We start from the raw sequence: 71648 nt of genomic DNA, 5'->3' as shown, positions 1-71648 counted from the left end.
ACATGAAAAGTTCATAAGCCAATTTGGCAACATAAATCAAATACAAATAAAAGCATTAGAATAAATAAAAGCAAAAAAAGGAATTAAAGTGAGGGAACATTGAACCTGATATGAAGAAGATGAGATAATCCTAAAATTAAGAGAAATTCTAAATCCTAAGAGAGAGGAGAGAACCTCTCTCTCTAAAAACTACATCTAAATCTAAAATTATGCGAGTGAAAAATTGTATCCATTCTCCTTGATGAATGGATGGATTCCCCAATTTATAGCCTCTAATCTGAGCTTCTGAACTTGGATCTGGGCCAAAAGAGGGTTCAGAAATCGCTAGGAGCATTTTCTGCAATTTCTGCACATGGCGTCTGTCACGCGTATGCGTGGGTCACGCGTTCGCGTCATCTGGAGTTTTGCTCTTCCGCACGTCCATGTCAGTCACGCGTCCGCGCAATTGCGTTCTGCTCATGGCATGCATCCGCGCCGTCCATGCATTCACGTTGCTGCTTTTTGCGTTAAGCACGCGTCCGCGTCGTCCACGCGTTCGCGTCACTGCTTTTTCTTCAAAACTCCATTTTTGTGCTTTCCTTCCAGTTTTGTATGTCTCCTTTTTGTCCTCCAAGTCATTCTTGCCCTATGAAACCTGAAAATACTTAACACACAAATCACGGAATCGAATGGTAATAAAGGATAATTAAATTTAATATTTTTAAAGCATAGGAAATATGTTTTCACATATATTATAAAATGAGGAAGGAATAGTAAAATCATACAATTTACATGAATAAGTGGGTGAAGATTTGATAAAAACACTCAATTCAAGCACAAGATGACTCATGAAATAGGGGTTTATCAGTGCGCGTTGACTGCGCCATCTACAACTATGGGTACATTTTCCAGAGAGTTAGGCGAGTGGTGCACGAAATTGCAATCACACTTTTTGCAATCCGCACAACTAACCAGCAAGTGCACTGGGTCGTCCAAGTAATACCTTACGTGAGTAAGGGTCGAATCCCACGGAGATTGTTGGATTGAAGCAAGCTATGTTTATTTTATTAATCTTAGTCAGGATACCAATAGGGTTCTTTAGCCTCGTATAAAGTAAAAAGGGGCATAAAATAAATAGTTGTTACTTTAATAATGGAGAATATGTTGGAGTTTTGGAGATGCTTTGTCCTCTGAATTTCAACTTTTTCTTGAAATCCTTTTCCCACATGCAAGGTTCCCTCCATGGCAAGCTCTATGTAGGGTGTCACCGTTGTCAATGGCTACTTCCCATCCTCTCAGTGAAAATGGTCCAAATGCTCTGTCACAGCACGGCTAATCATCTGTCGGTTCTCAATCAGGTTGGAATAGAATCCATTGATTCTTTTGCGTCTGTCACTAACGCCCAGCCTTCAGGAGTTTGAAGCTCGTCACAGTCATTCAATCCCAGAATCCTACTCGAAATACCACAGACAAGGTTTAGACTTTCCGGATCCTCATGAATGCCGCCATCAATCCGGCTTATACCACGAAGATTCTAATTAAGAAATCTAAGAGATACTCATTCAATCTGATGTAGAACGGAGGTGGTTGTCAGACACACATTCATGGATTGAGGAAGGTGATGAGTGTCACGGATCATCACCTTCTCCATAATTAAGCGCGAATGAACATCTTAGATAAGAACAAGCGTGTTTGAATGGAAAACAAAAGTAATTGCATTAATTCATCGAGACGCTGCAGAGCTCCTCACCCCCAACAATGGAGTTTAGAGACTCATGCTGCTAAAGAGTGTATAATTCAGATCTGAAAATGTCATGAGGTACAAAATAAGTCTCTAAAAGTTGTTTAAATAGTAAACTAATAACCTAGGTTTACAGAAAATGAGTAAACTATGACAGATAGTGCAAAAATCCACTTCTGGGGTCCACTTGGTGTGTGCTGGGGCTGAGACTTAAGCTTCTCACGTGCCTGAGCTATTTTGGGCATTCAACACCAGGTTGTGACATGTTTTGGGCGTTGAACTCCAACTTGTAACCTGTTTCTGGCGCTGGACGCCAGACAGCAGCATGATACTGGCGTTGAACGCCAGTTTACGTCATCTATCTTCGCGCAAAGTATGGACTATTATATATTGCTGGAAAGCCCTGGATGTCTACTTTCCAACGCCATTGAGAGCGCACCAATTGGACTCTTGTAGCTCGAGAAAATCTATTTCGAGTACAGGGAGGTCAGAATCCAACAGCATCAGCAGTCCTTTTTCAGCCTAAATCAGATTTTTGCTCAGCTCCCTCAATTTCAGCCAGAAATTACCTGAAATCACAGAAAAATCACACAAACTCATAGTAAAGTCCAGAAATATGATTTTTGCTTAAAAACTAATAAAATTCTATTAAAAACTAATTAAAACATACTAAAATCTACATGAAATTACCCCCAAAAAGCGTATAAAATATCCGCTCATCACAACACCAAACTTAAACTGTTGCTTGTCCTCAAGCAACTAGATAAATAAAATAGGATGAAAAGAAATTAAGAAACAATAATATCTCAGAGTTTCAAGTGAAGCTCAGATTCTAATTAGATGAGCGGGACTAGTAGCTTTTTGCTTCTGAACAGTTTTGGCATCTCACTTTATCCTTTGAAATTCAGAATGGTTGGCATCCATAGGAACTCAGAATTCAGATAGTATTATTGATTCTCCTAGTTTAGTATGTTGATTCTTGAACACAGCTACTTTATGAGTCTTGGCCATGGCCCTAAGCACTTTGTTTTCCAGTATTACCACCGGATACATAAATGCCACAGACACATAATTGGGTGAACCTTTTCAGATTGTGACTCAGCTTTGCTAGAGTCCCCAATTAGAGGTGTCCAGAGTTCTTAAGCACACTCTTTTGCTTTGGATCACGACTTTAACCACTCAGTCTCAAGCTTTTCACTTGGGCCTGCATGCCACAAGCACATGGTTAGGGACAGCTTGATTTAGCCGCTTAGGCCTGGATTTATTTCCTTGGGCCCTCCTATCCATTAATGCTTAAAGCCTTGGATCCTTTTTACCCTTGCCTTTTGGTTTTAAGGGCTATTGGCTTTTTCTGCTTGCTTTTTCTTTCTCTCTTTTTTTTTCGCAAGAAATTTTTTTTTCACTGCTTTTTCTTGCTTCAAGAATCAATTTCATGATTTTTCAGATCATCAATAACATTTCTCTTGTTCATCATTCTTTCAAGAGCCAACAATTTTAACATTCATAAAATTCAATATAAAAAATATGCACTGTTCAAGCATTCATTCAGAAGACAAAAAGTATTGCCACCACATATAAATAATTAGAATTTTCCTTATTAAGAACTCGAAAAAATTAAATTGCCTCTTTATTCTACAAATCTACTATTTTATTCATGTTTGATGATGATGAGAAAAATAAATTATAACTTAATTGGAAATAAAACCAAAATAGATATGCTAATTACTACTACTCCTATATAACTTCTAAGGTAAAATCCTATAATAATACTATCACAGAGTTAAAGCTAGAATTAGAACTTAACAACCTGTATTTTGGGAAGTGGATGTTCCTCTAGTTTGTGGGGTGCCTTCAAGAATTAATTTCTGACGCTTCAGCTCCCTTAAGTTCACATCCTTGCTCTTCCTGTTCCCTTAGGTGCCATGATCTTAATGAGTTTTAGCTCAGTGATCATGGCAAATCACACCAAACTTAGAGGTTTGCTTGTCCTCAAGCAAAAGAAAGGAAAGGAGAGTAATAGAAGGAGAGGCAGTTTCAAAAAAAAGATAAGATGAGTTGAAAAAGATATGAGAAGAAATTAAAAAGATTTGAAAAAGAATTGGATTGGAAAAAGATTTGTGTTTATGAATTAAGATACATTTGATATTTTTAAAAAAGGAATTTTAGAAATTAGGGTTTTTAGAAATTAGGATTAAAATTTTTGGAATTGAAGGATGATATTTTGAAACATGTTTATGCAAGAAATCATGAATTGAAACATAAAAATTAGAAAATTTGTGAAGAAAAACGAATTTTACCTCCTCCCCACCATTCTGGCGTTAAACGCCCAAATGCTGCATGTTTTGGGCGTTTAACGCCCAATTGCTGCTTCTCCTGGGCGTTCAACGCCCAGCTGTTGCTTCTTTCTGGCGTTGAACGCCAGGAAGTCCTTTGTCACTGGGCGTTTTTCTAAACGCCCAGGACGCTGTCAATCTGGCGTTAAACGCCCAGAAGGTGCTTCTTTCTGGTGTTCAACGCCCAGAAGATGCTCCTTTCTGGCGTTTAACGCCCAGATGGCTACCTTTACTGGCGTTGAACGCCCAGTGGGTGCTTCTTTTGGGCGTTCAACACCTGAAATGTTTCTTACTGGCTTTTTCACGCCAGTGAGCTTCCAAATTCCCTTGTAGCTCTGTGAATCCAATCAATTGCTATTTTACCTTTTGAAGATACTTTGACATATACCTGTAAAAATTAATTAGCAAAAACAAATAAAATTAAATTTTGTGAATGGCTGGGTTGCCTCCCAGCAAGCGCTTCTTTATTGTCCTTAGCTGGACAGTGAGCTCTCATGGAGTCTCACAGATAATCAGAGCAAGGTTGGGACCTCCCAACATCAAACTTAGAGTTTGAATGTGGGGGTTCAACACCAAACTTAGAGTTTGGTTGTGGCCTCCCAACACCAAACTTAGAGTTGGACTGTGGGGGCTTTGGTTGACTCTGCAGTGAGAGAAGCTTTTCATGCTTCCTCTCCATGGTTACAAAAGGAGAACCTTGTGTCTTATAGTTTGCAATGTCTGCAAACCACAGAGCTTCCTAAACAGCAAACAATTGCTCATCCGGAAAGGTTTCAGAGATCTCAGTAGGAGGGAGGGATGCTCCTGCTACTGGTTCTATCCGGGACAGGTGATCAGCTACTTGATTCTCTGTTCCTTTTCTGTCTCTTATTTCTATATCAAACTCTTGCAGAAGCAACACCCATCTTATGAGCCTGGGCTTTGAATCCTGCTTTGTGAGTAGATATTTAAGAGCAGCATGGTCAGTGTACACAATCACTTTTGATCCTACTAAGTAGGATCTAAACTTGTCAATGGCATAAACCACTGCAAGTAATTCTTTTTCTGTGGTTGTGTAATTTTTCTGGGCATCATTTAAAACACTGCTAGCATAATAAATGACATGCAGAAGTTTGTTATGCCTCTGTCCTAATACTGCACCAATGGTATGGTCACTGGCATCACACATTAGTTCAAAGGGTAATGTCCAGTCTGGTACAGAAATAACTGGTGCTGTGACCAGCTTAGCTTTCAGGGTCTCAAACGCTTGCAGACACTTTGTGTCAAACACAAATGGTGTGTCAGCAGCTAGCAGATTGCTCAGAGGTTTTGCAATTTTTGAAAAATCCTTTATAAACCTCCTATAGAATCCTGCATGCCCCAGAAAGCTTCTGATTGCCTTAACATTGGCAGGTGGTGGTAATTTTTCAATTACTTCAACTTTAGCTTGATCCACCTCTATTCCCTTGTTTGAAATTTTATGCCCAAGGACAATCCCTTCAGTCACCATAAAGTGACATTTTTCCCAGTTTAAAACTAGGTTGGTCTCTTGGCATCTTTTCAGAACAAGTGCTAAATGGTTAAGGCAGGAGCTGCATGAGTCTCCAAATACTGAAAAGTCATCCATGAAGACTTCTAGAAACTTCTCTACCATATCAGAGAAGATAGAGAGCATGCACCTTTGAAAGGTTGCAGGTGCATTGCACAAGCCAAATGGCATCCTTCTGTATGCAAATACTCCAGATGGGCATGTGAATGCCGTTTTCTCTTGATCCTGGGGATCTACTGCAATTTGATTATAACCTGAATATCCATCCAGGAAGCATTAGTATTCATGACCTGCTAGTCTTTCTAGCATCTGGTCTATGAATGGTAAAGGAAAATGATCCTTTCTGGTGGCTGTATTGAGCCTTCTATAATCAATACACATACGCCACCCTGTAACTGTTCTTGTAGGAACCAGTTTATTTTTTTCATTATGAACCACTGTCATGCCTCCCTTCTTAGGGACGACTTGGACAGGGCTTACCCAGGGGCTGTCAGAAATAGGATAAATAATCCCAGCCTCTAGTAATTTAGTGACCTCCTTCTGCACAACTTCCTTCATGGCTGGATTCAGCCGCCTTTGTGGTTGGACCACTGGCTTGGCATCACCCTCCATAGGATCTTGTGCATGCATCTGGCTGGGCTAATGCCCTTAAGATCATTGATGGACCACCCAAGAGCTGTCTTGTGTGTCCTTAGCACTTGAATTAGTGCTTCCTCTTCCTGTGGCTCTAAGGTAGAGCTTATGATTACAGGAAAGGTATCACCTTCTCCCAGAAATGCATATTTCAGGGATGGTGGTAATGGTTTGAGCTCAGGTTTGAGAGGTTTCTCCTCTTCCTGAGGGATTTTCAGATGTTCTATTATTCTCTCTGATTCCTCCAAATTAGGCTGAACATCTTTAAAGATGTCCTCTAGCTCTGATTCGAGACTCTCAGCCATATTGACCTCTCTTACCAGAGAGTCAATGATATCAACACTCATGCAGTCATCTGGGGTGTCTGGATGTTGCATGGCTTTGGCAACATTCAACTCGAACTCCTCCTCATTGACTCTCAGGGTTACTTCCCCTTTTTGGACGTCAATGAGGGTTCGGCCAGTTGCTAGGAAAGGTCTTCCTAGAATGAGAGTTGCACTCTTGTGCTCCTCCATTTCCAGCACCACAAAGTCAGTAGGAAAGGCAAATGGCCCAACCTTGATAATCATGTCTTCAATCACGCCTGATGGGTATTTAATGGAGCCATCAGCAAGTTGAAGACATATTCGGGTTGGTTTGACTTCTTCAGTCAAACCAAGCTTTGTGATAATAGATGCAGGTATTAGGTTGATACTTGCCCCAAGATCACATAGAGCTTGCTTGGTACAATTACCCTCTAATGTGCATGGTATCATAAAGCTCCCGGGGTCTTTAAGCTTCTCAGGTAAGCTTTTCAGAATGACTGCACTGCATTCTTCAGTGAGGTAAACTTTTTCAGTTTCTCTCCAATCCTTCTTATGACTTAAGATCTCTTTCATGAACTTAGCATAAGAGGGTATTTGCTCAAGTGCTTCTGCAAACGAAATCTTTATTTCAAGAGTCCTGAGATAGTCTGCAAAGCGGGCAAATTGCTTATCCTGTTCCGCTTGGCGGAGTTTTTGAGGATAAGGCATTTTGGCTTTATATTCCTCAACCTTAGTTGCTGCAGGTTTATTACTTACAGAAGTGGGTTGGGAAGCCTTTTTAGAAGGGTTGTTATCAGCACTTGTATGTGATTGATCCCCCACTGGCGTTTGAATGCCAGGGGTGGAAGCTGGAGTGGCGTTAGACGCCAACTCCTTATCTGTTACTAGCGTCTGAACGCCAGAACTGTGCTCCCTTTGGGCGTTCAACACCGGATTCATGCTTGTTTTTGGCGTTGAACGCCAGGAATGAGCATGGTCTGGGCGTTCAGCGCCAGCATTATTCCTCTCTGGGCTCTGATTGTCCTTAGAGGGATTTTGAGTAGCCATTTGTTCATTTTTTGGCTTCCTGCTGCTTTGAAGTGAGGTATTTAATGTTTTCCCACTTCTTAATTGAACTGCTTGGCATTCTTCTGTTATTTGTTTTGACAGTTGCTTTTCTGTTTGCTTTAACTGTACTTCCATATTCCTGTTAGCCATTCTTGTTTCCTGTAGTATTTCCTTGAATTCGGCTAGCTGCTGAGTTAGAAAGTCCAACTGCTGATTGAATTCATTAGCCTAATCTACAGGACTGAGTTTAGCAGTTACTGTTTTAGCTTCTTCTTTCATGGAAGATTCACTGCTTAGGTACAGATGCTGATTTCTGGCAACTGTATCAATGAGTTCTTGGGCTTCTTCAATTGTTTTTCTCATATGTATAGATCCACCAGCTGAGTGATCTAGAGAAATCTGAGCTTTTTCTGTAAGCCCATAGTAGAAGATGTCTAATTGCACCCACTCTGAAAATATTTCAGAGGGGCATTTTCTCAGCATCTCCCTGTATCTCTCCCAAGCATCATAAAGGGATTCATTATCTCCTTGTTTAAAGCCTTGGATGCTCAGCCTTAGCTGTGTCATCCGCTTAGGAGGAAAATAGTGATTCAGGAATTTTTCTGACAGTTGTTTCCATGTCCTTATGCTGTTTTTAGGTTGGTTATCTAACCACCTCTTAGCTTGATCTTTTACAGCGAATGGAAACAGTAGTAATCTGTAGACATCCTGATCTACTTCCTTATCATGTACTGTGTCAGCAATTTGTAAAAATTGTGCTAGAAACTCTGTAGGTTCTTCATGTGGAAGACCGGAATACTGGCAACTTTGCTGCACCATGATAATGAGCTAAGGATTCAACTCAAAGCTACTAACTTCAATGGAGGGTATACAGATACTACTCCCATATGAAGCAGTAGTGGGGTTAGCATATGACCCCAGAGTCCTTCTAGACTGTTCATTTCTGCTTATGTCCATGTTGGAGTAAAGGGGTAATGTGGATTTAAATTTTTAGTTTATAAATAAAAAAAAATTCGAAATAAAATAAAAACCAAAATAAAAATAAGATAAAATAAGAAAATTAAAATAAAAAATTTTAATAAGAATTTGAAAATATTTTATGAAGATTTTTGAAAAAGTGAGGAGAGAGAAAGTGGTTAGGATATTTTTGAAAAAGATAATTTTTTTAAACTTAAAAAGATAAGAATTGAAAAATTTTAAAATTGAAATCTGAATTTTTATAAAAAAAAATTTCGAAAAAATAGTTCAAAATTAGTTAGAAAAGATATTTTTTTGAATTTTGAATTTTATGATGAAAGAGAAAAACACACAAAAGACACGAGACTTAAAATTTTTAGATCTAATGCTCCTTATTTTCGAAAATTTTGGAGGGAAAACACCAAGGAACACCAAACTTAAAAATTTTAAGATCAAAACATAAGAAAGACTTAAGAACACCTTGAAGATTCACAAGAACACCAAGAACAAAAGAAAGAACACCAAACTTAAAATTTTTAGAAGACTTTAATAAAATTTTCGAAAATTATGAAAAGATTAACAAGAAAACACCAAACTTAAAGTTTGGCACAAGATTAAATCAAGAAAAATTATTTTTGAAAAAAGATTTTAAAAAGAAGATGCCCAATTGCCAAGAACATAGACCAACGCTCTAGCCAATTGAGAGTAAATGTAACACTTGTTCTGAATAGGTATATTCCTTTTGGAAGATTAATGCTTTAAAAAGAACACAAGTGAAACAAGAAAAAAAACACAGAACAAGAAAAATTAAGGATCAAACAAGAAAAATAAACAAGAACAACTTGAAGATCAAGGAAGAACAAAGAACACTAATACAAAAATTTTTAAGGAAAATATAAAATATGCAATTGACACCAAACTTAGAACAAGACACTAAACTCACGAAAAAAAATTAAAAATTGATAGAGAAAAATAATATTTTTGAAAAATTTTTAAAAAGGAATAATAAAAGATGCAATTCTAGTGAAAAAAGGATAAATTCTTCCTAATCTAAGCAACAAAATAAACCTTAAGTTTGTTCAAACTCGAACAATCCCCGGCAACGGCGCCAAAAACTTGGTGCACGAAATTGCAATCACACTTTTTGCAATCCGCACAACTAACCAGCAAGTGCACTGGGTCGTCCAAGTAATACCTTACGTGAGTAAGGGTCGAATCCCACGGAGATTGTTGGATTGAAGCAAGCTATGTTTATTTTATTAATCTTAGTCAGGATACCAATAGGGTTCTTTAGCCTCGTATAAAGTAAAAAGGGGCATAAAATAAATAGTTGTTACTTTAATAATGGAGAATATGTTGGAGTTTTGGAGATGCTTTGTCCTCTGAATTTCAACTTTTCCTTGAAATCCTTTTCCCACACGCAAGGTTCCCTCCATGGCAAGCTCTATGTAGGGTGTCATCGTTGTCAATGGCTACTTCCCATCCTCTCAGTGAAAATGGTCCAAATGCTCTATCACAGCACGGCTAATCATCTGTCGGTTCTCAATCAGGTTGGAATAGAATCCATTGATTCTTTTGTGTCTGTCACTAACGCCCAGCCTTCAGGAGTTTGAAGCTCGTCACAGTCATTCAATCCCAGAATCCTACTCGGAATACCACAGACAAGGTTTAGACTTTCTGGATCCTCATGAATGCCGCCATCAATCCGGCTTATACCACGAAGATTCTGATTATGGAATCTAAGAGATACTCATTCAATCTGATGTAGAACGGAGGTGGTTGTCAGACACACATTCATGGATTGAGGAAGGTGATGAGTGTCACGGATCATCACCTTCTCCATAATTAAGCGCGAATGAACATCTTAGATAAGAACAAGCGTGTTTGAATGGAAAACAAAAGTAATTGCATTAATTCATCGAGACGCTGCAGAGCTCCTCACCCCCAACAATGGAGTTTAGAGACTCATGCTGCTAAAGAGTGTATAATTCAGATCTGAAAATGTCATGAGGTACAAAATAAGTCTCTAAAAGTTGTTTAAATAGTAAACTAATAACCTAGGTTTACAGAAAATGAGTAAACTATGACAGATAGTGCAGAAATCCACTTCTGGGGCCCACTTGGTGTGTGCTGGGGCTGAGACTTAAGCTTCTCACGTGCCTGGGCTGTTTTGGGCGTTCAACGCCAGGTTGTGACGTGTTTTGGGCGTTGAACTCCAACTTGTAACCTGTTTCTGGCGCTGGACGCCAGACAGCAGCATGATACTGGCGTTGAACGCCAGTTTACGTCATCTATCTTCGTGCAAAGTATGGACTATTATATATTGCTGGAAATCCCTGGATGTCTACTTTCCAACGCCGTTGAGAGCACGCCAATTGGACTCTTGTAGCTCTAGAAAATCCATTTCGAGTACAGGGAGGTCAGAATCCAACAACATCAGCAGTCCTTTTTCAGCCTAAATCAGATTTTTGCTCAGCTCCCTCAATTTCAGCCAGAAATTATCTGAAATCACAGAAAAATCACATAAACTCATAGAAAAGTCCAGAAATATGATTTTTGCTTAAAAACTAATAAAATTCTATTAAAAACTAATTAAAACATACTAAAATCTACATGAAATTACCCCCAAAAAGCATATAAAATATCCGCTCATCAGCGAGATTTATGCTGATGTTGTGCCTCACGCCAAACCCTGTCTATGCGTACGTGCACATGACGTGTACGGCGCCCTCCTTTACTGCTCTGCGCATCCACGCGTAAGCGTGGATGACTGATGAGCGGATAATTTGTACGCTTTTTGGCATTGTTTTTAGTATGTTTTTAGTAGATTTAGTTAGTTTTTAGTATACTTTTTATTAGTTTTTAGTTAAAATTAACTTTTCTGGACTTTACTATGAGTTTGTGAGTTTTTCTGTGATTTCAGGTATTTTCTGGCTGAAATTGAGGGACCTGAGCAAAAATCTGATTCAGAGACTGAAAAGGACTGCAGATGTTGTTGGATTCTGACCTCCCTGCACTCGAAGTGGATTTTCTGGAGCTACAGAAGCCCAATTAGCGCGCTCTCAATGGCGTTGGAAAGTAGACATCCTGAGCTTTCCAGCAATATATGATAGTCCATACTTTGCCCAAGATTTGATGGCCCAAACCGGCGTTCAAAGTCACCTTCAGAATTCCCAGCGTTAAACGCCGGAACTGGCACCTAAGTGGGAGTTAAACGCCCAAACTGGCACAAAAGCTGGCGTTTAACTCCAAGAAGAGTCTCTACACGAAAATGCTTCATTGCTCAGCCCAAGCACACACCAAGTGGGCCCGGAAGTGAATTTTTATGTCATTTACTCATCCTTGTAAACCCTAGGCTACTAGTTCTCTATATATAGGACCTTTTACTATTGTATTTTCATCTTGGTTCTGCTGGTTCCCTCTCTGGGGCCGAAACCAATGATCACTTTTGTTCTTATGTATTTGCAACGGTGGAGTTTCTACACACCATAGATTAAGGTGTGGAGCTCTGCTGTACCTCGAGTATTAATGCAATTACTATTGTTCTTCTATTCAATTCTGCTTGTTCTTGTTCCAAGATATCACTTGTTCTTCAACTTGATGAATGTGATGATCCGTGACACTCATCATCATTCTCACCTATGAACGTGTGACTGACAACCACCTCCGTTCTACCTTAGATTGAGTGAATATCTCTTGGATTCCTGATACACGATGCATGGTTGATCGCCTGACAACCGAGCGCTCGCCTGACAAACGAGCCAGCCATTCCGTGAGATCAGAGTCTTCGTGGTATAGGCAAGAACTGATGGCGGCATTCAAGAGAATCCGGAAGGTCTAACCTTGTCTGTGGTATTCTGAGTAGGATTCAATGATTGAATGACTGTAACGTGCTTCAAACTCCTGAGGGCGGGGCGTTAGTGACAGACGCAAAAGAATCACTGGATTCTATTCCGGCCTGATTGAGAACCGACAGATGGATAGCCGTGCCGTGACAGGGTACGTTGAACATTTCCACTGAGAGGATGGGAGGTAGCCACTGACAACGGTGAAACCCTTGCATAAGCTTGCCATGGAAAGGAGTAAGAAGGATTGGATGAAGACAGTAGGAAAGCAGAGAGACGGAAGGGACCAAGCATCTCCATTCGCTTATCTGAAGTTCTCACCAATGAATTGCATAAGTATCTCTATCTTTATCTTTATGTTTTATTCATATATCATCTATACCCATTCGAGTCTGCCTGACTAAGATTTACAAGGTGACCATAGCTTGCTTCATACCAACAATCTCTGTGGGATCGACCCTTACTCGCGTAAGGTTTATTACTTGGACGACCCAGTACACTTGCTGGTTAGTTGTGCGAAGTTGTGATACAGAGTTGAGATTGCAATGAGCGTACCATGTTGATGGCGCCATTGATGATCACAATTTCGTGCACCAAGTTTTTGGCGCCGTTGCCGGGGATTGTTTCGTGTATGGACAACTGACGGTTCATCTTGTTGCTTAGATTAGGTATTTTTCAGAGTTCTTAAGAATGAATTCTAGTGTTTCAAGGTGATAATCTTATCATCACCAAAGCTGATTGATTCTCATCAATTTAGCTCTTGAATGCAATGTCCTGCTGAAGCTTAGCTATCCATGTCTAATTCCTTTAGACTAAAGCTTTAGACTAACATTGCATGATTCCTGGAATTCTCATTAAGAATTTTGATACCTTTATTTTCTTCTTCCACTTAATTTTCGAAAAATCCAAAAAAATTACAAAATCATAAAAAACCAAAAAAATATTTTATGTTTCTTGTTTGAGTCTAGTGTCTAATTTTAAGTTTGGTGTCTTGCATGCATTGTTTATTTGATCTTGGTTCTATTTTCAAGTCAATAGTACAGGGAACTGAAGATTCAGAACATGCAGCAGAGGAATTACACAGAAAAAGCTGGGCGTTCAAAACGCCCAGTGAAGAAGGACAGACTGGCGTTTAAACGCCAGCCAGGGTGCCTGGTTGGGCGTTTAACGCCCAAAAAGGTAGTGCATTGGGCGTTAAACGCCAGAATGTGCACCATTCTGGGCGTTTAACGCCAGGATGGCACAAGAGGGAGGATTTTGTTTTCGAATCAATTTTTTTCCAAGTTTTCAAAATTTTTCAAAATCAAATCTTCTTTTTCAATCAAATCTTTTTCAAAATCAATTTCTTTCCTTTTTCAAAGATACTTGCTAACAATTAATGATTTGATTCAACATTTCAAGCATGTTGCCTTTTCTGTTGAGAAAGGTTTAATGTTTGAATCATATCTTTTCTTGTTAGCCAAGTCATTAATTTTTTAAAATCAAATCTTTTTAAAATTGTTTTCAAATCATATCTTTTCAATCATATCTTTTTGAAACCATAATTTTCCAAACATATATTTTTAATCACATCTTTTTCAAAATAGTTTTCAATCATATCTTTTTGATTTCTAATTTCAAAATCTTTTTCAAAAATCACTTGATTTCTTTTCCACTCTTAGTTTTCGAAAATCAATTAAAGTTTTTCAAAATGTTTTTTTAAAATCCTTTTAATTTAATTTTCGAAAATTTCTTCCTCTCTTCTCACATCCTTCTATTTATGGAGTACCACTCCTTCTCAATGCACAATTCGAACTCTATCTGATTAAGTTCGAATTCTTTTACCTCTTCCTTCTAATTTTCTTCTTCTCTGACACCTCAAGAAATCTCTATACTGTGACATAGAGGATTCCAGAGTTTCTTGTTCTCTTCTCTTTCATATGAGCAGGAACAAGGACAAAAGCATTCTTGTTGAAGCTGACCCTGAACCTGAAAGGACCTTGAAGCGAAAGCTAAGAGAAGCTAAGGCACAACTCTCTGTAGAAGACTTAACAGAAATCTTCAAAGAAGAAGACATGGCAGTCAAAAATAACAACAATGCAAACAATGCAAGGAAGGTGCTGGGTGACTTTACTGCACCTACTCCCGACTTCTATGGGAGAAGCATCTCTATCCCTGCCATTGGAGCAAACAACTTTGAGCTTAAGCCTCAATTAGTTTCTCTAATGCAACAGAATTGCAAGTTCCATGGACTTCCATTGGAAGATCCTCATCAGTTCTTAGCTGAATTCTTGCAAATCTGTGACACTGTCAAGACTAATGGGGTTGACCCTGAGGTCTACAGACTTATGCTATTCCCTTTTGCTGTAAGAGACAAAGCTAGGACATGGTTGGACTCACAACCTAAAGAAAGCCTGGACTCATGGGAAAAGCTAGTCAATGCCTTCTTGGCAAAGTTCTTTCCACCTCAAAAATTGAGTAAGCTTAGAGTGGAAGTCCAAACCTTCAGACAGAAGGATGGAGAATCCCTCTATGAAGCTTGGGAAAGATACAAACAATTGATCAGAAAATGTCCTTCTGACATGCTTTCTGAATGGAGCATCATAGGTATTTTCTATGATGGTCTCTCTGAACTGTCCAAGATGTCTTTGGATAGCTCTGCTGGAGGATCTCTTCATCTGAAGAAGACGCCTACAGAAGCTCAAGAACTAATTGAAATGGTTGCAAATAACCAATTCATGTACACTTCTGAAAGGAATCCTATGAACAATGGGATAAATCAGAAGAAAGGAGTTCTTGAGATTGATACTCTGAATGCCATTCTGGCTCAGAACAAGATATTGACTCAACAAGTCAATTTGATTTCTCAAAGTCTGTCTGGAATGCAAAATGCACCAAGCTGTACTAAGGATGCTTCATCTGAAGAAGAAGCTTATGATCCTGAGAACCCTTCAATGGAAGAGGTGAATTACATGGGAGAACCCTATGGAAACACCTATAATTCTTCATGGAGAAATCATCCAAATCTCTCATGGAAGGATCAACAGAGACCTCAACAAGGTTTCAACAACAATAATGGTGGAAGAAACAGGTTTAGCAATGGCAAACCTTTTCCATCATCTTCTCAGCAACAGACCTAGAATTCTAAGCAGAGCCACTCTAACTTAGGAACCATGGTCTCTAATCTAATCAAAACCACTCAAAGTTTCATGACTGAAACAAGGTCCTCCATTAGGAATTTGGAGGCACAAGTGGGACAGCTGAGCAAGAAAATTACTGAACTCCCTCCTAGTACTCTTCCAAGCAATACAGAAGAAAATCCAAAAGGAGAGTGCAAGGCCATCAACATGGCCGAATTTGGAGAGGAAGGAGAGGAAGTGAACGCCACTGAGGAAGACCTCAATGGGCGTCCACTGACCTCCACTGAGTTCCCCAATGAGGAACCACGGGAATCTGAGGCTCAAAATGAGACCATAGAGATTCCATTGGACTTACTTCTGCCTTTCATGAGCTCTGATGAGTATTCTTCCTCTGAAGAGGATGAGTATGTCACTGAAGAGCAAGTTGCTAAATACCTTGGAGCAATCATGAAGCTAAATGACAAGTTATTTGGAAATGAGACTTGGGAGGATGAATCCCCTTTGCTCACCAAAGAACTGGATGACTTGTCTAGGCAGAAATTACCTCAAAAGAGACAAGATCCTGGGAAGTTTTCAATACCTTGTACCATAGGCACCATGACCTTCAAGAAGGCTCTATGTGACTTAGGGTCAAGTGTAAACCTCATGCCTCTCTCTGTAATGGAGAAGCTAGGGATCTTTGAGGTGCAAGCTGCAAGAATCTCACTAGAGATGGCAGACAACTCAAGAAAACAAGCTCATGGACTTGTAGAGGATGTTTTGGTGAAGATTGAAGACCATTACATCCCTGCTGATTTCATAGTCCTAGAGACTGGGAAGTGCATGGATGAATCCATCATCCTTGGCAGACCCTTCCTAGCCACAGCAAAGGCTGTGATTGATGTTGATAGAGGTGAACTGATCATTCAAGTGAATGAAGAATCCTTTGTGTTTAAGGCTCAAGGATATCCCTCTGTCACCATGGAGAGGAAGCATGAAGAGCTTCTCTTAAATCAGAGTCAAACAGAGCCCCCACAGTCAAACTCTAAGTTTGGTGTTGGGAGGCCACAACCAAACTCTAAGTTTGGTGTTGAACCCCCACATTCAAACTCTAAGTTTGGTGTTGGGAGGTTCCAACATTGCTCTGAGAAAATGTGAGGCTCCATGAGAGCCCTCTGTCAAGCTACTGACATTAAAGAAGCGCTTGTTGGGAGGCAACCCAATGTCATATTTTATCTATTTTCCTTTGTTATTTTATGTTTTCTGTAGGTTGATGATCATGAGAAGTCACAAAATCAATTGAAAAAGCAAAAACAGATTGAAAAACAGGAAGAAAAACAGCACACCCTGGATGAAGAACCTACTGGCGTTTAAACGCCAGTAAGGCTAGCAGATGGGCGTTTAACGCCCAGTCTGGCACCATTCTGGGCGTTTAACGCCAGAAAGGGGCACCAGACTGGCGTTAAACGCCAGGAAAGGGCAAGAACCTGGCGTTAAACGCCAGAAATGGGCACCAGCCCGGCGTTTAACGCCAGAATTGGCTCAAAACGCATTTTTTCATGCCATTTGGTGCAGGGATGACTTTTCCTTGACACCTCAGGATCTGTGGACCCCACAGGATCCCCACCAACCCCACCACCCTCTTTCTTCTTCACCCATTCACCAATCACCTCAATACCTCTTCCCCAAAAACCCTTCACCTATCAAATCCCATCTTCTCTTCACCACTCACATCCATCCTTCATAAAACCCCACCTACCTTACCATTCAAATTCAAACCACTTTCCCTCCCAAACCCACCCATAATGGCCGAACCCTACCCCTCCCTTTACCCCTATATAAACCCATCTTCACTCCTTCATTTTCACACACCCTAAACACTACTTCTTCCCCCTTTTGGCCGAACCACACAACCTCCTCCATCTCCTCCATTTTCTTCTTCTTCTCCTCTATTCTTTCTTCTTTTGCTTGAGGACGAGCAAACCTTTTAAGTTTGGTGTGGTAAAAGCGTTGCTTTTCATTTTTCCATAACCATTTATGGCATCCAAGGCCGGAGAAACCTCTAGAAAGAGGAAAGGGAAGACAAAAGCTTCCACCTCCGAGTCATGGGAGATGGAGAGATTCATCTCAAGGGTGCACCAAGACCACTTCTATGAAGTTGTGGCCTTGAAGAAGGTGACCCCCGAGATCCCTTTCAAACTCAAAAAGGGTCAACTTTGATCAAAGGTTGGACCAAGTCCTCATAAACATTTGTGAAGAGGGCGCCCAATGGAAGAGAGATTCAAGAGGGAAGCTGGTTCAACTGAGAAGGCATGACCTCAAGCCCATCACTAAGAAAAGGATGGAGCAAACAAGAGATCCCACTCATCATGAAATCCCTGAGATACCTCAAGGGATGCACTTTCCTCCACAAAACTATTGGGAGCAACTGAACACCTCCCTAGGAGAATTGAGTTTCAACATGGGACAACTAAGGGTGGAGCACCAAGAACATTCCATCCTCCCCCATGAAATTAGAGAAGATCAAAGAATCATGAGAGAGGAGCAACAAAGACAAGGAAGAGACATTGAGGAGCTCAAGCACTCCATAAGACCTTCAAGAGGAAGAACAAGCCGCCATCACTGAGGTGGACCCGTTCTTTAATCTCCTTGTTCTTTATTTTCTTGTTTTTCGAATTTTTATGCTTATGTTTGTCCATGTTTGTGTCTTATGATCATTAGTGTCTTAGTGTCTATGCCTTAAAGTTATGAATGTCCTATGAATCCATCACCTTTCTTAAATGAAAACTGTTTTTAATCACAAAAGAACAAGAAGTACAGGATTTCGAATTCATCTTTAAAACTAGCTTAATTAGTTTGATGTGGTGGCACTACTTTTTGTTTTCTGAATGTATGCTTGAACAGTGCATATGTCTTTTGAATTTGTGGTTCATGAATGTTGGCTCTTGAAAGAATGATGAAAAAGGAGACATGTTACTGAGGATCTGAAAAATCATAAAAATGATTCTTGAAGCAAGAAAAAGCAGTGAATACAAAAAAAAAAGAGAGAAGGAGAAAAACGAAAAAGAAAAAAAGGGGAGAAAGAAAAAGAAAAGAAAAAGAAAGAAATAAAGTTGTGATCCAAGGCAAAAAGAGTGTGCTTAAGAAACCTGGACACCTCTAATTGGGGACTTTAGCAAAGCTGAGTCACAATCTGAAAAGGTTCACCCAATTATGTGTCTGTGGCATGTATATATCCGGTGGTAATACTGGAAGACAGAGTGCTTTGGGCCACGGCCAAGACTCAATAAGTAGCTGTGTTCAAGAATCATCATACTTAACTAGGAGAATCAATAACACTATCTGGATTCTGAGTTCCTAAAGAAGCCAATCATTCTGAATTTCAAAGGATAAAGTGAGATGCCAAAACTGTTTGGAGGCAAAAAAAGCTACTAGTCCCGCTCATCTAATTTGGAGCTAAGTTTCATTGATAATTTGGAGTCTATAGTATATTCTCTTCTTTTTATCTTATTTGATTTTCAGTTGCTTGAGGACAAGCAACAATTTAAGTTTGGTGTTGTGATGAGCAGATAATTTGTACGCTTTTTGGCATTGTTTTTAGTATGTTTTTAGTAGATTTAGTTAGTTTTTAGTATACTTTTTATTAGTTTTTAGTTAAAATTCACTTTTCTGGACTTTACTATGAGTTTGTGTGTTTTTCTGTGATTTCAGATATTTTCTGGCTGAAATTGAGGGACCTGAGCAAAAATCTGATTCAGAGACTGAAAAGGACTGCAGATGCTGTTGGATTCTGACCTCCCTGCACTCGAAGTGGATTTTCTGGAGCTACAGAAGCCCAATTAGCGCGCTCTCAACGGCGTTGGAAAGTAGACATCCTGGGCTTTCCAGCAATATATGATAGTCCATACTTTGCCCAAGATTTGATGGCCCAAACTGGCGTTCAAAGTCACCTTCAGAATTCCCAGCGTTAAACGCCGGAACTGGCACCTAAGTGGGAGTTAAACGCCCAAACTGGCACAAAAGCTGGCGTTTAACTCCAAGAAGAGTCTCTACACGAAAATGCTTCATTGCTCAGCCCAAGCACACACCAAGTGGGCCCGGAAGTGAATTTTTATGTCATTTACTCATCCTTGTAAACCCTAGGCTACTAGTTCTCTATATATAGGACCTTTTACTATTGTATTTTCATCTTGGTTCTGTTGGTTCCCTCTCTGGGGCTGAAACCAATGATCACTTTTGTTCTTATGTATTTGCAACGGTGGAGTTTCTACACACCATAGATTAAGGTGTGGAGCTCTGCTGTACCTCGAGTATTAATGCAATTACTATTGTTCTTCTATTCAATTCTGCTTGTTCTTGTTCCAAGATATCACTTGTTCTTCAACTTGATGAATGTGATGATCCGTGACACTCATCATCATTCTCACCTATGAACGTGTGACTGACAACCACCTCCGTTCTACCTTAGATTGAGTGAATATCTCTTGGATTACTGATACACGATGCATGGTTGATCGCCTGACAACCGAGCGCTCGCCTGACAAACGAGCCAGCCATTCCGTGAGATCAGAGTCTTTGTGGTATAGGCAAGAACTAATGGCGGCATTCAAGAGAATCCGGAAGGTCTAACCTTGTCTGTGGTATTCTGAGTAGGATTCAATGATTGAATGACTGTGACGTGCTTCAAACTCCTGAGGGCGGGGCGTTAGTGATAGACGCAAAAGAATCACTGGATTCTATTCCGGCCTGATTGAGAACCGACAGATGGATAGCCGTGCCGTGACAGGGTGCGTTGAACATTTCCACTGAGAGGATGGGAGGTAGCCACTGACAATGGTGAAACCCTTGCATAAGCTTGCCATGGAAAGGAGTAAGAAGGATTGGATGAAGACAGTAGGAAAGCAGAGAGACGGAAGGAACCAAGCATCTCCATTCGCTTATCTGAAGTTCTCACCAATGAATTGCATAAGTATCTCTATATTTATCTTTATGTTTTATTCATATATCATCTATACCCATTCGAGTCTGCCTGACTAAGATTTACAAGGTGACCATAGCTTGCTTCATACCAACAATCTCTGTGGGATCGACCCTTACTCGCGTAAGGTTTATTACTTGGACGACCCAGTACACTTGCTGGTTAGTTGTGCGAAGTTGTGATACAGAGTTGAGATTGCAATGAGCGTACCATGTTGATGGCGCCATTGATGATCACAATTTCGTGCACCAATGACGCGTCCGCGTCGACTTACGCCCTATTTTTTCCCTTTTCTTCTTCTTTCTTCCCCTCTCTTTCTTTTTTCCTTCTTCTTTCTTTTTATCTTTCTTCTTCTCCCCTCTTCTTTTCTTACCTTATTCTTTTCCCTCTCTAAAAAAAAGAGTTTTTTTTCTCATTCTTCATTCTATTTTGTTTATTGCATTTACATACTTTTATTCTTTGCATTTTAATTTTGTTTTTATAGCTTGTTGTAATTTTTGTAAAGTTTCTTATTTTAATAATAGTGTTGAATTCTCTTACTCAATTATTGAGAATTTCTTGGTTAATCTTGGTACTTCTTGACTTGTTTGATATTGTTGGGTGATGAAACTTTTAAAATCAATGCTCAATCTTTTATGACACTTGTGTTCTTTGTGCATTGATATGACCTCATATTGTCTTTCATGACCCACTCTTTCTTGTTTAAACTTGATGCTCAACATGCTCTTCATGGCATTTACTTGTACTTTGATTACTTTTGCATCAAGTATTAGTTGATATGCTTTAGCTTATATTGCTTTCTCACTCACATGTTGTAGCTACCATGTAGTTGAGAACCTTACTCTTATTTGGCATTAGCCCCCGCCTATGTTCTATTTGCTTTGATACCTTTATTGTAGGCTTAATTTTCTTTTCTTTTAGGTTGGCCACCAAGAAGGAAATGAGAAGTTTCTAAATGGGGCAAGAAACAAGTTCATCCGCATAACCTTTTGAAGAAGCTCATCAGTTGTTTCAACCCATCCACCTTGCTCTTCTTTGCATGCACCGAGGATGGTGCAATCTTCAAGTGTGGCGAAGTCGTCTGACTGACTTCCGTGGATAAAAATTTTCTTTTTCAACACCAATGTTAGCTAGTTGTTGCATTGCATGATAGGTTGCATGTTAGTTAGAGTTTGTACATATTTTTACCACTTCTTTCTTATTAGGACTACTTGGTTAGGGTGATGATTTCTTTTCCAAAAAACTATTTTAGGGCACCCTACCAATTTGAAAAACAAATTTTTGTTGAACTTGCTTGAAGAATGTATTTTGGAACATAGTTTTTGAGCTAAGAACACACAACCTTGTGAGAATTGAGCTTAATTGCGTGGTTACATCTTATAACCACTTATTTCCATTCTTGTGTGCATTATTCTCTTTTTATGATTTTAATCTTTGATTTGTTTGATTCTTTATGTCCATTATTCCATGTATACATGAATTTATATGATTGAGGCCATCATTTCAATTAGCTCACTTACCCAAATAGCCTTACCTTTTATCTTCCGTTGTTAGCCAAATTTGAGCCTACAATTAACCCACTTGTTCATTTTTTTAGCACATTACAAGCCTTAAAGCGAAAAATAATAAATGTCCTTTGTTTGGATCTTTGATTAGTTTATGCTAGTGAGAGTGTCTATCATTCAAGTGTGGGAAAACTTGGGACATTGGTTGGAAAAAGGTGTATGTTGTATTTTTGTTGAAAATATTGAGAATTGGGTACATGCTCATGTGTAGACTAAATGTAAAACCATATGCATTGATGCTCTTGTATAAATTTTAGTTTGAAAAGAAAAGAAAAGAAAAAAAATGAGAAAATAAAAAGAAAAAATTATGTATATGAAAAAAATATAGAAAAAGAAAAAAGAAAAAAAACAATAAAAGGGGACAAAATGCTCCAAAGTAAAGAGTAATAAAGATCAATGCATATGTGTGGTAATCAAAAGAAAATGCATGAGTATGTGAAAAAGTGAAGAATGGGTAGTTAGGTTAGCACTTAAATTGTATAGGTTGCCATAGGTTAGGTGGGAAGTTTAAGTTGATCAAAGATTCAAATTCTAGTCCACTTAACCATATACAATCCTACCTTGACCCTATCCCCATTACAACCTATGAAAATATCTCATGATGAATGTATGCATGCATTGAATAATTGTTGATTGTTAGATGAAAAACAAATCTTGGAAAGCATGATTAGGGGAGAATTGAGAGAATCGACCCTAAACACTTGAGCGACTAGAGTGCAAACACTTCCGGTGAGGGTTCGATGCTCAATTCCTTGATTCCCGGCTTTCATGAGCGTTCTTTTTGCAAGTTTATTTGAACTTCATTTTTATACTTTAATTGGTAGAATTCATGAATCGTCATATGACCTTGGCCCTACCTGTTTATACATGCTCTTGGAGGATTGATTTATTTTTAACCAAGTAGGTAGAATCATTTTACAATTAGTTGCATTCACTTAGATAGGATGCATATAGATAGGTTGTATTGAATAAATGTCATACCCCTTGTTTCCTTCTTGGTTTAGCATGAGGACATGCTATGGTTTAAGTGTGGGAAGGTTGATAAACCCCATTTTTAGGATTTATCTTGTGTTGAATTTAGAGGATTTTGTCAACTTTTCTCCCATTTATTCACTAAAATAGCATGGTTTTGCAAATTCTCCTTTAATTGTGTTAAGAGTGAAAACATGCTTTTTAGGACTTAAAATAGCTAAATTTAATTCACCTTGATTCCATTAGATGCCTTGATGTGTTTGTTAAGTGATTTTAGGTTTAGGAGGCAAAGATTGGATTAAGGGAACGAAGGAAAAGCATGTAAAAATGGAGAACTCATGAAGAAATGAAGGAATCGCAAAGCTGTCAATCCTGACCTCTTCGCACTTAATCGTCCATAACTTAAGCTACATAGATCTAAATAAAGCAGTTTCAGTTGCGTTGGAAAGCTAACATCTGGGGCTTCAAAATGATAGAAATTTTGTCATAGTTTCCCAGCATTTAAAGACGCGTAAGCGTGATGTACGTATACGTTTGATGTACGCGTACGCGTGGGAAGCTGCACGTGACTCACTAAAGGCAACTTGTGGCCAGCGATTTCTGAAGCATTTTGGGCCCAATCCAACTCATTTTTGATTCTATATAACTCAAGGATTGAAGGGGAGTGAACTAGTTAGTTACCAATTAGTTTTAGAAGTAGTTATAGTTAGTTTTCTAGAGAGAGAAACTCTCTCTTCTCTCTAGAATTAGGATTAGGATTAGGTGTAAGCTCTTCTCTTAGATCTAGGTTTAATCCTTCTTTTCAATTTCTTATTGTTACATCTTGTTCTTCTATTCTCTTATTATAATTTCCTCTATTTTGTTTACTTTGTTGTTGATACACTCTTGTTCCTTTTATTTTCTTTTAATGCAATTTGAGGTAATTCATGTTAATTGTGCTTTAATTGATTGTTGTTGTTAATTCTTTGCAATTAGTAGTTGCTAGATTTTATTCTTGTTGTCAATTTTCTATGCTTTCCTTTTATGCCTTCCAAGTGTTTGATAAAATACTTGGAAGGATGTTAGAGTAGATTTTGCTCCTCTTGGCCTAGGTTGAGTAATTGGAGACTCTTGAGTTATCCAACTCTTTTGTTGATTGATAATTGAGAGTTGCTAATTGACTTGAATACCACTAAGCTAGTCTTTTTTATGATTTGACTAGGACTTGTGGAATCAAGTTGATTATATCCACTTGACTTTCCTTCATAGTTAGAGGTTAACTAAGTGGAGGCAATGAACAATTCTCATCACAATTGAGGATGATAATAAGGATAGGACTTCTAGTTCTCATACCTTGATAAGAGCTTTCCTAATTGTTAGTTTATCTCTTTTGCCATTTACATTTCTTGTTCATCATTTCAAAAACCCCAAAGATACTTCATAGCCAATAACAAGAACACTTTATTGCAATTCCTAGGGAGAACGACCCGAGATTTGAATACTTCGGTTATTAATTTTAGGAATTTGTACTTGTGACAAACAAATTTTTGTATGAAAGAATTTTAGTTGGTTTAGAACCTATACTTGCAACGAGATCTTATTGTGAAATTCTAAACCACACAAAAATCCCAATCATCAGGCAGTAGCACTGGTAGTGGCAATGGTGCTGCTGGAGGGGCACCAACATCACCACCTAGTCTGTCGCCTCAGCAGGACCAGGGGGATGATGACGACTACCAGGATTTGTCGTCATTAGGATTTTGTTCCAAACTATTGGATTTATTTTATTAATTTGACTTTTTATTACATACACTTGTTGTTTAATAAAATCATTATTTGGTTTCTATGATTTAGAATTTCTTTACTAGTTGTGTAAAAAAAATTAAAATAATAAATTGAATTTGACTACTAATTGTGTTAAAAAAATTGAGTTTACCGTCAGATTTACCGAGAAAAATCCGACGGTAAGTCGGCACAAAACAATATAGTGTGTCGCCAAAATTACTGGCAAAAATTTTTTGCCGATAACCAAATAGTTTTTTGTCAAAGAATATGCCACAGAATCCGCCAGTAATTATGGGCAGATTAAAAAATCTTATGGTAATTAGTTACCGTCAAGGGTTATATCGTCGGATTATTTTCGACACTAAATTCAATGGTAATATATTTACCGAAAGATTATTTTTGTTATTCTGTCGGTAAATCCGATGATATTCATCATTTTTTCTTATAGTGATTGTCAACATATTTCAAGTAGATACATTTTCTGAATTTAGGACCCAACTTTGTTTTTTTCTCAAGATTTGAACATCACATATACAGGGTATCTGAAGATATAGAGAGAAGAATAATCCAATGACTTGCCTTGCCACATCTCCATTGGTGTTTTTCAATCCAATTGTTGTCGATGGTGATCGATTGATCAAGTAGCAGGCTATTTTCACTACTTCTTCCTAGAAAGATTTGGCTAATCTAATAGTTCACAACATAGCTCAAGTCCTTCCAAGAAGAGTTCTGTTCATCCACTCTCCTACACCATTTTGCTGAGGAGTGTATATCGCTATGAGTTGCCATTGAATGCCCTCCTTGTAAAATGCGATGAAATCACCATATGTATATTCTCCTCCATTATTTGTCCTCATGCACTTGATTTTCTTTCTAGTTTCACCATATGTGATTTCAACTTCTTGAATACTGGAAACATATCTAACTTCTTCTTGATGAGGAACACTCATACCCTTCAATAGTAATCATCTATGAAGGAGAGAAAATACTTTGCTCCTCCTAGTGTTATCACAGGTGGTTCCCATGCATCAAAGTGAATCAAGTCTAGTATGTGCTTACTTATGGCAGTAGATCTTTCGAACTTTATTTTGTGTTGTTTGCTTGTCACCAGTGCTCATAGAAAGGTAGATTTACGAATTTGAGCCATGAGAAAATATTGCTATCTACAAGAACTTGTAGACACGTCATGACTTGTGGCCTAGCCTACGATGCCACATCATCGACATCACTTCGTGATTTAAAGATGCAACCGCCACCTCTGCATCTTGGACTGTATCTCCAAAGAGTAAGTAGATTGGTTATTAGCCTTTTGGCTTTTATGATGACACGAGCACCGCTTGACACCTTTAAGATTTCAGCTTCAATATTGATTTTGTACCTTTAAGCATCCAAGATCCCAATAGACAATAGATTCTTTCTTAGGCTCTTTATATGTCTCACACCTTGAATTATATGTATGGAACCATCAAACATTTTGATTTTTACAGTATTAATACCCACAATTTCCAAAGCATGATCATCTTCCACGAACATAGATCCTAATAAAATCGGTTCATAGGTGCTAAACCAGTTTCGATGTGAAGTCATGGTATACGTTGCAGCACCATCCATTAACCAAATATCAGTCAGTCATCCACCACATACACAACCAATCACTACTTTAATGCACAAGATGTCTCTATGTTAGAAATACTTGCAACACATCCTTGTGAAGTTGTTGCATCAGTGGTAGCAAGTAAAGTTCTTTCTCTTTCGAGACTTTGATGTGTCACAACACTGACTCCCACTAGAGCCACATTCTATTATTTTTCTCTCATTATTAACAAACCTTCTGCTTGCCTTGAACCCTTCATTCGATCATCGTTGTTTTTACACCTACTTTCTTCTTCAAGAATAGCGGCAGCGACATCATCAATCAGAGTTAATTGGTAATATTGTTGTTGGTAATGTTGATGATAAATTGATCATACAAATATGGTAAGCTTTAAAGAAGAAGCTCGACATGTTCATTTTCTCCAATTTGACAGTCCATGATTGTTAGTTGTGAAATAATGTATTCAGATTGTTGATATGCTTCGTGACTAATGTGGATTATTCATGTGAAGAGTATAAAGCCTCATCTTGAAGAATATCTTGTTGTGTAGTGAATTGGCCTCGTACAGATTCTTGACAATACGGAGTTAGCCATTGCCATGTGTAAGTTGGCAACAACATTGCCATCGATCTCTTTCCAGTCGTCATTGGCAATACCTGCAGGTCTGTCTTGAATTGCATCTAAGCAATTTTCCTTCTTCAAAATTATCTTGATCTTTAGTTTTCTAAGGGAGAACTTACTTTTGCTGAATTTTTTATCTTAAATTTTGTTGTCATGGTACTAACATAAACCTGCTCCTTTACAACGGAAATATTATGAATCTAAAGTTCTAATACCATTGTTAGTATCAAAGTAGTAGAACAAAATAATACAATTAAAATTTAAAGATGAGAAAATAAATAAAACTAAACACAATAATTGATTTTTAGACAATTTTAAAAATATTATTACTATATAAAAAAATTATAAACTCTCAATTATAAGAAGAAAATTATAACAATATTTTACATGTGTATAAAATAACAGACACACTAACACTTTAGTTACACTGTCTCGCTCTATGACAATACACACACCCCTTGGGATTCCATATACACACTCACTCTCTTTTGTAATTGTTGCTCACTTACACTTCTTTGCCCTTCTTAATTCTTAATTTTGTGCATTGTCGGAGTACTACACATAACACACACATATGAAGAGTAAGGCAGTGATCATTACAATATCATATCTAACTCTTTATTACAAACACACACATGAAGAGTAACGCGATGATATTTACAAATAGCATACCTATCTCTTTATTACAAAACACACACACATACTCACATATGAAGAATAAGGCGATAATAATTACGAATATCATATCTATTTCTTTAATACAAGCACTACTTTCCAAAGTTCTAAACCATGCATGCTTCATACTTATTATTTTTAAATAATTTTCTAAAATATTCACTACCAACTCTTTAATTTGATGACAACTCAACATTTCTTGCCATCATATAATTATTATGCTCGAAATAATTTTTTAATTAAAATATTAATTTTGATATTCAAATATTGTTATAATAGAGCCTCAATGACATAAACGAAGTGTTTGTTGAATTGGAGACCATAGGAACACGCTTTATTGATGTAAGTTTGTTTCTACTATTTATGCCATAAAAAATTTACATTTATATGTGTGAGATCTCTTATTTTTATTGATTTGTAATTTTTTGTTCTTTAATTTTTTAGGCGTTTCTCTTAAACTTTAAATTCAATATAGTTGTAGCATTTCATATCTATATAATTGTTGGGAAAAATAAAGGCTCAAACAAAAATCTGTCTAATTGCAAAATCACCAAAAATATAATTTTTTTCATAATCTGTGCAATTAGATAGACAATACCAAATATATTCCAAGCAGTAAATATAATGACAGATATTAAATAATCAGACACTAGAATTTTAATATTAAAAAAACTTCAAAAGAGGGACAAAAATTCATGAGATTTAATCCAGTAAAATCTTTCACTATCAAAATAATGGGTACACAAATAGTCTTTTTAGTAGCACTAGAACATCTCAAAACTTATAGAATCAACATAAATTCTCCATAAAGTGGGTATCTCAAATCAGACAAAAGAAAAAAAATACAACTAACAAGTTATATCATAGTATTCATTTCTACACCAAAAAAAACATATTAAAATTTCATAAAAAATAGAACAAATTTACCAATTCAATCCGATAAAAAATGACATGTCTTTTTCCTCCAAATTTCTTCTTCTCCTTCGACGATAAAAACCCTCCTCTCACTGTTTCATTTCTTTCAAAAACAGTTGAAAGAACCTTAACACACTCTCTTTTCGGTGGCTTATTAGCCACTTCTTTTTTTATTTTTTTTATTTGTTTTTAACTTGTGGTCCCACTTAATTGGAGATTCACTAAGAATAATGAATCTTTATTGTACAAGACAAGAAGTGAAGAGCAGCAAGTGTGGAGGAATAACTCTACCCTGATCAATGTTGAGTACAAAATTTATATAATATGTAGTTAGATTTGTATTTCCACAATTGTACAAATATAATATGTATTTATATATAACAAACATGTTGGTCATAAAAAGTTTTTAGTAATCTAAGTCCAGCCAATTCCTATTATACGTAAATGCCCTCTTGTTTCTTCTTATTCTTTCTTCTTCTTATTCTTTGTAGGTGCCTTTTTTCTTTATCTTATTTCTTCTAATTCTCTTGAAAGATTTGCACTACAGTTTTGTGTTTTTGTTCTAGTGTTATTTTTTGTTATGTTTGTATAGTAAAACTTTATGTATTTTATAGTAAAAAATATAACCAAAGGTTCATATACTTAGTTTAATGTATTTATGTTTTGATAAATCACAACCATAAGATTTGAGAATTTATACGACAACGTTGAAAGGAATGCAAAGGAACAAAAATATTTAGTCTGTGGTTTTAAAGGTATTTAATTTGGATAAACAACTTAATTAAATTCTTTTTAAAAAAATAGTTTAAACAATAAATAACTATATTAAAAGTAACTCATAAATAAATTATTTTGTATTTGGATTTTTAGTTTTAAAGTTGCTTATTTTATAGAAATGTGATAAAAATTAGTAATATTATAAGAGAAGTCATTTTTTTAACTTCTCTATAAACTCCTAAATAGTTTCTTAAAAAGTTGCAATTTAGTTTTAAAAATTGCACCAGACATTAATATTACTATTGTTTATAAATCAAAAGTTCAAAAAAATTACTTTTAAATCTTCCCAAACGGACCCTTAATCCTTTAGGATTTGGGTAAAATTCTTGTCAAGAACTTAGACTTATTTCACTTTTTCTCTCACACACACAAAAAAGTGTTTTCAAGTTTTGAGATATACCTAGAATTTGAACAAAGCTTTTCAAAATTTTCTAGCATAAACGTTTTCTATTTTCATTTTCAATATTTGATGTTTCTACATAAAAATGGATTCAAATTTATAGTTGAATACAAGTCTGTCCATATTTAAAGGCCAGTACATTTTGTGAAAGCTCTTATTCCAACGTCCAAACAAGAAAAACATTAAAAAAGCAGCAAAATTTGCAGGATAGTGGGATATACAAGGCACATCAAATAAAATAAAATAATTTCAAATTAAAGCTCTTAATTAATGTTTGCTTACATGCTTTGATCTTATCTTGCAGTGAAGGTTGAAGTAATTACAGCAGTAGAAGGAGGTGATGACAAGGTGCTAGTAGCACTACCCTGTGAAGATGTGTTTGTGTTGTATGTAGATGTTGTCTTCATATTAGAGTTATTAATTTCCTGTTTCTTTCTAACTTTAAGGTCCATGATGTCAGTAATTAAGGCTGGTTTTGTTATCTTGCTGTCGTCGACAGTCATTTCTCCGGTGAGCATCTTGACTACCGAAGACATCGAAGGCCGGATCCTTGGGGAGTCTTGAGTGCAAAGAAGGCCAATCTTGAGGAACCTACAGGCCTGCTCGGCGTCAAATTTTCCGTTTAGTGATATGTCTACGAGTGCGACCAATTCGTTTCGCTCGTACAGATTCCATGCCTGTAAAAGAAGAAGATAAAATTAGAGAGAAGGTCCAGCAATCTTGTATAATGCTGTAAAATAAGATTACACTATGCAATGAAACTCAAAAACCTGGCAGCCCAGAAAATAAAAATATAAAGACAGCAGTTCCATTGTTCCATATTATGAATAAGTTAGGAAGATTTCCTCAGAAAATAGTCATTTAACTCTGTGAATGCCAATATATTTATCAAGGAGAAACCATATTATGATGTTTCATTATAGTCCTCAGTAAATCCCTAACAAAACAGTCTTCACTTACACTGAATTTAATCTTTTGGATACCATGGGAAAATTATCAATCTTTGAAGGACTATTTTGTCATCGAGCTAATCATTCAAGGATCAAGATGATGTTTTAATATCGTAATTAAGACTAACATAGGCTGATGAGTTACGGATGAAGAATTATAAAGCTTCTACATTTTCCATTTTAATTTAAAGCATAACTCTGCTACCATTCATATTTTTACTTAACGTTTAGGTAACGTGTGAAATTTGTCATGGGTTGGATTAACCTATATACTATAACACTGAAAAGTGTGCAAGCATTACAGAAAAAATAAGGAGTTTAACTAGTAAATATGGAGAACGAGCACAAATATTTTATCTTAGGGACTTCAATTCATGTAAGTACTCAGAAAATGAATGATGAAGATTTGAAGAAACAAAGTGATTTTCAGAATTATTGATTACAATTCAATGCAATTAAGCAATGTGAGACATCCATACCCTTTCTAGGAGAAATTGTTCTTCCATAGGTAATCTTGAATTTGTGTTACATGTTCCACTCACTATCTCCACAAGGAGGACACCGAAACTGTAAATGTCCGCTTTTCGTGTCAGCTTCCCGCCTATTGCATACTCCGGTGCCAAATAACCTCTGAACAGAACAACAAACAGTTAAAAACCTGAAACAAAATCATTATTTTAAGGAAGATTATATGCACATGCAATAATTTAATTGAAACATATAAATTTTCCATTATGACGAACTCAGGTAGTGTTGTATTTCCATATATTGAATTTTTTTAAAATGTAAATACTGAGAAACTGAGGCTAAAGGATCAAAGTCTTCCAATTACAATACTTACAGTGTTCCTGCTACCCGCGTGCTGACATGAGTCATGTTTGCTGGAATAAGCTTTGCAAGACCGAAATCTGAAATCTTGGGAGTAAGATCCCGGTCAAGTAGAATATTACTTGCTTTTATATCTCTATGAATAATATGAGGCCTTACTTCCTCATGAAGAAATGCTAGCCCACGCGCGACCCCAATGCTTATTTTACATCGAGTTTGCCAATTGAAGAGAAGGCTAGTGTGTTCACCTGAACCTGAATAGAGGGGGGGGGGGGGGGGGATGATTAGAAAAGCATTAGAGTAAGTTTGAGCATCAATGACTTGATAGTAATAAAATTAATTTCATGAAGTCCTTTATTCTTAACTTCCCCTTATGATAGATTCAGTTTTGAGAAACTAAGGAAATAATGTTGCACTCCTAACAGTTAAGTTATAGTTTTCGACTAGGGATAAACGGTCGATCCAACAGATAGTTAATCAACTGAAAGGAAAATTCAGTTACCTAGAAGACTTTGCGCGAGGCTATTTTTCTCGAGATAATTGTAGACTAATATTCTATTATTTCTTTCCACACAACAACCATATAACTTCACCAAATTTTCATGCTCAACTTCTGAGATCACATTAATCTCTGTCAAGAATTCCTTCACCCCTTGTCTGGATTCCGCCGAAAGAACTTTTATAGCAGTAAGTTTTCCATCTTTAAGTTGTCCCTGATTATCATCATCCACGAACTATCGTTAGCATCTCATTGAAAAAGTAAATAAATAAATAATGATTCAAGAAATACTTGGAAGTGGTCCAGATTACCTTATACACAGAACCAAAACCACCCTCTCCAATTTTATTGGCTGGACTAAAATCCTTAGTAGCATTTCTTAGTTCTTTGTATGTGTAAAGTCTAACATGTTGAAGACCAGATAAATCTGTTCACAAGGATATTCAATTAAAATCTAGCAGCATATGCAGATTTTGTTCAATATAAAAGATCATAGATATCTGAGTAAAATTGTACTCACTTCCTAGTATATTTGGTAAATTTTACCCTATTTAAAAAAAACTACATTGATCTAACCTAAGATTTAAGTATTATTATACTCAATACCCTTATATTTTGTTAAAAAGACATTAGTGTAAACTGAACAAATATAAGGGTGTCACAATGAATTTTAGCAAACCTCAGGGATTTTACTATTTTAGGACAATATGCACTAGATATGTTAACAATACCGCAGCTTGAGAAACTAAATCGAATCTGAGAATCCGCAAGAACTATTCCATTTGGATATAGGTGAATGTAGTTTGCTGTAAGATGTATTTAAGTTACCTTCATCAGTTTCTGGATGTGATTCTTGTTTTGCTGAAGATGAGATCTTACTGAAGAAAGGAAAACAGGTCATGACTGAGTGTAATTCTCAGAAAGCAGCTTTCTAATTTCAAATGGTATCAACAGCTTCAAATAATAGCCTGGTTGAAAGTTGAAACCATCAAAATGCGTCAAAGATCTTGAAGAATAATCAAAGGCAAAACAAAGTATATTCATGGTTTTCTATAACAGATAACACACAAAATGTGATCATAATTGATACCAAAGCACCAATTTTGCAACTATAATTCCAGACCCAAAACCAGATTATAAGAGGTTCTGTTCATATAAGATGGTATTGTTCTTGTTAGTGAAACCAAAGCCTACCTATATACACTAACAACAGTAACAACAACTAACATATATTCCTCAAAGAGTAAAGACGAAATATTACAAAAATGTAAATAAAAAATGCTACTTTGCAAAGGAGAAAATAGAAACAAACACAGAGAACAAACTCATAATTGAAGGGTATCCAAAGCAAATAAACAAAAGATTAATGAAAGAGCAAAAGTAAAAGATGAAACAAACCTGAGAAGAAACTTGATGAAACAAGTAGGAATAGAGAGAAGGAAAAGAATAAGGTCTTTAGTCAAGAGAATTTTGAGAAGCCGTGATTATGGGGTTGTGTTCTCGCCTCTTTGATGGGGTTAGTTAATAATTATAATTAATAGTATGGCCTATCAGCTATGGTCCCAATATGAATGCTTACTATGACCATGTTCTTGACTTCATGTAGCACATTGTAGCCATTAATGTACGCGTACTTAGTTTGAAACTTCATTTCTCTATCTATATACCACAAACTGTACTTTTTTACATAACATTTGTTTAGGGTGTTTAATTTTGATGCATCATCACATAGCATTCAGTTTTTTAAGAAAATATAAAAAATAATTATTTTTATTAATTTTATATTATACAATTAAATACACGTATAAAGTTTTTACTAATAATATATTAAAATTAATTTTTTTGTTTACGACAAAATAGAAATTCTATGTTGTTGTTACTTTGTCTGTTTGCATGTGCCATGTGTATGATGGAAAATGGAAAATGGAAAAACAGTTCTAAGTGGAAGATGGAAAATGGAAATATAGATACTAGTCAAATTTGATATCCCAATCTAGCAACCCTTAGCTTTGAAAAGTGAAAGTATTGATTAATTAAATATATTATGGCACATGATTTTTCCCGTGAACATTTTGTGTTTTATTTATTAAGAAATATTTGATGGTATTGACTTTGAAAAAAAATAATTAAATTTGTGAAACTTATCTATTTATTTGTAAAGGTATTTAATTTTGATCGATGCTCCTTGCAAAGGTGGCAAAAGAAAGGAGTTAAAGGAATTTTTTTTTAATAAATAAAATAAATATTTTATTTATGAATATAGATAATTTGAAGTGTTTTTATTGATTTATATTGTATTATTTATCTCGTTTACAGTGAAAAATAAGTGTGTGCATATCTCGAGTTTACAATAAATGAGATAAACTATGTGTCATAACACTGTAAACGAGATAAGATACGTTACGAATTTCACGTATCGTGTTTGCACACGTGTTATGACACATAGCTTATCTCGTTTACAGTATAAACGAGATATACACACACTTATTTTTTTTACATTGTAAATGAGATAAGGCATGGACGCGCTTACATAAGAACTCGTTCACAGCGTCTCAAGTGTCACTTTCATTGCACCTTAACCTTTATTTCTCCCTTTGTTGGACGTTTTTCTTGATATTTTTATATACGTGGATGTTATGACACACGCAGATGCACGAAACGATGACATCAACGAGACACATTGACGGAGCGATCGACTTTCAGGTTAGTGTTGTTGTTTTTATCTTTTAAATAAATAAGCTTATAATTATAGTTAAATTACTTTTATAGATTTAATGTTATTATACAAGAGTATAGAATAGATTATATTTTGGTAACATAAAATAGGTTAGTTGGCATGTTATTAGCATTTGTTAGGTAGTGAAATGTATTCTTAGTAAATGTTAATTAATTTAATTTAATTTATTAGTTAAATTAATTAATCATGTTTTCTTATTTCTTTAAATTGAATTTTATATTTTTAATTTTAATTCTGAATATGTTAGATAACTTGTTTTATTGGGTACTTGTTGCAAGAATGTTGGATAAGTTTTTTAATTTTTTTATTTTTAAAGTTAATTATTTTAAAATGTGAAATAATTATTTATTATTATTTTTACCTTTTTATTTTGAAATAAAAATATTTACAATTGAAATAGATTTGTTATTGAAATGTTTTATTTTTTAACAAAGACCTCGCTTACTACTCCCTAGGCGAGTGAGCCACACTCTTGCACCACCGGATGCCATTCTCCCTTACTTGAGGGAGGTTGGGTATGACGACACGGTATAGCTCAAGGACTTTATTTTTGACAACTCCCTGAGTATTGCAGCCGTGGAGTGTTGGCGTCCAAACATCCACACTTTCCACCTGCCTTATTATGAGTGCACCGTCACCTTGGCTTATGCACTCATGGATACCCAGTGAGTGGGTAGTTGCATGATTTCTACACATGGTATCAGCAGCCAACCTGGGAGTAGGTAGAAAAGCTCTTCGGTGCTAGGCCTCCTCATGCTCAATAGCAAAGGATGTAGAGGAAGGAGTCATTTTCCATCAAGCTGACTAATACTCTCGGTTATTATTTTGAATTGTAGACACACATTTTCTATGTTTGATATGGGATTGCTTGTTGGTTTAAACTATACTCACGATTGGATTTATTGCTAAATTCTATACCGGCAAAAAATCTTTCATCACTCGGTACCTAGGAGCTCTCATGAAGCTGAATGCTAAGCTGTTTGATACAAAGCCTTTAGAGAAAGAACCTCCATTGCTTTTCAAAGAGCTTAGTACTTTGGTTCAGCAGAAGCTACCTCAGAAGCTTCCAGATCCTGGACGCTTTCTGATTTCTTGCACCATATGCACCATGACCTTTGAAAAGGCTCTGTGTGACCTAGGGTCAAGTATAAACCTTATGCCACTCTCTGTAATAGAGAAGTTGGGAATCTTTGAGGTACAAGCTGCAAACATCTCACTAGAGATGGCAGACAAGACAATGAAGAAGCCATATGGCTTAGTAGAGGATGTTCTGGTAAAGGTTGAAGACCACTACATCCCTGCTAACTTCATAGTTTTGGATATCGGAGAGGATGAGGATGACTCTGTCATAAGTGGAAGACCTTTTCTAGCCACTGCCAATGCTAACATTAATGTGGCTAAGGGAGAACTAACTCTACAACTAGGGAAGGATCACATATTGTTTAAGATGCCTCATCCTAACTCTCCCTCTGAGAAAAGAGAGATAACTGTGCAACACCTAGTGTTCCAACCCTCTCTTTCTTTGCAGAGCTTTACAGAGCCCCCAAACATCAATTTTAAGTTTGGTGTTAGGCAGCCATCAACAAGCTCTAAGCACAAAGGTACTAAGAAGAAAGTACCTAAAGGCTGGAGGGACAAGAAAGTCCTCACTGAAGGCCTCTCACCTGGCATGAGAGTTGTCTTCACTAAGAAGTCAGTCCTACCACATACAGTGAGTCATGTCCTGTCTCTAGAGCATGTAGAGCTTATTCATGAGAGGACAGGAAGAAAGTTCACTGTAAGGGGCGAAAATCTGAGCCCATACTCACCTCCATAAGGAGCTAACCGTCAAGCTAATGACGTTAAAGACGCATTTGTTGGGAGGCAACCCAACCTTAATTAATAATTTCTATTTTCTTTTCATTTTATTTTTTTTAAAGTTTTGTTTTTAGTTTCATAATCATGTGAAGCAGTCAGAACAGAGACAGAATAATTCAATAGTAAAAACAGAACACTCTGAATAGAGTGTAGCTGGAGTTGAATGCCAGCCAGGGAGCAATCCCTGGGCGTTCAACACCCCCAATGGGCAGCACAGCTGGCGTTGAACGCCAGCCAAAGAGCAGACCCTGGGCGTTCAAACGCCAGTGCAGAGGGCAGGGAATCTGAATTCCCTAGCCTCTCAGGACTAGTGGGTTCCACAGCATCTTTACCTACCCCACCTATTCCTTCTTACTTTCACACTTCCCTATAAACCCTAGCCCAATCACATTCATATCACTTCTCCAAAACCATCATAACTCCCACCAACCCCCACCCACATCAAAATCAAATTTTCCACGTAATTCCCCACCCATGACCGAACCTACCCTACCTCCCTCCTATAAATACCGCTCTTCATAACCCTTTATACACACACCTCTCATATACACTCATAAGCCCCATGGCCGAGCCTTCTCTCTCCGTCTATCCCCTTCTATTTTCTTCTTCTTCTACTCCATTTCTCTCTTTTTTTTTTATTTTTGTTCGAGGGCGAGCAAAGTTTTAAGTTTGGTGTTGGAAAAGCCTAGCTTTTTTTCTTTCCATTACCATTCATGGCACCCAAAGTTGGAGAACCCTCTAGAAAGAGGAAAGGAAAGACAATAGCTGCCACCTCTGAATCTTGGAAAATGGAGAGATTCATCACCAAAGCCCACCAAGACCACTTCTATGAAGTAGTGGTAGAGAAGAAAGTGATCCCTGAGGTTCCTTTCAGGCTCAAGAAGAATGAGTATCCAAAAATCTGAAGAGAAATCCGGAGAAAAGGTTGGGAAGTCCTAACCAATCCCATCCAAGAGGTTGGGATCCTAATGGTGCAAGAGTTCTATGCTAATGCATGGGTCACTAAAAATAATAACACTAGTGTGAACCCAAATCCAAAGAATTGGAGCACCATGGTCTGAGGGAGAATCTTAGATTTCTGCCCAGAAAGTGTGAGGTTGGCGTTCAACTTACCTTTGATGCAAGGAGACCCATACCACTACACTAGGAGAGTCAACTTTGATTAAAGATTGGATCAAGTGCTCTCAGATATCTGTGTGGAAGGATCACAGTGGAAAAGGGATTCCCAAGGCAAGCCCATTCAACTCAGAAGGCTTGACCTAAAGCCCATAGCTAGAGGATGGTTGAAATTTATCCAACGTTCTATCATCCCTACTAGCAATCGGTCATAAGTGACTATTGAAAGGGCCATCATGATCCATTGCATCATAATTGGGAGTGAGGTGGAAGTACATGAGGTGATTCCTCAAGAATTGTACAAGATAGCTGAGAAGCCTTCCACCAATGCAAGGTTGGCATTCCCACACCTCATCTGTCATCTATGCAATTCAGTTAGAATTGTCATAGAAGGAGACATCTTTATTGAGGAGGACAAGCCCATCACTAAGAAAAGGATATAGCAAACTAGAGAGCATGCACAAAGCCTGTGCATCCACTTCAGCATGAAATCCCTGAGATGCCTCATGTATTTTCTTCCTCAAATCTATTGGGATCAATGGCACACTTATCTTGGAGAATTAAACACTAACATGGAGCAATTGAGGTTGGAGCATCAAGGGCATGCCACCATCCTCAATGAAATAAGGGAAGACCAAAGATTCATTAGAAACGATCAAAGGACTATGAGGGGAGAACAACAAAGACAAAGGAGTGACATGAAGAGATCAAGCATCACATTGGATCTTCAAGGGGGAGCACTAGCCGCTACCATTAAAGGTGGATTCATTCTCTTTATCTCCTTTTTCTGTTATCTTTTTTCTATTTTCTGTTATGATTATTGTCTGTCTCTTGTTCCTGTTACATGACCATTTGCATTTATACCTTAAAGTTGTAAAATATTCCATATGTCTTTCACCTTGCTTAAACGAAAAATTTTATTTGAAAAAGAATTGAGAGATACATGAATTTCAAATTTATAATAAGAATAGTTCAATTATCTTGATGTGGTGGCATTGCTTTTGTTTTCTGAATGTATGAATAAACAGTGCATATTTGAAGTTGAAATTTTAGAATGTTGGCTCTTGAAAGAATGATGAAAAAGGAAAAGTATTATTGGTAATCTGAAAAATTTAAATAAATTGATTCTTGAAACAAGAAAAAGCAGCAAAAAAGCATGTTGCAAAAGAAAAAAAAATAATATATGCATGCGAAAGGCGAAAATAAATAAATAAATAAAAAGCACAAAAAGCCAATAGTTTTTTAAACTAAAAGGCAAGAGCAAAAAGTCAATAACCCTTTAAACCAAAAGGCAAGGGTAAAATGATCCAAGGCTTTGAACATCAATGGTTAGGAGGGCCTAAAGGAATAAAATCCTGGGCCTAAGCGGCTCAAACAAGTTGTCCCTAACCATATGCTTGTGGCGTGAAGGTGTCAAGTGAAAAGCTTGAGACTGAGCAGTTAAAGTCGTGGTTCAAAGCAAAAAGAGTGTGCTTAAGAACTCTGGACATCTCTATTTGGGGATTCTAGCAAAGCTGAATCACAATCCGAAAAGGTTCACCCAGTTAAAGTGTCTGTGGCATTTATGTATCAGGTGATAATACTAGAAAAAAAAGTGTTTAGGGTCACGGCCAAGACTCTGAAAGTTGTGTTTAAGAATAAAAAAGAACTGAACTAGGAGAGTCAATAATATCATCTGGATTCTAAGTTCTTAAAAAGACCAACACTTCTGAGTTTCAATGGATAGTGAGATGCCAAAACTATTCATAAGCAAAAAGCTAATAAGTCCCGCTCATCTAATTGAAACTAAGCTTCATTAAAAACTTAAAGATTTATTGTATCTTAATCTTCTTTGTATCCTGCTATGTTTTTAGTTGCTTGAGGACAAGTAACAGTTTAAGTTTGGTGTTGTGATGAGCGGATATTTTATACGCTTTTGGCATCATTTTCATATAGTTTTTAGCATGTTTTGTTTACTTTTTATTGAGCTTTTATAGGTTTTAGTGTTAAATTCACATTTTTTTATTCTACTATGAGTTTGTGTATTTTTATGTAATTTCAGGTATTTTCTAGCTGAAATTGAGGAGTTGGAGCAAAAGTCTGATTCAGAGACAGAGAAAGCACTACAGGTGCTGTCCGGATCTGACCTACTTGCACTCGAAAGAGCTATTCTATAGCTACAGAAGTCCAAATGGAGCGTTCTTAATGGCTATGGAAATCTTACTTCCAGAGCTTTCCAGAAATGTATAATAGTCCATACTTTGCTTCGGATTATAAGGCCCAAAACTGGCGTCCAATGCCAGCCTCCTGCCCATTTCCAGGCGTCCAGCGCCCAAAGAGCAGAGACCAGCGTCCAAACGCCCAAAGAGGACCCCCTAGGCAGCGTTCAACGCCCTAAAGGTTCCCTAGCATGCAAATCTCATCAAAGTTCAGCCCAAACACTCACCAATTTGGCTTCGAAAGTGGATTTTAGCACTAAAAATACTATTTTATCCTTACTATTTATTAGTTTAGTATTTAAGGGATTAGATTCATGTTATTATAACATCTTCAACCACTTTTACACCATATTCAAGTTTTATCATTGTATTTTCTTTCAGTATGAGTTTATAAACCTCCTGGGTTGAGGGGAGGAGCCCTGCTGAGTTATATGAATTAATAAAAGTATTACTATTTTTCTTCAATCCGTGTTTGATTAATTCTAAGATGTATACTCATTCTTCAACATGGTGAATAGGATGACCAGTGACAATCAGCTCTGTTCATCATACTAGGACCGCGTGCCTGATAACCACCCGTGTCTACTTGGGTTCGTGTGAATACTTCAGTGAAAAACATTGAACCACCAGCTTGATTATAAATCTCTCAGACGACTAATCCACAACTTCGTTGGGGACTTCTCGAGACACCAATTCAGCCGATTTAGGCGAGATTAGGGTCTTTGTGGTAGAGGCTAGAACCCAAAGATACAACATTCTCTGATTCAGAAGATCCAACATTGTTTGTGGCGTTTTGAGTAGGATCATTAAGGAAAATGGACTGTACGAGCTTTACCCTCAATCAGAATGGATCCACACTAACCCTGGAGTTCAGATCTGGAGGAGTATTGACGATCTCTCAATAAAGGCGTTGATCACATACATCCTGCTATTAAAAAAATCATTCACAAGCAAAGAAGACAGTAATACCAGAGTTAATTCAGAAAGACAAAGCAACTCCAATCCTTAACCAATTCCTTATCTCTATTACATTCCAATTCAAAAAGTATTTTATACCCCCTTTTTATTTATTTCTTTTACATGTCAATCTAGTTTAGATCTCACAAATACAAATTAAGAATAACCTTTTGATCCGCCTAAGACATGCAAGATAACCATAACTTGTTTCAAACCACAATACTCGTGGTATCGACCATGACTCGCTCAGGTATTACTTGGACGACCCAGTACACTTGCTGGTACAACTGTACGGGGTGTGGGGATTCGTGCACCATTAATACACTTTATTTCACCACTAATCTGATTAACTGTCTTCTGTAATTTTTAAACTTTTTCTTTCACTTTTGTTGCACCCTCTGTAAGCTCAATCATATTCTGATATGATTATTTCCATGGCCTTTCTTTAGATTTAACCTCTGTCCCCACATTTCTTAGTTTTCCTTTAATTTCGTCCAGCCAAACAAAATATTCACATCGATGTTCAGCATTCTGAAATTTTGACATAGTAATTGGAAGGGATACAGAAGAAAAGAAATGGATGAATCCCTAAAGCCAGTAAAAAAATGCAACGCAATTTGAAAACCTACCTCCCATAGAGGACATCGCAGAAACAATCTGTTTGGATTCCAGTCTGTTCCAGACTTTAGTACCACTACTTCAATCTCGTGCAAACATTTGCCATTGTTGTAGTTAACTTTCTTCCTGTTTCTTAATAACGAAGATCCACTACCAACAATGCTGCCACAATTTAAGGATAACGAGCTCGATTTTTTCTGGAGTGAACCCATATTCTTCCCTATCCGTTAGGGTTTTAACACAAAGCATCTTCTTTCTGAAGATAAAAGAGATGGAGGGTTTCTAATTAATTTTCTTTAATAATTTAAACACAAAATTAAATAGTTTATTCTGTGTTGGCATCAAGGGGACACTTCACTCACAGCCACATTGCTAGCAAAGAACAAAAACCCCTACGTGTCCACTTAAACTAACCAAACCACATGCCTACGGTCAAAAGGGTGGATGTGTCTACCGGAGTATATAAATACTATGCAGGCATAACTCATTAAATAATTCAAGTATAATTGTATCCAGCATATTAATTTTCAAGTGTATTTTTGTCCCTTCCTTTATTTTATTTAAATATCAGCAGTAACTTTCAATAATTAATGACCCATTGAAAGATCAAGGTGTCCACTCTCCAGTCCAATGCACAAACCATGACTATCGTCTCCGTTAGATAGATTGGACCTTTCAGATTCATCTCAGAACCTATTACATTTCATTACCACAAAACCATGAATACCGCCGCCTTTAAGGTTGCTGTGGTGGGAGGTGGAAGTATGCACTTTACTCATCTTATCTATTGCCAACTGATCTTACTTTAATTTCTTTATCTTTCTTTATTTGTTCATCTTTTTGGCTTCTAGTGCTTCCGTTGATTAAAATATTGAAGTTTACAAAGTAAAACAATAATAATGTCGATTAATTATGTTAAAATAAAATAACCAAAAAATGGATGTTGGCAGTTTCAGGAGCTGTGTGTGCATCTACACTCGCCAGAAATGGAGTTTCAGTCACTCTCTTTGAGTCAGCTAGAGGCCCTGGTGGACGCATGTCCCATAGAAGGTTTTTGTAATCATTATTAATTTATAGATTTTAAAATTTGAATGGCTCCTATTCTGTGTAATAACTGGTTTATTATTTATTTGTAGTAGTATTTTGAAGCTATTATCTTTTTGTTGTTGAATTTTTTATCTATATATATATTTATTTATTCATGAAAATTGCTTATATTGATTTATGATAAAACTTCTGCATCCTGTTATTGTTTTCTTTTATGAGGTTGTGCTATTTGGTTTTGCTTAAAGTATGCCAGAGTTAAAAATTTTAGTTGCTTAAAACAAGTTTTAGTGGAAAATTCTTTCATTGGTTTGATGGTGATTGAAAGAGGATCCTAATTTTGTTTGTTTCTGTGGAATCCAGGGAGAAAACTGAAGATGGGAAGGAGCTGAGCTTCGACCATGGAGCTCCGTTTTTCTCGGTTAGCAAGCCTGAAGTGCAGTCTATTGTTCAAGAGTGGGAGTCAAAGGGTCTTGTAGCTGAATGGAAAGAAGAGTTTGGCTTGTTTGATTTCCACACTCGTAAATTTAACAATATAGAGCAGCAGGTTGAAATTATTCTTCATATGTTTAAATTGTTTTTGCATAATAATATAAGATAGGGTGTTGTCTCAGTTTTTCTTGTTCATTGATTATGCCGTGTTATACTTTCATTTTGTATAAATGTTTATGGTATTTTGGTTACGGGATAGAAGTTGGATGAAAATGATCATGATTGAAATCATCCATGAAAGTTTTCACTCAATTCATATCCTCCAGCCAAACATGCCCTTAGTGTTGTCAATGCTCATGATGTGTAACTTCCTCTGCATTGTTAACATCTTTCCATCATGTTTATAAGTGATGTATTGATTTGGATTGGATTCATGTGCATATATCATTTGTTAGAATAATTGCTTCTCTAACTTGAATATCTCTTAGGTAGGATTCAGCAAGAGATTTGTTGGTGTTCCAGGCATGAACTCGATATGTAAAGCATTATGCAATGAAAGTGGTATCTACTTCTATTTACGACTTAGTCTTTTTGTTCACAGTTCACTGTGGACCTAGTGAAGAGCTTATTTACTATGTTCTCATCATTAGGTGTGGAAAGTAAGTTCAGGGTAGGTATTGGAAAAGCTGAATGGTTGGATGATGAGAAATTGTGGTCATTGACGGGTGTGGACGGACAAAATCTTGGTCAGTTTAAGGGGCTCGTTGCATCAGACAAGAATATAGTCTCTTCTAGAGTCACAGAAGTCACAGGACAGCCGCCACCACTTGGTATGATGTCTTTCTTTCATCTCACTTTATTCTTCCATGTTCAAGTCATTCATGATTCATTATCCTTTGTGGGGACAATATTGTGCTCTTGTAATAGGTCTTCTTCCCAAAACTTCAGTTGTGAGCATTTTAGATGGTATGAGCCAATTGTCATATCTGTAAGTTGCATGCTAATATACATTTGCGTTGAATGGAACTTTCTGTCTCTTTTTCATTAAATCAGAATTTTCAGTATGAATGAACATAAGTAGAAATTGATGAGGGGAAGTATCGAAACTCACCTGATTTCTATACAATTTTTATTATGAATATTCTCTTACTTCAACTGCCATGTAACATGAAATTTACTTATGTAATTAACAGGGAGGACGAATGATTTGGTTCCTGATAGATCAAATGCCAACGAATTAGTCACTAGACGGTCTTTATTTGTCTGTGTTGTTGCTAATGCACTAAAATAGTGTTGACAAAAGATATTTTGGGAACTAATTTGTCACTTGTCAGTTTGTTGATTTTTTAAGGACTAATTTGTTAGCTCATTGATCGTTGGGGTGCTCGAGAGAATATAATTTGTCAGCAGTGATCTTTTGAGGATCAAATTGGTGGTTCTCTTTAATTAACATAAGTTAATTTGGGAAGAGATCAAATTGTCAACTACGCAGATTCAACACAATATTGAAATCAATCTGGAAATGTAACTGTAAGAACTGGTACCTGCACGGAACAGAACACACACACACACACAAATAGAAACAGAGAGATTGATCAAGGTGATCTAACCCCATTACTTTATTGAAACTATGAAATGCAGAAGTACACAGAGATAACGCTGGGCTGTGATTAGAGAGCCAGCCTCTCTCCTACTCGCATTCCAATCCTCACTCCAATTCTGCCCCTCTCTTCCTAAATCTGTTATTCAAATACTCTCCTCCCTCATGCTTCCCTCACCCCTTGCCCATGTGGTAAGTTAGTTAGAAAAATATTCCCAATTGCATTTTTCCTATTCTTTCTGCTGTAGTGAAAAGGCAAGGGAGGAATCTTCCCTTCCTGATTCTTGGAAGCTTCTATTTCATTCTCTCCTGAGCTCACTGACCTAATTGGGTTTGTTACAGTATCCTGGTGTTTCAGCTACTCCTAATAGGCATCCTTATGATAATCACATTGGTATTAAGACAATAATAGAGACACACATTCATATAATGAAAACAGAAAAAAGCTGTTTGTATGCCATGTGTGAAATCAACAATTTTTTGTCCATTTGCTTACCGGCTAATCAACAGTTTTCTTGACAATTGTGTGGTATGCAGATTTCAGTTTGGTGCCAGAGTTGTCGGCAAAATTGCAGAATCTTCCTGTTCAGCCATGTTTTGCTGTGATGCTGGCATTTGCAGAGCCTCTGTCATCAGTAAGATATAGCTATATGCTTCCCAAACTGTCAATGAATTGTTAAAGTTTGATAATTCATGAATTTGACATGAGTTGGACCTATTTCATTAGTCACACTGTTGTTTTGGAAACAATTTATATTTCCTTTTTATGTGTAGTCTAGTACAGTAGTATCTAGTTCTCTTTTCCTAGGGAAAAAATTAGTGTAGCTTGATATCTACTATATAAAAAAAATGAAAAGTGACATGGGAGTTGTTGCATCCAAAAAATAGTAGAATATGAGAACGATATTGCCAAGATAAACAAGTTGAGATGGCTTTTCTAAAAAAAATTTCATGCGGGAAGATATTAGGCATAATCAAGTTGACTTAAAGGCTTTGTTATATCTAATGTTTTAACTTTCCTTCCAAGATCATTTTATCCATGATGTGGAACTATAAGGATCTTGATTCATCACAATGTTACTTATGATTCAGATACCATTCAAAGGCCTCTCTTTCGAAAATTCTAAGGTCTTAAGCTGGGCGTATTGTGATAGCTGCAAGCCAAGCCGTACCACCACGAGGTATGTGATCGATGCTGTTGGCACGTTGTGAGAGGATTTTCTAAGTTCAGATTCCTTTTATTGCTATTTAATTTCTTGTTGGCTTCTTTATAGTGAAAGATGGGTTCTTCATTCAACAGCAGAATATGCTGAGGGTATAATTTCTCAAACTGGAATGAAGAAGCCCTCAGATGCGACACTGAATAAAGTAGCCGAACAACTTCTCCAAGAATTCCAGAGTACTGGAATTCACATACCTGAACCCTTTTTTAAGAGAGCACATAGATGGTAAGTAACTATATATGTATATGCTTAGGTAGCATTACTATATATTTCAGGTTGCACTAAGATGGACAGTGGAAATTGACTCTAAAAGCTGTACCTATTATGCATTTATTTTGTCAGATTATAGAGTATCATCATTTGACTTTACCTCTGGTTGATGTTTATATGATACCAGTTAGCAAATCTTTATCTTGTTACAAATTTTGATCGTAAACAGTCTTTGCTTGTTGTTAAGTCGAGTCGCCTGTTATGGTTTAAGAAGAATATAAAATGACTACGGCAGAGCTGAATATGTGTTGTTTAAGATGAAAGGCATAAGTTGAAATGTTGTTTGTTTTTGTAGGGGAAGTGCATTTCCAGGAGCTAGAGTTGCCCCAGAGGAAAAATGTCTATGGGACAGAAACAAGAGAGTAGTAATCTGTGGAGACTTTTGTGTTAGTCCCAATGTTGAAGGTGCCATAGAGAGTGGCTTGGCAGCTGCATTAAGGCTTAAAGATAGTGCAAGTTGTTTATAGTTGCTCAAACAAGACCATGCCTTTCTTTTGGTTGTTCATTTCTTATTTTGTCTGATCAAAGGTAGAAAAGGTGAAAATATGCTATCTACTATCACTATCTAGGTTTAAACAAAGCTATCTTATCCTTTCCCCTTGCTATGATATTTATAGGGGAATAAGGAACTCAGATAGAACAATTTGCAATAAGAATAGCATTTATTTTTAAGCCATTGCATCATTACTAAATAACCATCACCCATTTTGGCTAATAATATTGCTAATCACACATGATTGTTCAATATAATAATTTGTAGAAATTTATAGAAAATAAATGTTAAAGCTTGAAACTTGTTTATGCTCGGGAGAAGAAAAAAAGCAGCCTGCCGCACAAGTATCCTGCGTTAATGTAGGGTCTGAGAAAGAGCTACATCCAAAGAGTGTAGTTTATGTAACCTAACCTAATAATTATATCCGTAGCTGTTTTCATGGTTCGGAGAAGAAAATTGTTATTTTTTACTAATATTCCAAACTCTTTACGAATATTCCAAATAATGCATAGTCTTGAAAATGTTTTAGAGCTATGTACAGTTTAATTTGAGAATCAAATAAATAAATGAAGAAAAAGAGAAAGCTTATATAATATAATATAATATATTTGTCGTCAATATTCAATTGGCTAGAGTTATTTTATCATATTTTCCATTCGATTATTTATTCCTTTTTCTTTTCCTATTTTACGTTTCCTAATAATTTCATAAAAGGAAGGAATATCCATGTGTTAAGCATCAAGATTTTGTATGTATGTCCCTGAAACAACAGGTGAAAATTTCATCCATTTAGATAATGTTTTGCAGCACCATATCCTCCACTCTGCCACATATATTCTGCCACGTGTCACAGCACCAATCACCAACCTCTTTTCACTCCTAATAATATCATCATACATAGAACCTTGTTTTTGTTGCCCCCTACACCACCAATTGAAGCAGTTTTAGAAGCACAAGAAGAGAAGCAGAAAAGTACAGAGCAATGGCATCATCAGTGATGGCTTCAGTGAGCTTAAAACCTGCACCTTTCACTGCTGAGAGGTCCTCAGTTAGAGGGATCCCATCCCTTTCAAGGGCACCCTCTTCCTTCAAAGTCGTGGCCAGTGGTGGCAAGAAAATCAAGACTGATAAGCCTTATGGTTAGCAATAATAATAACCACTTTTGTTAAATAGACATCAAAGAGGCCTTTATTTTTTTATTTTTATTCTTTTTGCTTATTTTTGTTGTGAATGATTGTAGGAATTAATGGAGGCATGAACTTGAGGGATGGACTTGATGCATCTGGCAGGAAAGGAAAGGTTTGTTTTATTTACTTTTTCTTAACTAAAACATAGTGATAGATCACTGATAATTTAGTCATGGATTCTATTATTATTTTTAATGTAACTAACTTCAGCAAATGGACATTGATATGTCTATTAATTGTGTAAACTATCATTTTTAACTATGAAAAATTTGAACTGCACATAGTTTCTAACTTCTAACCATAAAACAATGTAAATCAACTCTTAGATACTCATCAAGGTTAAATTAATATGGCAAAACTATCCAAAATGTTCGACAAAATTATCCAACAAACTACCGATCCTGGATAATTTTACAAGCAAACCCAATCTTTGATGGGTAGTTAGAATTGCTAGCATTTAGAATTTTGATGGTTAGAAATGGCTGTTTATTCTTTTCTAATTTTAATCTTAATTTTTCTTGTGTATAATTAATCAGACATGGATATTGCTTGATTACTTGAGAGGGTGCCCTTGTTGAGATATTTGAATTGATTTATTAATTATAATTTTGATTTAAACATTTGATTCAACCTTCTAACTATTGAACTTCAATTCAGGGAAAGGGTGTGTACCAGTTTGTGGACAAGTACGGTGCTAATGTCGATGGTTACAGGTACACAACATCTTTTAGAATAATAATTTCAGGTGGCTTTATTATGTGTTAATCGAATTAATAATGAAAATTTTCACTAATTTCATATTTGTTTATATCGATTGTTGTACAGTCCTATCTACGATACAAAGGATTGGTCTCCCACTGGTGATGTCTACACTGGCGGTAAGGAAATTTAATGCCTGAAAATTTCATTAAAATTAGCATGAGCACATAGTAGAGTTCAATTTGCTGATATATCTCTCTAACAAGCTTCATTTAGTTTGTACTCTACAAACCATGGACACTTTGCTGAGTTATCATTTCTGTGTGTCGGACACATTTTAGACACGACACTCATCGAACACGTCCGACACACATGTCTGCTATGTCCAACCGTGTCTTAATAAAAAATAAAAATTCTTCTTCAGATACACTTGGACACACTTAAATACCATCACGTATCAGTCTGTCCGGCCTTATTTTTAACATGTATTTTTTAAATAAATTTAAAAAGAGTATATATTATTAGTTACTAAAACAAAAAATATTTTAAATATTTTATATAATTAAAATAAGACATAAAAAAATTAAAAAATTATTTTATGTTTTAATATCAATAAAATATCAAAATATCATTATAATTTATCTAAAAGGTATTTTATATTTCGTGTCTTATAAGTTTTTAAAATTCACATGTTAGCGTGTCCCATGTCGTGCCGTGTCCGTGTGAGTAAATTGGTCATGGTGGACTCACCTCTGTCAAATAATCCAAAAAAACATTTGCATATAAAATAGAGAGAAAAAAAGGGTTTCATTTTCATGCACTCTAATTAAGTCCCAAATTGGTCCTCTCATTGGGCCCTTGCACTAAAATAGTCATCGAAATCTCAATTGTACCTATTATGTCTTTAAAATTGACGAAAGTTCACTTAGTCTTTGACGCATAATGAATCACTTAATAGAAAAAAACTAAGGGATTAATATGATAAGCTTTTGCCAATCTCAAAATATATATCTTTTTGGGATCTTAATTAATTTGTGGGTGTATAAATTGTAGGTACGACTGGCTTGGCTATCTGGGCTGTGACTCTTGTTGGCCTTCTTGCTGGTGGTGCACTTCTTGTCTACAACACAAGTGCTTTGTCACAATAGACCAAGTGTTATACAATTACATGTAACTAAGATTGAAGGGATATAATTGTTCAAGTACTTCGTGGATATTATGGTTTAATTTCCTTCAGTTTAGATGTATGTATGTTGCGTGTATTAAAAAGGTTACTGCTCCTTGTTCCTCTTTTAATCTAAGACCTCTTACGCAAGTCTCCAATTTTGTTATTGAAAATAACATACATTTCATGTAACGGTAAAACATGTTGCATTGCAGTCTATTTTCTCTTGGAGTTGCCGAAATAAAAAATGCAGCTACAACCTACAATCTATATATTCTGAATTCTTAAGTCAAAGTTAAAAGCACATATGATCTAATAACAAAAACACATTCGAAGTTCAAATTAAAAGGCAATCTCTTCACACTGAATACAATAATCCTACTATCTGTTGTAATATAGATAACTATCAAACATTCCTCCAATCAAAATTATTTGATCAAAATTATTTGGGCGATTCAAACATTTAATGATGAACTGTGCAATTTTTTTAAACTTGAAAAAGTTAACCTTACACGTGTATAAATAGGAGGTATAGTGAGAGACATACACACATACAACTAATAAAAGTATTTCTCTTTATATATTTATATATTCCAACAAATGAAAGTGAATTATCAAGTAATATATGAATTATTTCTGTTATATTGAGATAATAATATTAGTGAATACTAATACTAAAATTTTATATTTATACTTTTTTTTATATTTATTTTATTTTATTTATTTTACAACACGTTATCAGTACGAGACTCTGATAAAAATTTAGGAAGACTTAGGTAATAAATTTTTATTATATCAAAGCTTTCTCATCTTGAATTTAATGCTCTTGATATATTTGGAAACAACTACTTATCATGGATATTAGATACCGAAATTCATCTTGATTCAATGAATCTTGGAGATACCATTAAGGCTGAATATAAAACATCCCAAAAGGATAAAGCCAAAGTCATGATCTTCCTTCGTTGTCATCTTGACGAAGGATTGAAAAATGAATATCTCACACTAAAAGATCCTGCAAATATGTGGAAGAATCTTGAAAAAAGGTATAATAATCAAAAGACAGTGATACTTCCTCAAACTCCAAAATGAGTGGACACACAGGGTGATCAAGGACTTTAAAGAATCTCAAAGTCGATTAGGAAGGAAAAGCAAGGAGAGGTTACTGAGGATGGAGAAAGTATTTAGAGGCAAGAGTTATTAGAAGGGTCTCATAGGAGCGGATTCTCTATTCATTCTAGAACCACGAAGATGTATCACAATTTAAAGAAAGTGTTCTGGTGACCTGAGATGAAGATGGTGCAGCATCGATTGCGTCAAAAGTCTGATGTAACTAGAAGGTGAAGATAGAACATCAAAGACCATCAAGAAGGCCACAACCTCTCAAAATTTTCCACTATAAGTGGAAAAGAGTTGCCATGGATGTCGTAAAGGGTTTGTCAAGGACACAGGTAGGATTTAGTGCGGTCAGGATAAATCAAGTGTGTTGTCGTTAGCACTAGCCGGAAACAACGAGGTCGTTAATTGACATTGATGGATGAGATGCTTGGACAATTTGATTAAGTTGATGACTGGTGCACAAATCCCCACACTTTCGTACAGCTGTACTAGTAAGTGCACTGGGTCGTCCAAGTAATACCTGAGCGAGTCAGGGTCGATCCCACGAGGATTGTGGTTTGAAGCAAGCTCTGATTATCTTGTAGGTCTTAGTCAGGCATATCAGAAGGTTGTTGGATTACAGAGTTTAGAATTATTATAATAGGGTGCTAATACTTTAAGGATATAGTTGAGGATTGGAGTTGTGAAGGTTGTGGTAGGCTTAGAGAAGGGGGGGTTGAATATATGCCTTCCTTTTGAGTTGCATCTATGACCCTTTTAAAACAAACTTTCAATTCTGATTCTGTTTGTACTCAGTAGCAGAAATTTATGAGACAATTTATTTTTGTCTCATGAATATCAGAAAACAGAACACAGCAGAGAAGAGAAAAGCTAACACCAGCATGTATCCTGGTTTAGTTGCCTTGTGCTATGCAACTTACGTCCAGTCTCCTCCACAACAATAGAGGAATTTTCACTATAGTTAAAAGTCTTACATACACCAATTCCACAGGATTTGACCCAATCCTTTCACACTCAAGTTCTAACCTAACTTGACATTGGCTATGCTAATACCTAACTCTTCACTCTTAGTGCTAACCCAACTAAGAAAGGGATACCTAATAGGTACAAGATACAAGACACTTAATCAACCTAAAGAAATCTGAAATAACTCTAGGCTTTTCTCTCAAGTGTATCACTCAACCTTTTTCCACTCATGGCTTTTACATGAGCTCTCTCACTATGCCTTTTCTCTCAAAAAATTACAGAAAGATAAACATAGAAAAGTACATCACAATCTGTAAAACATGAAGGAGATTGACTTCATCAACAGCCTCTTTGCTATGTGATAAACCAGATTTGCAAGCCTCTAATTTAGTTCTTCAATATTGGCCGAATACTTCTTTGAAAGAAAGCATTATCCAAGTAGAGGAACTTCTTTACAGAACACAACTCACAAAGCTCTGGTTTTCTCTCCTTAGCTTCTGAATGAACAGAAAGCTTCTTTTATCTCCTTGCATGTTGCTTGGTTGCTCTTCCTAGGTCAACTTTTGAGCCTTCAGCTTCACCAACCCAGCCGTTCACTTTTTCCCATTTATCCTCAAAATAGGAACTTTGCTTCTGACTTCTCTATCTTGACCGAAAGCCACATTATCAGCAGAAAAAGATTTCTTCAATGGTAAGCCCAGATCTTGACCATTGAACCACAACTTGGTCTCCAAGTATCACTTGTGACCGTAGATACACAGCAGTAAAGAACAAAAATTCTCTTTTCCATATAACCCAAAACGGAGTGGCAGAGAGTTGAAGATGAAGAGAAGTGTGATGCATGTAAAAGGAAATGGGTTACCTTTAACCCAACCTTGATTTGGTTTGAACTTGCTGATTTGACATCTGCCTTTCAAGCTTAATCTCTCTCTTTCTTGCTTCTTTGGTAATTAGCTTAGGGAAGAAGTTCTCTCTTTCTCTTTCTCACTTTTCTAAGATTTTGTGATTTGACATGGACAGAGAAACAAGGAACGTTACTTTGGAAGCATGTTGGAGGGAATTGCTGAATTCAGATCAGGCTTGGATCGGATATCCATTAGGCAACCCGTTTGATTTCTTTGGCTTTGTTTCTTTTGGGCTTCGCTTGATAAACCAACCCACTAGCCTTAATGTTTTATTTTCATTCCAATTTGGGCTGCTAGACTAAGTTTTGGCCTGCAATATTTAATAAATAATTAGCAACATATAATTATTAACACTCAACACTAGTTGTTTATTTTATCCAAAAATAATGTTTATCATCACTAATTAATTAAGTTAATTTCTTAACTCAACAAGTTGCTTTGACTTTTTGAATTAACTCTGGTATTACTGTCTTATTTGCTTGTGAGTGATCTCTTCTATGGTAGGCTATATGTGATCAAAGTCATTGCCCGTAGTTATTGATCTCCTCTGCTTCAGATCAAACACCATTTCCCGTGGGCATATGATCTGACGGAGGGTGAAACTCTAGCAGTTCATTCTCTTGGCGATCCTACTCAAAACGTCACAGATAAGGTTGAATCTTCCGAATCAGAGAATGCTGCTTCTTTGGATTCTAGCCTATACCACAGAAACCCTAATCTCCCTGAAAATCAGCTGAAATGGTGTCTTGAGAAGTCCCCAACAAAGTCGTGGATTAGCTGTCTGAGAGATGTATAAACATAGCCGTTGGTTCGTGCTTTCCAGCCACGTATTGACACGAACCCAAGTAGACACGGGTGTTTGTCATGCACGTTCGTCTTAGTATGATGAACAGAGCTGATTGTCACTGATCATCCTATTCACCATGTTGAAGATCGAATATACATCTTAGAGATAAATCAAACACGGATCGAAGAAGAAACGTTGATATTTTTATTAATTCATAGGACTCAACAGGCCTCCTCCCCTCAATTTAGGGGGTTTAGAAACTCATACTGATGTAAAATACAAAGTAAAACTTGAAAAATAGCATAAAGAGGTCTAGATGTTGTTCGAATGATTATGTAAAAATAACTTTAAATACTAAACAGATGACTAGTAAGGGTTAAACAGTTAATCTAGTGCTAAATTCCACTTTTGGGGCCACTTGGTGAGTATTTGGGCTGAGCTTTGATGAGATCCACATGCTATGAGGCTCCTAGGATGTGAAACGCTAGCTAGGGGGTCCTCTCTGTGCGTTTGGATGCCGAGCTCTGCTCTTGGGCGCTGGACACCAGGAAGGGGGCAGAAAGCTGGCGTTGGACGCTAGTTTTGGGCCTTGTAATCCGAAGAAAAATATGAACTATTAGACATTGCTGGAAAGCTCTAGAAGTCAGATTTCCATATCCATTAAGAACGCTCCATTTAGACTTCTGTAACTCCAGAAAAGCTCTTCTGAGTGCAAGGAGGTCAGATTCGGACAACATCTGTAGTGCTTTCTCTATCTCTGAATCAGACTTCTGCTCTAACTCCTCAATTTCAGCCAGAAAATACCTGAAATTGTACAAAAACACAAAAACTCATAGTAGAATCCAAAAATATGAATTTAACACTAAAACCTATAAAAACTTAATAAAATTTAAACAAAAGATGCTAAAAACTATATGAAAATAATGCTAAAAAGCGTATAAAATATCTGCTCATCACAACACCAAATTTAAACTGTTGCTTGTCCCCAAGCAACTAAGAAAACAGTAGGATAAAAAGAAAATTAAGATACAATAAATTTCTAAGTTTCCAATGAAGCTTAGTTACAATTAAATGACAAGACTTAGTAGCTTTTTGCTTCTGAATAGTTTTGGCATCTTACTATCCATTGAAACTCAGAATGGTTGGCATCTTTAGGAACTTAAAATCCAGATGATATTATTGACTCTCCTAGTTAGGCTCTTTTTTATTCTTGAACACAAGTTTCAGAGTCTTGGCCGTGACCCTGAGCACCTTGATTTCCAGTATTACCACCGGATACAATAATGCCACAGACACTTTAAGTGGGTGAACCTTTTCAGATTGTGACTCAGCTTTGCTAGAGTCCCCAGATAAAGGTGTTCAAAGTTCTTAAGCACACTTTTTTTGCTTTGGATTATGACTTTAACCGCTCAGTCTCAAGCTTTTCACTTGACACCTTCACGCCACAAGCACATGGTTAGGGACAACTTAGTTGAGCCACTTATGCCAAGATTTTATTCTTTTAGGCCCTCCTATCCATTAATGCTCAAAGCCTTCCTTTTACCATTACCTTTTGGTTTAAAGAGTTATTATACATTTCTGGAAAGCTCTAGAAGTCAGCTTTCTATAGCCTTTAAGAATGCTCCATTTGGACTTCTGTAACTCTAGAAAAGTTCTTCCGAGTGCAAGGAGGTCAGATCTAAACAGCATCTGCAGTGCTTTCTCTGTCTCTAAATCAGACTTCTGCTCCAACTCCTCAATTTCAGCCGGAAAATACCTGAAATTATACAAAAACACAAAAACTCATATTAGAATCCAAAAATGTGAATTTAACACTAAAACCTATAAAAACTTAATAAAAACTAAACAAAACATGCTAAAAACTATATAAAAACAATGCCAAAAAGCGTATAAAATATCCTCTTATCAATGACATTAGGAGAGGAACGCTTCTTGGAGGAAGGAGTTTCGTGAATATGGACGTTATTCATTTTAAAGATTAGCAGAGAATTGAGGAACTACGAGTTGGAGAAAAAGAGAACAAGGTTAGGGTAGGTTTCAAATTGGTGTCAATGAACATTGCGTGTGATGGACAAGTTTAAGGATTATTGAAAGCTCGGGAAGCTATACGTTGAGTTGAAAGAGATCTATTCTTGTGTGTTTATATGGTGACTCACATTTTCAAGTGGGAAAATTTTTATTAGAAGAAAAAAATGTAAGAATCGGAAATAATTAACCAATTAAATAACGTAAAACAAAAATAATTTAATTGCCCGGAATAGGCTCAAAAATTTAGAATATTCATTAGAAAATTTAAATATGATATTTGGACTTACTAGATTTTTCTGAGTTGGAAAATGTAATTTTCTGCGAAAATTTGTGTAAAAACGCGTACCGGTAAATTAGCCGGCAGTACCGGCTTAAGTCTGTTCAGTACTGTGTGAAAGTAATAAAAACTGTAGAAAAGTTTAGAAAAATAATTAAAGTTGAAAAACAAGCGCTAATTCTAAAGGTTTGGTCCGAAATTGGGTATAATGGACCAAAAATACCAACAGGTTGGATTGGGCCCAAACCCAACATATATATACCTCACTTAAGAGCCAATTCAGCTCATTTCCACCCCAAAATAAACAAAGGGGCGCTGCTGAGTTGAGAGAAGAGAGGAGAGCATTTACTATTCACCATCATCTTCCTTGAGCCATAACTTGAGCTACGGAGCTGCGATTGACGAGTTGTTTGTGGCCACGCGAAGCTCTTGTCGTGCTCTTCATTTTTGGCTAAACAAAGTTGGTAAAAACTCAAAACTCGCACTCCACTTTCTGCCCTAATGAAATCTGTGATTATAGATTTTGTGATTTTGGTTGTTTAAGTGTGATCTAGTAGCGGTTTATTGTTAGGTTTTGTCCCAAATTATAGTGGATAAGGTAAGATTTCCTTAAATCCTCATGAAATTATGAATTTGGTAAATCCTAGGTATTGATTATGATGAATTAAAAGTGTATAACTTCGAATTTATGATTATTGGAGCTTTTGGATTGTATGTGGTGGCTTGTTGAACTTGGAGACTTGTGGAAGCTTGGTTGAGGTCAAATTTTGGTATTTGGGGCATATTGGGAATCAGCGAATGTATGGTTTCGGTTTTTTTATGTAATATGTATGCTTCTTGACACTTAGGCTAGTTGACCCTAAGATAGGTGATAAACCCCATTTTTAGGGTTTATCTTGTGCTTAATTTAGGGAATTTTATCACCTTTCCTGACATTTATCCAAGAAAATAGCATGGTTTCATGATTGCCTCCTAATTTGTGCTTAAGTGTGAAAACATGCTTTTAGGCCCTTAATTGCTAATTTTGATTCACCTTTGATTCCACTAGATGTCTTGATATGTTTGTTAGTGAATTCAGATGGGAAAAGCTAGGAATGGACCGAAGGGATGGAGAGGAAAAGCATGCAAGTGGAGAACTCATGAAGAAATAAGGATATGGGATACTGAAATCAACGCGCACGCGTGGATTGTGGAGTCGCCTGGAATTTTACTTCCACGCGTACGCGTGACCCACGCGTTTGCGTCGATGCTCGCACGTGACTCACTTAAAGGCAAAACGTTGGGGGAAAATTCTGGGCTTCCCATGGCCAGATCCAACTTATTTCTGAGGCTATTTAAGGCAGAATTCAAGGGGGAGTCAACACTTTCCAACACATTAGTTTAGTTTAGTTTAGTTTTGGAGGAAAAGTTAGTTTCTGGAGAGAGAAGCTCTCTCTTCTCTCTAGAATTAGGTTAGAGGTAGATTAGGAGTTCTTAGATCTAGGTTAATTTCATGCTTTGATTTACCTTTTCTTTTGTAATTCTTGTTCTTCTACATCTCTTCTCTCTAGTTTAGCATTTAATTCTCGTAATTCTCTACTTTTATGTTGATGCACCTTTGTTTCTCCTATGTTCCTTCTAATGCAATTCATGTTTTGATTTCCTTTATTGCTTAATTGAATAGTTGTTATTAATTTCCTTGCAATTGAGTAGTGTAGATTTACTTTTATTGCAATCTTATTATGCTTTCCTTTTATGCCTTCCAAGTATTTGATAAAATGCTTGGAAGGATGTTAGTATAGATTTTAGTGCTCTTGGCTTGGGAAGATAACTTATGAATTCTTGAGTCACTAATGTCCAAGTGATTGATAATTAGTAGCCATTGACTCTAGCTTTCATTAATTTAATTAGTGAGTGGCTAGAACTTATGGACTTGGAATGATATAACTCATTTGACTTTCCTTTACTTGTTAGAGGATGACTTAGTGGGATTGATTCTTGTAATTATCATGTTGTGGTTAGTGATAAGGATAGAGATCCTTGACCACCAAACCTTGCCAAGACCTCTTTTTGTCATTTGATTCCCTTTCCCATTTATATTTCTTGTCTATTATCTCAAAATCCCAAAACATACCTCATAGCCAATTACAAGAACACTTTATTGCAATTCCTAGGGAGAACGACCCGAGGTTTGAATACTTTGGTTTTTAATTTTAGGGGTTTGTTACTTGTGACAAACAAGTTTTTGTATGAAAGGATTATTGTTGGTTTAGAGACTATACTTGCAACGAGATTTTATTTGTGAAATTCTATACCATCAATTTTTCATTCATCAAAATGGCGCCGTTGCCAGGGAGTTGCAATTGTGTGCCTTGTTATTTGTTATTATATATATGTGAATATTGTGAATATGTTTGCCTTTTACTTCTTTGTTAGTTTTTGGTAGTTTTAGGAGTTTGTTTCCTTTAATTGTTACTAGTTTTTATTTTTATTTTCTCTTGCTACCATGAATTCTTACTTTGGCTATAAGTTTGGTTCTCACTATGTTGTTGGAAGTTGAGGTTACAATGAAGAGATGCGTCAAGGGTGGAACAATCAAAGGTGGGAGGAGTCATATGCATATGACCAATCCTCTTGGCAACAACCCCCACCAATACACTTTGAGCAAGAGCCATTCTATTATGCATACCAATCAAATGGCTACAGTGAGTCTCCTTGTGACTTTTAAGAACCACCACCATACGCCTATGAGTCATATACTCAACATAGCCCTCAACCATACTCACAAGCCCCCTACCACCAAGCACCTCCATTTGACCCTAATCTTTATCCACCATACCAAACACCTTTTGAGCCATATGAGCTACATATAGAACCATCACCATTCCAATATTAATACTCCCAAGAATCACCTCAATATACACCACCACACCCTTATCGAGAAGAACCACCTTCCTATTATGAACCCTTTCTCCAAAACAATGAACCCTCTTATCCACCCCAAACCTCGATAAAATCCTTGGCCTTATACTTCAAGGGCAAGGAAAAATGCAAAAGGAGACACTAAAATTTGTGGCTACCTTGACCGAAGTAGTAAGCCGATTAGCTTCCAAAATACTTGAGTACTCAAAGCACTCCCATGGTCACATGTGGAGAATCAATTGAAGAGCATAGCATGAAGGAGAGATTGGAAACTCCGGTGGAAAATAAGGGGTGTTACTTTGTTTTAGAACAATTGGAGGAACTTATGATTATTGAAGAAAAGGAAGAAGTGGTGGAAGATTTAGGAGATGCGGAATCTCCATGGGAACCTAGTATCATAGAAAATTCTTCCAAGAAGATTGAATTTGATGTTGAGGAGGAGAGTGCACAACCTCCAAAGCAATTGTTGAATGAAGTCTTGGAAGGAATGAAGCAAGAGGTGAGTTCCCATAGCAATGAATATCATGCATCAAACCTTCTTGGTGGTGAATCCTTTAAACTTGAAGAACCTTCTCCTGATGAATTAGAAAGCAATGTGGAGGTAGATTTCTCTCATCCTCCCATTTATGACTTGAGTGATGGAGAAGAGATAGATGAAATTAATGAACAAAGGATTGAAAGTGAAGAGGTTTGTGAAGAGGTGGACGTGGTCAAGGAAGAACATAAGGGAGTAGAGCTTGCAAGGAAATCGGAAATACCTTCCCCCAAGCCATCACCATCCATTATTTCATTCAAGTGGGTAAATTCCTTATACTTAAGCTTCATTATTCCCCTTGAATATGGTTTGCTTGAAACGGATGGTCAACTTAGACATCTTTGTGGCTTTAAGAGCAAAAGAGAGATGGTTAGTGGTTGGCATTGTAAGTCAGAGTCCATGATGGTCACATGCTTAAGACTTAAAAGCAAAGGTTGGGTCAAGGATGGTGTTTGGTCACTTCATTGAGAATTCATCTTGTATGCCACCCGAATGGATTAATGGTGATCAACTTGAAGACGGGTGTAGAAATAAGATTTGGGATCCTGACATACATGAGGATCACTTTTGGGAGCCCATGGCTATTGGGGAACTCCATCAAGGCTTGGAGTTATTGACTTTGAAGAATGGAGCTTATTGGAGATTCAAGCATTAGTGGATGTTCAAGGATGGATTCAAGCACAAGCCACCTTGATGAGGAGCTCTCCATAAGTCCAACTTGAGGACAATAAATAAAAGTGCTAGGTGGGAGACATCCCACCATGGTAAAATATTTTCATTTTCTCTTTTGTACATATTGGTAAAGTTTGTTTAATTTCATGTTTTGTTTAGTTAGTGGAGTTTAATTGGCAGTTTAGTATGTTAAATAAGATTTTATGGTGTTTTGGTAGCTGTTTAGAGGATTGGAATGCTTGGCTTGGTGCAAAAACATGAAAACTTTTTGAAAAATAGAGCACCAACCCACGCGTACGCGCGCCCCAAGCATTTTTGCTTCCACGCACACGCGTGCTCCACGCGTACGCGTGGATCTGGAAGTACCACCGCTCCATACATCCACCCGAGAGTTGCGCCTACATCGTGCGAACATTGTGTCTGAGGCACAAAATCAACCCACGCGTAGCGTGCCTCACGCGTATGCGTCGTCTCTCTGGTTTGCTAATTACGCATACGCGTGACCTCCATTTCGCTACCACCCACGCGCACGCGTCACTTACGCGTACGCGTGGGTTGCCTTCCTTCATCATCTTCTTTTCTTCTCTTCTTTCCATCTCCTTCCTTTTTCTTCCTTCTCCCTTTCTCCTACCCCTCATCCAACACTACCAAACACCATCTATAACCAATTCTTATAGTTAGTTGGTTAGTTTGCTCAATTTTCATTTCATTTTCTCTTTTTTATTATAAGTGTTGGATTATTGATTTTGTTCACTACTTATTGCTAACTGAATGCTATTTTAGCATAATTGTTTTTTATATTCATTGTTGGATTCTTTGTTGAGGTTACGATTCATTACTTGGTTTTGCATTTTTTTCATGCTTACCTTTTGCGAACACCAAGTACAAAGGACTTTGCCTTCAAGCTCTTAAATCTTTTTGAATTGCATGATTTGACCACTATGTGATTTAAATTCCTTTCTTTGATTAGGCAATTTCTTGATGGATGTTGGGCATTTATCTTAAGGCGTTGGGCTTCTTGATCATATGCATCTATATATTTTTGGCTTGAATGCTTTCATGCCTCCTAATTTCTTGTTTGGTTGTTTTAACCTACAAGTTTAGAGCATCTCAAGCACACTATAATGAGTGAAGTGCATGCTTCTTTTGTGACATCGCTTTTCATGTAATGTGTGTTCTAGACCGCATGCATCTTAGAACCCACACACTTAATTCTTTAATGTCACACTAATTCACACACTCAATTTTAGTGGTTCTTACCTCAATCCAACAATCCATGATTCCTTACTTTTGCATTTACTTTTCTCACTATCCTGCCTTCTATTTTCAAGACGAGTCATTATAGGCTAAAACGGAAGCGAGAGAAAAGAACACGCATCAACCGGTTGACCCACCAGCTGAAGGTAGCAATCCAGAGAGTCGCCGTACCCCCTGCTCATCCTTAGATGCACCGAGGACGGTGCAAACTTTTAAGTGTGGGGAGGTCGTCCGACCAGTCGGCGCTTTTGGGTGACAAATTTCTAAACCCAACATTTTTGCATTTTATTTTTAGTTTTTTTTTAGGATTTTTACTTGCATTTTCTTATTTTGCATATATATATATATATATATATAATAATAATAATAATAATAATAATAATAATAATAATAATAATAATAATAATAATAATAAGCTTAGTCAAAATAATGAAATTGTTCAAGAATTTATCTATAGGGCATTAACACCCCATTTGATTTGAGTGAAAACTTTTCATAGAACTTGCTTGAATTATATATTTGGTGAAACATGTTTTGAGCTAAGAACGAAAGCATGTGAGATTTGAGCCTAATGGTGTGGTTACATCTTATAACCACTTATTTTCCTTCTTGTGTGTAATTGTTCTCTTTCTGTGATTGTAATCTTTGATTTGTTTGATTTTTTATGTCCATTATTCCATATATACATGCATTTATATGATTGAGGCCATCATTTCATTAGCTCACTTACCCAAATAGCCTTACCTTTTATCAACCTTTGTTAGCCAACTTTGAGTCTACGCTTAACCCAATTGTTCTCTATTTTAGCACATTACAAGCCTAAAGGAAAAAATAATAAATGTCCCTTGCTTGGATCTTTGAGTAGATTAGGCTAGTGAGAGTGCTTATTATTCAAGTTTAGGGAGATTTGGGAACACTGGTTGGGATAAAAGGGTATTTTGTATTTCTATATTTGGAAATTGAGTGCATGCTCATGTATTAATCAAATTTTAGACCTTATACATTGATGTTCTTGTATATAGTTTGAAAGAAAGAAGAAAGAAAACAAAAATGAGAAAAACAAAAGAAAAAAGAAAAGTGAATATGAAAAGAAAAGAAAAGAAAGAAGAAATATAGAAAAAAGAAAGAAAAAAAGAGAGAAAAGTAATAAAAAGGGGACAAAATATCCCAAAGTAAAGTTCAATAAGAATCAATGCATAAGTGTTATGAAATGAAAAGGAAATGCATGAGTATGTGAAAAAGTGAATTATGGGTAGTTAGGTTAGCTTGAATTTGTATGTTATTATATAGGTTAGGTGGGAAAGTCTAGGTTAATCAAAGATTCAAATTTAAAGCTCACTTGACCATATGCATCCTACCTTGACCACATGACGCATACGCTTGGAAGCAAAATGCCAAGCAACGCGTACGCGTGACCCAAGCGTACGCGTCGATGCTCGCACGTGACTCACTTAAAGGCAAAATGCTGGGGGCAAATTCTGGATTTCCCAAGCCCATATCCAACTTATTTCTAAGGCTATTTAAGGCAGAATTCAAGGGGGAGTCAACACTTTCCAACACATTAGTTTATTTTAGTTTAGTTTTGGAGGAAAAGTTAGTTTCTAGAGAGAGAAGCTCTCTCTTCTATCTAGAATTAGGTTAGAGGTAGATTAGGAATTCTTAGATCTAGGTTAATTTCATGCTTTGATTTACTTTTTCTTTTGTAATTCTTGTTCTTCTACATCTCCTCTCTCTAGTTTAGCATTTAATTCTTGTAATTCTCTACTTTTATGTTGATGCACTTTTGTTTCTCCTATTTTCCTTCTAATGCAATTCATGTTTTGATTTCCTTTATTGCATAATTGAATCGTTGTTATTAATTTCCTTGCAATTGAGTAGTATTGGTGCACGAAATTGTGATCATCAATGGCGCCATCAACATGATACGCTCATTGCAATCTCAACTCTCTATCACAACTCCGCACAACTAACCAGCAAGTGCACTGGGTCGTCTAAGTAATAAACCTTACGCGAGTAAGGGTTGATCCCACGGAGATTGTTGGTATGAAGCAAGCTATGGTCACCTTGTAAATCTTAGTCAGGCAGACTCAAATGGGTATAGATGATGAATAAAACATAAAGATAAAGATAGAGATACTTATGTAATTCATTGGTAGGAATTTCAGATAAGCGTATGAAGATGCTTGGTCCCTTCCGTCTCTCTGCTTTCCTACTATCTTCATCCAATCCTTCTTACTCCTTTCCATGGCAAGCTTATGCAAGGGTTTCACCGTTGTCAGTGGCTACCTCCCATCCTCTCAGTGAAAATGTTCAACGCACCCTGTCACGGCACGGCTATCCATCTGTCGATTCTTGATCAGGCCGGAATAGAATCCAATGATTCTTTTGCGTCTGTCACTAACGTCCCGCCTTCAGGAGTTTGAAGCACGTCACAGTCATTCAATCATTGAATCCTACTCAGAATACCACAGACAAGGTTAGACCTTCTGGATTCTCTTGAATGCCGCCATCAGTTCTTGCCTATACCACGAAGACTCTGATCTCACGGAATGGCTGGCTCGTTTGTCAGGCGAGCGCTCGGTTGTCAGGTGATCAACCATGCATCGTGTATCAGGAATCCAAGAGATATTCACCCAATCTAAGGTAGAACGGAGGTGGTTGTCAGTCACACGTTCATAGGTGAGAATGATGATGAGTGTCACGGATCATCACATTCATCAAGTTGAAGAACAAGTGATATCTTGGACAAAGAACAAGCGGAATTGAATAGAAGAACAATAGTAATTGCATTAATACTCGAGGTACAGCAGAGCTCCACACCTTAATCTATGGTGTGTAGAAACTCCACCGTTGAAAATACATAAGAACAAGGTCTAGGCATGGCCGAATGGCCAGCCTCCCAAAGAGGGTTCAATCATAAAAACATGATCAAAAGATCCTAAGATTGAAAGATTAAAATACAATAGTAAAAGGTCCTACTTATAGGGAACTAGTAGCCTAAGGATTACAAAGATGAGTAAATGACATAAAAATCCACTTCCGGACCCACTTGGTGTGTGCTTGGGCTGAGCAATGAAGCATTTTTCGTGTAGAGACTCTTCTTGGAGTTAAACGCCAGCTTTGGTGCCAGTTTGGGCGTTTAACTCCCATTCTTGTGTCAGTTCCGGCGTTTAACGCTGGGAATTCTGAGGGTGACTTTGAACGCCGGTTTGGGCCATAAAATCTTGGGCAAAGTATGGACTATCATATATTGATGGAAAGCCCAGGATGTCTACTTTCCAACGCCGTTGAGCGCGCGCCAATTGGGCTTCTGTAGCTCTAGAAAATCCACTTCGAGTGCAGGGAGGTCAGAATCCAACAGCATCTGCAGTCATTTTCAGTCTCTGAATCAGATTTTTGCTCAGGTCCCTCAATTTCAGCCAGAAAATACCTGAAATCACAGAAAAACACACAAACTCATAGTAAAGTCCAGAAAAGTGAATTTTAACTAAAAACTAATAAAAATATACTAAAAACTAAACCAAATATACTAAAAACATACTAAAAACAATGCCAAAAAGCGTACAAATTATCCGCTCATCACAACACCAAACTTAAATTGTTGCTTGTCCTCAAGCAACTGAAAATCAAATAAGATAAAAAGAAGAGAATATGCAATGAATTCCAAAAACATCTATGAAGATCAGTATTAATTAGATGAGCGGGGCTTTTAGCTTTTTGCCTCTGAACAGTTTTGGCATCTCACTCTATCCTTTGAAATTCAGAATGATTGGCTTCTTTAGGAACTCAGAATCCAGATAGTGTTATTGATTCTTCTAGCTAAATATGATGATTCTTGAACACAGCTACTTATTGAGTCTTGGCTGTGGCCCAAAGCACTCTGTCTTCCAGTATTACCACCGGATACATACATGCCACAGACACATAATTGGGTGAACCTTTTCAGATTGTGACTCAGCTTTGCTAGAGTCCCCAATTAGAGGTGCCCAGGGTTCTTAAGCACACTCTTTTTGCCTTGGATCACAACTTTATTCCTTTCTTTTTCTTTCTCTCTTTTCTTTTTTTTTCTTTTTTTCGTTTTTTTCTCTTTTTTTCCGTTTTTTTTTGTATTCACTGCTTTTTCTTGCTTCAAGAATCATTTTGGTGATTTTTCAGATCCTCAGTAACATGTCTCCTTTTTCATCATTCTTTCAAGAGCCAACATTCATGAATCACAAATTCAAAAGACATATGCACTGTTTAAGCATGCATTCAGAAAACCAAAGTGTTGCCACCACATCAAAATAATTAAACTGTTATAAAATTCAAAATTCATGCAATTCTTTTTCTTTTTCAATTAAGAACAATTTTTTTTTCAAGAAAGGTGATGGATTCATAGGACATTCATAACTTTAAGGCATAGACACTTAAGACACTAATGATCATAAGACACAAACATGGATAAACATAAGCATGAAAATTTCGAAAAACAGGAAAATAAAGAACAAGGAGATTAAAGAACGGGTCCACCTCAGTGATGGCGGCTTGTTCTTCCTCTTGAAGGTCTTATGGAGTGCTTGAGCTCCTCAATGTCTCTTCCTTGTCTTTGTTGCTCCTCTCTCATGATTCTTTGATCTTCTCTAATTTCATGGAGGAGGATGGAATGTTCTTGGTGCTCCACCCTTAGTTGTCCCATGTTGGAACTCAATTCTCCTAGGGAGGTGTTCAGTTGCTCCCAATAGTCTTGTGGAGGAAAGTGCATCCCTTGAGGCATCTCAGGGATTTTATGATGAGAGGGGTCTCTTGTTTGCTCCATCCTTTTCTTAGTAATGGGCTTATCCTCATCAATGGGGGTGTCTCCCTCTATGTCAACTCCAACTGAATAACAGAGGTGACAAATGAGGTGAGGAAAGGCTAATCTTGCCAAGGTGGAGGACTTGTCCGCCACCCTATAGAGTTCTTGGGCTATGACCTCATGAACTTCCACTTCTTCTCCAATCATGATGCTATGAATCATGATGGCCCGGTCTAGAGTAACTTCAGACCGGTTGCTAGTGGGAATGATTGAGCGTTGGATAAACTCCAACCATCCTCTAGCCACGGGTTTGAGGTCATGCCTTCTCAATTGAACCGGCTTTCCTCTTGAATCTCTCTTCCATTGGGCGCCCTCTTCACAAATGTCTGTGAGGACTTGGTCCAACCTTTGATCAAAGTTGACCCTTCTAGTGTAAGGATGTTCATCTCCTTGCATCATGGGCAAGTTGAATGCCAACCTCACATTTTCCAGACTAAAATCTAAGTATTTCCCCCGAACCATTGTAAGCCAATTCTTTGAATCCGGGTTCACACTTTGATCATGGTTCTTGGTGATCCATGCATTGGCATAGAACTCTTGAACCATTAAGATTCCGACATGTTGAATGGGGTTGGTGAGGACTTCCCAACCTCTTCTTCGGATCTCATGTCGGATCTCCGGATATTCACCCTTTTTGAGTAAAAAGGGGACCTCGGGGATCACCTTCTTCAAGGCCACAACTTCATAGAAGTGGTCTTGATGCACCCTTGAGATGAATCTCTCCATCTCCCATGACTCGGAGGTGGAAGCTTTTGCCTTCCCTTTCCTCTTTCTAGAGGTTTCTCCGGCCTTGGATGCCATAAATGGTTATGGAAAAACGAAAAAGCAACGCTTTTACCACACCAAACTTAAAAGGTTTGCTCGTCCTCGAGCAAAAGAAGAAAGAAGAGAGTAGAAGAAGAAGAAATGAGGAAGAAGGGAATGGCTTTGTGTTCGGCCAAAGAGGGGGAGAAGTGGTGTTTAGGGTGTGTGAAAATGAAGGAGTGAAGATGGGTTTATATAGGTGTGAGGGGAAGGGTCATGGTTCGGCTATGGAAGGGTGAGTTTGGGAGGGAAAGTGGTTTGAATTTGAAGTGTGAGGTGGGTAGGGTTTTATGAAGGATGGATGTGAGTGGTGAAGAGAAAGATGGGATTTGATAGGTGAAGGGTTTTGGGGAAGAGGTATTGAGGTGATTTGTGAATGGGTGAAGAAGAGAGAGGGTGGTGGGGTAGGTGGGGATCCTGTGGGGTCCACAGATCCTGAGGTGTCAAGGAAAAGTCATCCCTGCACCAAATGGCATGCAAAAACGTGTTTTGAGCCAATTCTGGCGTTAAACGCCGGGCTGGTGCCCATTTCTGGCGTTTAACGCCAGGTTCTTGCCCTTTCCTGGTGTTTAACGCCAGTCTGGTGCCCCTTTCTGGCGTTAAACGCCCAGAATGGTGCCAGACTGGGCGTTAAACGCCCAACTGCTAGCCTTACTGGCGTTTAAACGCCAGTAGGTTCTTCCTCCAGGGTGTGCTGTTTTTCTTCCTGTTTTTCATTTTGTTTTTGCTTTTTCAATTGATTTTATGACTTCTCATGATCATCAACCTACAGAAAACATAAAATAACAAAGAAAAATATATATAATATAACATTGGGTTGCCTCCCAACAAGCGCTTCTTTAATGTCAGTAGCTTGACAGATGGCTCTCATGGAGCCTCACATTTTCTCAGAGCAATGTTGGAACCTCCCAACACCAAACTTAGAGTTTGAATGTGGGGGTTCAACACCAAACTTAGAGTTTGGTTGTGGCCTCCCAACACCAAACTTAGAGTTTGACTGTGGGGGCTCTGTTTGACTCTGATTTGAGAGAAGCTCTTCATGCTTCCTCTCCATGGTGACAGAGGGATATCCTTGAGCCTTAAACACAAAGGATTCTTCATTCACTTGAATGATCAGTTCACCTCCATCAACATCAATCACAGCCTTTGCTGTGGCTAGGAAGGGTCTGCCAAGGATGATGGATTCATCCATGCACTTCCCAGTCTCTAGGACTATGAAATCAGCAGGGATGTAATGGTCTTCAATCTTCACCAAAACATCCTCTACAAGTCCATGAGCTTGTTTTCTTGAGTTGTCTGCCATCTCTAGTGAGATTCTTGCAGCTTGCACCTCAAAGATTCCTAGCTTCTCCATTACAGAGAGAGGCATGAGGTTTACACTTGACCCTAAGTCACACAGAGCCTTCTTGAAGGTCATGGTGCCTATGGTACAAGGTATGGAGAACTTCCCAGGGTCCTGCCTCTTTTGAGGTAATTTCTGCCTAGACAAGTCATCCAATTCTTTGGTGAGCAAAGGGGGTTCATCCTCCCAAGTCTCATTTCCAAATAACTTGTCATTTAGCTTCATGATTGCTCTAAGGTATTTAGCAACTTGCTCTTTAGTGACATACTCATCCTCTTCAGAGGAAGAATACTCATCAGAGCTCATGAAAGGTAGAAGTAAGTCCAATGGAATCTCTATGGTCTTATTTTGAGCCTCAGATTCCCATGGTTCCTCATTGGAGAACTCAGTGGAGGCTAGTGCACGCCCATTGAGGTCTTCCTCAGTGGCGTTCACTTCCTCTCCTTCCTCTCCAAATTCGGCCATGTTGATGGCCTTGCACTCTCCTTTTGGATTTTCTTCTGTATTGCTTGGGAGAGTACTAGGAGGGAGTTCAGTAATTTTCTTGCTCAGCTGTCCCACTTGTGCCTCCAAATTCCTAATGGAGGACCTTGTTTCAGTCATGAAACTTTGAGTGGTTTTGATTAGATCAGAGACCATAGTTGCTAAGTCAGAGGGGTTCTGCTTAGAATTTTCTGTCTGTTGCTGAGAAGATGATGGAAAAGGCTTGCCATTGCTAAACCTGTTTCTTCCACCATTATTGTTGTTGAAACCTTGTTGAGGTCTCTGTTGATCCTTCCATGAGAAATTTGGATGATTTCTCCATGAAGAATTATAGGTGTTTCCATAGGGTTCTCCTAGGTAATTCACCTCTTCCATTGAAGGGTTCTCAGGATCATAAGCTTCTTCTTCAGATGAAGCATCCTTAGTACTGCTTGGTGCATTTTGCATTCCAGACAGACTTTGAGAAATCAAATTGACTTGTTGAGTCAATATTTTATTCTGAGCCAATATGGCATTCAGAGTATCAATCTCAAGAACTCCTTTCTTCTGATTAGTCCCATTGTTCACAGGATTCCTTTCAGAGGTGTACATGAATTGGTTATTTGCAACCATTTCAATTAGTTCTTGAGCTTCTGTAGGTGTCTTCTTCAGATGAAGAGATCCTCCAGCAGAGCTATCCAAAGACATCTTGGATAGTTCAGAGAGACCATCATAGAAAATACCTATGATGCTCCATTCAGAAAGCATGTCAGAAGGACATTTTCTGATCAATTGTTTGTATCTTTCCCAAGCTTCATAGAGGGATTCTCCATCCTTCTGTCTGAAGGTTTGGACTTCCACTCTAAGCTTACTCAATTTTTGAGGTGGAAAGAACTTTGCCAAAAAGGCATTGACTAGCTTTTCTCATGAGTCCAGGCTTTCTTTAGGTTGTGAGTCCAACCATATCCTAGCTCTATCTCTTACAGCAAAAGGGAATAGCATAAGTCTGTAGACCTCAGGGCCAACCCCATTAGTCTTGACAGTGTCACAGATTTGCAAGAATTCAGCTAAGAACTGATGAGGATCTTCCAATGGAAGTCCATGGAACTTGCAATTCTGTTGCATTAGAGAAACTAATTGAGGCTTAAGCTCAAAGTTGTTTGCTCCAATGGCAGGGATAGAGATGCTTCTCCCATAGAAGTCGGGAGTAGGTGCAGTAAAGTCACCCAGCACCTTCCTTGCATTGTTTGCATTGTTGTTGTTTTCGGCTGCCATGTCTTCTTCTTTGAAGATTTCTGTTAGGTCCTCTACAGAGAGTTGTGCCTTAGCTTCTCTTAGCTTTCGCTTCAAGGTCCTTTCAGGTTCAGGGTCAGCTTCAACAAGAATGCTTTTGTCTTTGTTCCTGCTCATATGAAAGAGAAGAGAACAAGAAAATGTGGAATCCTCTATGTCACAGTATAGAGATTCCTTGAGGTGTCAGAGAAGAAGAAAATTAGAAGGAAGAGGTAGAAGAATTCGAACTTAATCAGATAGAGTTCGAATTGTGCATTGAGAAGGAGTGGTACTCCATAAATAGAAGGATGTGAGAAGAGAGGAAGAAATTTTCGAAAATTAATTAAAAAGATTTTAAAAACATTTTGAAAAACTTTAATTTGATTTTTGAAAAACAAGAGTGAGAAAGAGATCAAGTAATTTTTTTGAAAAAGATTTTGAAATTAGAAATCAAAAAGATATGATTGAAAAGATGTGATTTGAAAACAATTTTTAAAAGGATTTGATTTTAAAAATTAATGACTTGCCTAACAAGAAAAGATATGATTCAAACATTAAACCTTTCTCAACAGAAAAGGCAACATACTTGAAATGTTCAATCAAATCATTAATTGTTAGCAAGTATCTTTGAAAAAGGAAAGAAATTGATTTTGAAAACATTTGATTGAAAAGATATGATTTGAAAAACTTTGAAAACTTGAAAAAAATTGATTTGAAAACAAAATCCTCCCCCTTGTGCCATCCTGGCGTTAAACGCCCAGAATGGTGCACATTCTGGCGTTTAACGCCCAATGCACTACCTTTTTGGGCGTTAAACGCCCAACCAGGCACCCTGGCTGGCGTTTAAACGCCAGTCTGTCCTTCTTCACTAGGCGTTTTGAACGCCCAGCTTTTTCTGTGTAATTCCTCTGCTGCATGTTCTGAATCCTCAGTTCCCTGTACTATTGACTTGAAAATAGAACCAAGATCAAATAAACAATGCATGCAAGACACCAAACTTAAAATTAGACACTATACTCAAACAAGAAACATAAAATATTTTTGGGTTTTTATGATTTTGTAATTTTTTTGGATTTTTCGAAAATTAAGTGGAAGAAGAAAATAAAGGTATCAAAATTCTTAATGAGAATTCCAGGAATCATGCAATGTTAGTCTAAAGCTTTAGTCTAAAGGAATTAGACATGGATAGCCAAGCTTCAGCAGGACATTGCATTCAAGAGCTAAATTGATGAGAATCAATCAGCTTTCGTGATGATAAGATCATCACCTTGAAACACTAGAATTCATTCTTAAGAACTCTGAAAAATACCTAATCTAAGCAACAAGATGAACCGTCAGTTGTCCATACACGAAACAATCCCCGGCAACGGCGCCAAAAACTTGGTGCACGAAATTGTGATTATCAATGGCGCCATCAACATGATACGCTCATTGCAATCTCAACTCTCTATCACAACTCCGCACAACTAACCAGCAAGTGCACTGGGTCGTCCAAGTAATAAACCTTACGCGAGTAAGGGTCGATCCCACGGAGATTGTTGGTATGAAGCAAGCTATGGTCACCTTGTAAATCTTAGTCAGGCAGACTCAAATGGGTATAGATGATGAATAAAACATAAAGATAAAGATAGAGATACTTATGTAATTCATTGGTAGGAATTTCAAATAAGCGTATGAAGATGCTTGGTCCCTTCCGTCTCTCTGCTTTCCTACTGTCTTCATCCAATCCTTCTTACTCCTTTCCATGGCAAGCTTATGCAAGGGTTTCACCGTTGTCAGTGGCTACCTCCCATCCTCTCAGTGGAAATGTTCAACGCACCCTGTCACGGCACGGCTATCCATCTGTCGGTTCTCGATCAGGCCGGAATAGAATCCAGTGATTCTTTT

At 37.2% G+C, this 71648-nt stretch overlaps 3 protein-coding genes and 2 non-coding genes across 9 annotated transcripts; 3 read left to right on the top strand and 2 right to left on the bottom strand.

Moving 5' to 3' along the window:
• Positions 1-14827: 14827 nt before the first annotated feature.
• LOC130942903 (small nucleolar RNA R71) lies at positions 14828-14935 on the bottom strand. The gene has a single exon (XR_009071449.1). It is a non-coding gene; the product is annotated as a small nucleolar RNA R71 (small nucleolar RNA).
• A 12559-nt stretch (positions 14936-27494) lies between these two features.
• On the bottom strand, positions 27495-33627 carry LOC130942091 (cold-responsive protein kinase 1-like). 4 transcript variants are annotated; one of them, XM_057870778.1, is made up of 8 exons: positions 33403-33627; positions 32833-32972; positions 32316-32431; positions 32008-32218; positions 31519-31759; positions 31157-31307; positions 30010-30404; positions 27495-27515 (listed from the first exon to the last, which is right to left on the bottom strand). In XM_057870778.1, the coding sequence occupies exons 2-7, from the start codon at positions 32903-32905 to the stop codon at positions 30021-30023; spliced, it is 1176 nt and encodes a 391-aa protein (XP_057726761.1). In that variant the 5' UTR covers positions 32906-32972; positions 33403-33627; the 3' UTR covers positions 27495-27515; positions 30010-30020. The 4 variants fall into 4 exon arrangements, with proteins under 4 accessions (XP_057726761.1, XP_057726760.1, XP_057726762.1 ...); XM_057870777.1 differs by lacking the exon at positions 27495-27515 and adding an exon at positions 28332-28842; XM_057870779.1 differs by lacking the exon at positions 27495-27515 and having other exon boundaries at positions 29962-30404; positions 31519-31592; positions 31665-31759.
• An 8380-nt stretch (positions 33628-42007) lies between these two features.
• LOC130940927 (uncharacterized) lies at positions 42008-46726 on the top strand. 2 transcript variants are annotated; one of them, XM_057869212.1, is made up of 10 exons: positions 42008-42249; positions 42438-42537; positions 42895-43078; positions 43452-43524; positions 43614-43793; positions 43891-43929; positions 45101-45198; positions 45656-45744; positions 45838-46011; positions 46352-46726. In XM_057869212.1, exons 1-10 carry the CDS (start codon positions 42207-42209, stop codon positions 46521-46523), a joined length of 1152 nt encoding a protein of 383 aa, XP_057725195.1. In that variant the 5' UTR covers positions 42008-42206; the 3' UTR covers positions 46524-46726. The 2 variants fall into 2 exon arrangements, with proteins under 2 accessions (XP_057725195.1, XP_057725196.1); XM_057869213.1 differs by lacking the exon at positions 43891-43929.
• A 704-nt stretch (positions 46727-47430) lies between these two features.
• On the top strand, positions 47431-49750 carry LOC130940928 (photosystem II 10 kDa polypeptide, chloroplastic). Its single transcript, XM_057869214.1, has 5 exons — positions 47431-47688; positions 47790-47848; positions 48394-48449; positions 48562-48614; positions 49489-49750. Exons 1-5 carry the CDS (start codon positions 47532-47534, stop codon positions 49581-49583), a joined length of 420 nt encoding a protein of 139 aa, XP_057725197.1. The 5' UTR covers positions 47431-47531; the 3' UTR covers positions 49584-49750.
• Positions 49751-69251: 19501 nt separating this feature from the next.
• Positions 69252-69359, top strand: LOC130942902 (small nucleolar RNA R71). Its single transcript, XR_009071448.1, has one exon. It is a non-coding gene; the product is annotated as a small nucleolar RNA R71 (small nucleolar RNA).
• Positions 69360-71648: the final 2289 nt, after the last annotated feature.

The sequence above is a fragment of the Arachis stenosperma genome, chromosome 7 (genome assembly GCF_014773155.1).
Source record: "Arachis stenosperma cultivar V10309 chromosome 7, arast.V10309.gnm1.PFL2, whole genome shotgun sequence".
NCBI lineage: Eukaryota > Viridiplantae > Streptophyta > Magnoliopsida > Fabales > Fabaceae > Arachis > Arachis stenosperma.
This window is presented reverse-complemented; position numbering and strand designations above follow the sequence as displayed.

Excerpts from the sequence above, each read along its gene's own strand:
- LOC130940928 (XM_057869214.1), top strand. The coding sequence starts at position 47,532 with ATGGCATCATCAGTGATGGCTTCAGTGAGCTTAAAACCTGCACCTTTC. Across the intron at positions 47,689-47,789 it reads CAAGACTGATAAGCCTTATG|GAATTAATGGAGGCATGAAC; the intron begins GTTAGCAATAAT and ends GAATGATTGTAG. Across the intron at positions 47,849-48,393 it reads CATCTGGCAGGAAAGGAAAG|GGAAAGGGTGTGTACCAGTT; the intron begins GTTTGTTTTATT and ends ACTTCAATTCAG.
- LOC130942091 (XM_057870778.1), bottom strand. The coding sequence starts at position 32,905 with ATGACCTGTTTTCCTTTCTTCAGTAAGATCTCATCTTCAGCAAAACAA. Across the intron at positions 32,432-32,832 it reads ACATCCAGAAACTGATGAAG|ATTTATCTGGTCTTCAACAT; the intron begins GTAACTTAAATA and ends CCTTGTGAACAG. Across the intron at positions 32,219-32,315 it reads GTTTTGGTTCTGTGTATAAG|GGACAACTTAAAGATGGAAA; the intron begins GTAATCTGGACC and ends GATGATAATCAG.
- LOC130940927 (XM_057869212.1), top strand. The coding sequence starts at position 42,207 with ATGAATACCGCCGCCTTTAAGGTTGCTGTGGTGGGAGGTGGAA. Across the intron at positions 43,079-43,451 it reads TTAACAATATAGAGCAGCAG|GTAGGATTCAGCAAGAGATT; the intron begins GTTGAAATTATT and ends AATATCTCTTAG. Across the intron at positions 43,930-45,100 it reads AGTTGTGAGCATTTTAGATG|ATTTCAGTTTGGTGCCAGAG; the intron begins GTATGAGCCAAT and ends TGTGGTATGCAG.